Raw genomic sequence first — 72089 nt, 5'->3', positions numbered from 1 at the left:
AGGATCATGCATGGTTGTAATCGAAGTTTAGTAGGTTTAGAAAATGTGGGTGATTCTATGGTATTTATTTTGTAATTATATTTTTTGTTAACTGTTTGTTTTGTAATTATTTGAACTCTGTTTTGTTTGGACAAAAATGCATGCATAAGAGTTAGAATAAGCTTTGCATTGACCAAATGATTTGGAAAATAAACATAATCCAGGAATAATTATGTTTGTAAAACGGACTGTCATAAACAAGTTCTTGGCATAAAAGTCTTAGTTTTTCGATGGATTAAAATATTTTATTTGAAAGTTATTGACAAATTTGTAGGTAAATCAATATCTTGGAGAGAGGAGAAACACTGCATGGAGTATCTGTTTTAGCTATGGATATTTCGACGCACCAAGAGCCAATAAGGACCCGCTTACTCTTCTGAAAAAATAATAAAAAGTTCTTATACCAGCTTGTGTTTTTGGAGAGGCTGCTTCCATTTTTCTATGTTAGGGACTCTAGTTAGAGATCTAATTTTAGATTGCAATTGTAGAAATTTACCCATGAAATTCCATGATGGTTTGTTTCGTTAGGGTATGTTAACTTACAAGGGTAGTCTAACGATTTTTGAAAAAAATGATTACATGAGAAAATAAATTTTATTATTTTTGATTGGTGGAAAACTAACTCTGTAAAATAATATTCTAAAAAGATTATTATATTTAATCGATAATAATCTTGTATGATTTTTTTTTATCCATTTGTTAACCATTTATGACCCACTTAGATGAAAACTATCAGATCATTCTGAATATTAAAATATATTTATATATATTAATAAATATTTTCAAATCAATTATATATTATTTTTAAATTTTTTACTATCTTCTAAATATTGAAATTTACATGAATCCAAAATTAATATTTACATACTTATTTTACATGTATATCCTTCTTTTTCATTTTTTTCTTGCATATACATCCACACCATCTGCCATTAAGAAATTAAATAATTGAAATACCTTTATAGATAGAAAAACAAATATATATATATATATATATATATATGCAAATAGCAACTTTAAAAGGGTTTTCATATAATTTCATATATTTAGGTGGATAGGAATAAATCACGATTGTTTAGGGCATGCTAAAGGTTTACTAGTTCAGCCATCCTTTTTTCTTGTGCATAGCATCATGCTGGATGAGCACTGCCTCCAGTCGGCAGGCGGATGAGGCAAGCAGGAATTGATGTGGAAGATAGGGTGATCCTAAGAGGAGGAGAGCTAGATGGAAGCTTAATTTGTCATTTGGGTAAAGGAAAAACGTTCAACATCATTAACCAGATCTGCTCACAGGTGTTTGGATAGATGATAGACAGGGCCCAAATACTCTCGATCATCCTTCAAAATGCTCAAGATTATGTAACCTTATTATTATGTCACCATTAACTGCAAACCAAAACCTTGAAAATTTTGCACATTTTCCATTATTATTCATCAGTCACAAAATAGTTTGATGAAAATTTGGTAGCATTCTTAGGCTCGTTTTATGAAAATTTTTTTGTCGAACATCATTATTAAACTTTGCTTGTAAGAGTATGCCAATGTTAATATTATAAAATACATTGGATATTATTGAACTTAAGTTGCAAATTCAAGTTAGTTTTGTTGTTCCACCAAGATGACAAATGTTGTTGGCTAATAGAAAATGTGAAGCGGAGAAAGAACCAGTGCAAATCCCCATAGTCCAACTAAGGGACTCCTGGTTTAATCTTCTTTAAGCAAGCACGATGCCGACGAAGTTGGACGTTCTGAAAAATCCATCTTGAAAGTAACCGCACGTCTGACATAGCACGCATCAACTTAACAGAGGATAGCACGTTCTAAATTTCAGCTCACATACGTATTTAATTTGATTTAGCATATTCCGAATAATAATATTTTTTCTCATCTCCTTTAGGATAATTCCTTCAAAATTTAGCAAGATGATTTTTTGAAATTTGCATATATTATCAGTGATATTACTAGTATCAGACTTTAATAACTCAACATTTCATTTAGCGTGCAATAAAATCTGCTGAACTATTGTTTGAGGACCAATGATGCAAAACACCGCAGAAATTTTATTTCCAAACTCAAATCTGATAAGTCATATTATATTCAAGTCTTTCTTTGTACAGTTCACATAGTAATCAATGATATTATATTTTTCTTCTCAAAAGGGGGGGAAAAAAAAAACTGTAGCACCTAAATAAATAGCTAGTAGCTATGGCAGATATTGAAACAGTACGCATAAAGCGCGATGACGCCAAAGTAAGACAAAAGGTGCTCACAATTAACCTATACTTTACCGGCTGAGAACAAAAAGTATGACGACAGACTCGAGAATCCGACGTCGACAGGAGAAAAGAAACCGCCGACTTTTATCTCTAATAAATCCAGACAAAACTCCGCCACCAAACACCAATTTAAATAGGAAGGCGAAAAAAAAAAAATGGTCGACCGAACTTAGATATCATCATTAGTCCCCTCCACCTTTTTCATCCGGGCTGGGGACCGGCATTGGCGGTGTTAAGCTATAAAAACAACGTATATTACAGACGTACAAAAGTGTAGCACATAAATAAACACGGCTATAGAAGATATTGAAAGTTGGACGTTATTTTTAACGTCTGTGAAAAAGTACTTCAAAGCAACCGCCCGTCTTTAATCCCTAATAAATCCAATTTAAATAGGAAGGAGAAAAGAAAATGGTCGATCCAACCAACGACTCATAAATTGAAGATATGATAAAACATAACATAAACAGAACCCAATTCAACATATCACAAATTCAGACAGGCTCAAATCACCCAAAACAAGATATTGGCCATGACCATGAAAGAATGAATTACTCACAATCAACAAATCCACTTCACCAGAAATTTGAGAAAGCTCTATCAGGAGAATCCTCATACCATTTCTCAGCTTTTCTAGCAGCGCAATTGTAGTGAAAATAAAGACCATAAAAAGGCATAGGCCCGAGAAAGTACATTCCCGTTGGTTAGAATCTTCCCACCACCAATAATACATAGCTCCGACTGCTGGTCAAAGCCAAGAGCATTTACAAATTAAATAGTGCTACAGAACTGATGTTGAACGACACCAAGACATAAGCTAACATCTAGCCATAAATCCATGTAGGGACAAAAAGAAAGCTCATCAACGATTAGCAAATCTAGAAGTTACCTACATTGGGATGTACCAAACCCATCAACTAATTGAAAACCAACATCGACCAACCAATGCAAAAGAAGCTAAAAATCTGTACTTAATAGTAATAAAATATAACATACATCACAGATTTGTAAGCTCCTTTGTTGAGTGGATGTATGGTCAGGACACCACCTTCCAAGATCTTTTCGGTATCGTACGATATAGTAAGAAAAAAAAATAATAAAATAAAAATAATCAAAATACGTGGATTAATCAAAAAAAACTTATCTCCACGGAGCATGCAAACTTCACTATTAGAAAAAAAATTTTATAAGAAAAAATTTTACCCTCAACCCTCGTACACCCAATTTTTCCCTCACAGGAAGTTCTCCCTCACAAAAGCTCTCTCCTGAAAGACCACCTGAACCCCCGAAGCGACCGCTGTCCGCTGTCCAGAAGCCTCTTGCTCCTCGGCATCGTAGGTTCTCTCTCTTCATGTGTCTCTGGTCTTTGTGCGAAGCCCGTCCGCGTCCTGCGTCCAAGCACAGATCCTCTTTCATGAAAAAATAAAGCCACGACACCGCACCCTCTCCTGTTCACCGATCATACCCTTTTAAAGGGTTTAAATCCATGTTAGATCACGATTAAAACTGCTAATCATGCCCATATAAGGGTCTGGACCGTTGGATCATCACCGCAAGCCTTCCAGAGTCGTCCGATCGCGATCGATACATGGAATAGTACTGTGGACTGCGTGAAATGCGTGAGAAACGCTCACGCGGTCCACGCACCTAGCCATGGACGGTCCGATCCATGGTGGACCGAGAAAATAGACCCCAGCGGTGCGCTGGGCCTGGGCCGCGCCCCACATGCCCGGGCTTGAGCCGAGCCCGCCCGCTACCCGCACCCAACTCGTGCATTGGCTCGCCTGGGCCGCACCCCGCCGCACGCAGCCGCGTCACCGCCGCTCCACCGGCCCGCCGCCGACCGCCAGCAGTCCTCCGTCACCTCGAATTTCATATCGATTTCAAAAACACGTATCTCCTCCGTCCGAGCTCCATTTGGAGTGATCTTGATATCGTTGGACTCCATTTTTCATCATGGATCTCGCTGTGAGCTCATTGTGGATCAAATCTCAAGGTATCAAATTCTAACAATCTCCATCTTGACTCGATATTTGATCTCCTTCTAACTCTCAGAGCTTCTAGATCTCCTCGCCCCCATGCCCTAGGGCAATCGCCTGCTGATCATGGATGGGCAAACATGAGAGTTGAGCCAGGCTGCTCGATCCCATCACCTTGCGACATCGTCTCTCATCCTCTCGAGTCTCCTGTCTCATGCCCGATCCACCATCTGAAGCTCCACCTCGCTCTGGGCTCCACCTGGCTCCCAAAGCTCTACCTCGCACTGAGCCCCCTGTCAGGTAATAATGTCCTCTGCTTCTCTTCTTCTCCTCCAGCACAATCCTATCACTGCATAACACTCTCAGGATTCCTCCACCGGCTATCGTCTTGTAGCCTCTCGAATCCAATCTGCTCAGTGAGATAAGATTCTGCCTGCAATTGGGTATATATCGAACCTCTTCCAATCTCCTCACTGCACCATCATGTATCCTCCAGCTGACCGTCCCGATGTCTCTGATCGCACAGCTCGATCCATCTGGCAGATAAACAGTGTCCTCACTGTTCTCCAGGGAGTCCAACTGCTCCTCTTTGCAACATACATGATAGATGTATGCAGAATCTAAAATCCACTGCTGGAAAAAAATAGATATCTCATCAGATATCTCCAGAACATTTCTCTCTGAATCACCGCTGGCCATCGTCACAGCAGTCATTGTCTGATTTTTTAGTTGAGAACAATCTCTAGCTAGATGCCCCAACTCCTCACACCGATAACATCTGATTTTGCTCAAGTCCCTCCTGGACTTGGACTGCCCTCGTCGCGATCTCCTGTCGCTTCGTCTACCACCTCCTGCTCCTTCAGAAGTCACTAAAGCTGAACTACCGCCACTTGAGCTCGAAGCCGGGTTCTCCCTCCTGAGAACCTCATTTTTTAGTATCACCACGGTGACCTCGTCCATCTTGATGGTGCTCTTCCCCACTAGAAGAGCAGTTATCAAGAACTCGTACGAAGGAGGAAGCGACACCAGCAAAACCAACGCCCTGATCTTCTCCTCAACATTCTCACCAACGCTGAGGAGATCGATAACGATCTTCTGAAAGTGGCTTAGATGCTCCTGCACGTTGTCCCTCAGTCATCTGCAGCTGATAAAACTATGTCCAGAAGAAAAGAATATTGATGAGAGACTTCGCCATGTACAACTTCTCAAACTTCGACCACAATACCGTCGGAAAAATCTCGCTAAGCACATGGATCACCACCTCATCCACTATATACATGCGGATGGTACTCACTGCCTGCATCTATAGCCGTTTCCAATCCTGCACCTTCATGATGGTCGACTTCTCATCGCATAAGAGAACATCGATCAACCCTTACTAGATGAGCACGTTCTTCATCCTTGTCTACCACAAGGAGAAATTGCTCTTTTCATCAAACTTGTTGATTTCTATCTTGATTGATCCTATCTTTTTCATCTTCAGTCTTGCTCACCACCGCTGCAATCTACGTCCTTGTACCACCTCGCTCTGATACCGTTGGATGGATGTCTGGCTATGACACTACCTCCCAAGACCTTTTTGGTACCGCATAATGTAGCAAGAAGAAAGAAGAAATAAAATAGAAAATAATCAAAATACGTGGATCAACCAAAAATGACTCACCTCCATGGGGCATGCAAACTTCACTATGAGAAAAGAAATTTTACAAGAGGAGATCTCACCCTCAACCCTCGTATATCCAATTTCTCCCTCACAGAAAATTCTTCTTCACAAAAATTCTCTCTTGAAAGACCCCTGAACCCCTGAAGCGACTGCTGTCCAGGAGCCTTCTGCTCCTTAACATCGCGGGTTTTCTCTCTTCATGGGACTCTGGTCTTCGTGCGAAGCCCGTCCGCATCCCACGTCCAAGCACGGGTCCTCTCCCATCAAAAAATAAAGCCACAGCACCACACCCTCTCCTGTTCACCGATCAGGCCCTTTAAAAGGGTTTAAATCCGTATTAAATCGCGATTAGAACTCTTAATCATGCTCATACAAGGATCTGGACCGTTGGATCATCACCGCAAGCCTCCCAGAACCGTTCGATCGTGATCGATCCATGAAATAGTATCATGAACCGTACGAAATGCATGGGAAACGTCAATACGGTCCACGCGCCCGACCGTGGACCGTCCGATCCACGGTGGATCGAGAAAACAGGCCCCAACGACGCGATAGGCCTGGGCCGCGCCCCACGCACCTGGGCCTGGGCCGACCCACGTGCCTCGCACGCCCAGGCCTGGGCCAGGCCCGCTCGCTGGGCCGCGCCCAGCCCGTGTGCTGGCTCGCCTGGGCCGCACCCCACCGCATGCGGCCGCACCGCCGCCGCTCCACCACCGACCTCCAGCAGTCCTCCACCATCTCAAATTTTATGCCAACTTCAAAAACACATCTCTCCTTCGTCCGAGCTCCGTTTGGGATGATCTTGATCTTATTGGACTCCATTTTTCATCGCAGACCTCGCTTTGAGCTCAATATGGATCGAATCTCGAGGCATCAAATCCTAACACCCTTCTACCGGACTGTCCCCTAAAACACAATCTCTCGTGAACAACACAATAGTAAAAGAATTTAACCTTTCAAATAAAAGCACTAGCATGAAAAAAATCATATGAACAATCCAACTACCAAAGCAAGAAATCATCATCATACGAAAAATAATAATAATAATAATAATAACTCATGATATTCTATATCGATCTGAATCAGGCAACATATCCCATATCGTACCGTACCAATGAAAAATAGATCCAATTCAAACCGAATTTTTAAAAAATGACCTGAACCGATACGGTGTCGGCCTGAACCACTCAACCAGTTCGGTACAGTTTGAGACTGATTCGATCCGATTTTTTTTTATCGCTAGATGAAATTTTTTTGATTTTTTTTATTGTCGATACGGTGGTATGGATTGATACTATAGTATGGTACCGTACCGGCCAACAACAAATATGGATTTTGATACTGAGTCCGCAAATCTTATAATAAACAATATAGATCCCAAAAGAAAATGAAGTCCATTGAATTGAAGTTCATGATATGGGTGCCAAATAACTCATCAGTCTGTTACCAAAATCAATATGGTATCATATAATCAATATGGTATGGTATGATACCATACCTTCCCAAGACTCGATCACAGTGCAGGAATGCATTGACAAGCTATAATAGAGAATACTTTATCGTACTAATATAAATTAAATTTTTTTTTATCAAATTGATGCATCTTTGAACTTATTTATCAAACTGATGCAAAAGTCATTCGAAATGATGCCTCTAGATGCACCATTCAGAATGGCGCTTCTAAGTAGGCCCCTATTAAACCCGCATGCCTTTTTTTCTTCCCATCTGATGCCGCCTGCTTCACCCCGACTCCCCATCGGCTTTCGATCCGATGCCAACTCCCCATCCCCTTCCCATCCGACGCTCACCCCCTCTGGCCTTTTCTTCTTTCATCTCCATTCCAACCGACACCCACCCCCCACTCCTCTCCTATTTGACACCCTCCCATCTCCTCCACCCCTCTTCCCATCTGACGCCTACCCACCCCCTTCGAGCTTCTTCCTTCCCCCTGATGCCCCCACTCATCCTATTCGATCCCCACCCCCCTCCCCCTAGCCCTCTTCCCATCCGACCCCACCCCCCACGGCCCTCTTCCCATCCGACACCACCCCCCACCCCTTCTACCTGTGCCCCCTCTCCCCTCTAGCTTCTTTCTCCTTCCCCTTCCTCCCGCCTGACCCTTTCTCTCATCTTTTTTCTTCTTCTCCTTCTAGCTAACATCATACAAGTAGTCTTCTAACATAGCTGCCCAACACCACAGCGACGTGCCCAATGCTAAGATGTCACGCTACAGTAATCTTATATTAATGTTGTTTGCTTTATTCTTGAAAATAGACCTAGATCTGATTTTTCTTAAAATCATCAAGCCTAAGCCCGACCCGAAGCCCCTAAAGAATTTTCAAACCGAGGTCGGATAAGGTAGTGCCCAGCCCAGTCTGGCCCAGCCTGACCCATTTGCAATGCTACTCGATATTTTGGTAGGTGACTAATTTAAAAATTTTAAATATATTACATTGTATAGAACCATAGATCCGTCTTTTGATTAAATACATATTCTACGACATCCGTATATTTATATATTTTTGCATGGATGAAAAAATTATGTACATTGATCAATTGACTATCCAATTTGGATAGTTTGAAAATTAATCTAATATTAAAAATAATTAATAAATAATTATTTTTCTTAATAATTAATATAAATTATTTTATTAAATTATAATAAATAATGCTAAACATTCAGAATGCCACTTATCAAAAAGTCATCTAATCTTTCCTATTAAATTATAATAAATAATGCTAAATACTCAGGATACCACTTGTCAAACATTCAGAATGCCACTCGTCAAAAGATTTCAAATAGCATGTAGAGAGTTCGAGAGAAATTTCAGACGATACTTTTTTTAATTCTTCTCACACATCTTTAGCCATGTGAGAATAACTAAAAAAAAATACTGTCGAAATTTTTTCAATCTTTATTGTATATCATTTAATTACTGTAATTGATCTATAGAATTGATGTAATTTTTAAATGAGATAGGATCTTCTATACCTATTAGTTGATAATATGATGCATTTATCATATAAACCATTTTAAATGTTAAGTACTTCCTCATAGTAAACAAAAAAATTACCCATTAAATGCTGATGATTTTCTCAATATTAATCTATGACAATCTATTTTTTTTATTTTTTTATCAAAATAATTATTAATACTAAATATTCTTATTTTGATATTGTTATAAATTTTTTTAAGAAAATGACCGGTGCTCGAATTCATCTACTATTATATTAAGATGGCATAATAGAATATAACAAAGATGACATGCAATATAAGTCAGCCTGCAAGCTGGATGGTTAGACAGTCTTCATCATTATCACGTCAAGAATTATTAGACCATTTATACAGTAATATTTCTATAGACAGAAAAAAAAATATGAAATCAAATTAAGATGTAGATCTCCTAATATATCGAGATAGTTAATACAGAACAAGTATATCTTAATTTTAATTAATGACGATGAACATGTCTAAAAAATATTGATATTTCTTTTAAAATTTTTAAAATATCGATATATTAAATTATACATTGAAAAAAAAAATATACCCACTAATGAAAATACTACTCAAATGTGCGTACCGATGTTTGGGTACTTTAATGGGCTTTTAACTCAAGAGGATAATACTCTTGGACCTTCCTCCCATTTCTCAAGTCCTATCGTGCGAACCATTGGTGTTGAGGCCATATTTGTAAAACAGCATTCTAATGTTGTTGGCCTTAGTTGTCCAATTATTCAGTCCTATGATGACTTCTCCTATAGTGACTTCTCTTACGGTGGAAGTAGTAAGTACAGAATATAATACTCAAATAGAGAATGATGATTAGGTCAGCACTGAAATAAATTTTGATAGTCGAGATTTTAAGTCAGATGATAATGAGACTGAAGAATAATAGCTTGATGAAGACAATAACAATGATGAAAATGAAAATGATCAACCTATAGGAGAACCTGAACCTCATTTGCATGAACCCCCATAATTTTTTAGCAACTTAAGTTTAGATCATGATGGTGGTATTAGTGCTGGTCAAATATTAAACTCTAACTATTAATTTGGAAACTCCTCGATGACTGAATTTTCTATAAATCTGATATTTGAAAGTAAAGATGAGCTAAAGAGAGCTGTTGATCTTTTTCACATTCGAAAGCATCGAATATACAATGTTGTTCAGTCACATTCGAAGTTGTGATCTATACGATGTGCATCATCAGATAATGATCAAAAATGTAAATGATGGCTTCGTGCTGCATTGTTGAAAAAGTATGAATATTTTTAAATCACAAGATATGAAAGTTCTCATACTTGTTTGTTTAAGGAGTTGAGTCGAGATCACAAATATGTTAGTGGAAGAATGATTGACGTACTAGTTCGACATATTGTTAAGAAAGATTCAGATATTAATGTTGAAGCTATTATGACAATCGTTAATGAGCAATTTTAATACACAATATCACACAGCAAAATATAATATAAAAAATAGAAGGTATTGGTTGATATTTAGAAAGAATGAAAATCATCTTATGCAAAATTATCCTATTACATGTCTGCACTCCAAAATGCATACTCTGACACTACTGTTTCATGAGATTTCTTTTCAATTGAAAATTTCGATGTATGAATTTTAAATTATATTTTCTGAACTTGTCAACCATCCATTCAGGATTTTCCAACCATCCATTCAGAATTTTAGACAATGCCATCCTATGATCAGCATCGATGGCACGTACTTATATGAGGTTTAAAAGTAAGATGCTAATTGCAATAAAAATTGATGCAAAAAATAATTTTTTTTTAGCATATGTAATTATGGATGAGAAGATGACTGCTAGTTGGAGTTAATTTCTTTTAAGGCTCAGAATACATGTCGCACAAAATAGAAATGAAATATGCCTAATTTCAGACAAACATCCATGTATATTAAATATCATTGCAGATGAATCTATTGGATGGAATCTGCCACTTGCCTATCATCGATATTGCTTAAGATATGTCTACAATAATTTTAATATACTTTAAAAATGCACAGCTCAAAAGAGTAATATAACAAACAAAAAACACTCATCAAGTTTACAAGCTCAAATTTATCATAAATAGGATCAGAACAATGAATGCAGAAGCTTGAATTTGGCTGTCTGAGTTGAAAAAAAAAGTGGACATTAACACATGATGCCGGGATACGCTATAGTGTTTTAACTACAACTTTGTTAGAGATTTTTAAGTCTTACGAGGAGCTAGAAATATGCCAATTACAGCTTATGTTCAAATGATACTTTATCATCTTGTGAAATACTTTAATGCGAGACATACCCCAGCCTTAAGATATATACAGGAGAACCTAAATAATTTTTTTACTCCTCATGTCATAATTAAGATTGCTGAAAATTTAGTTAAAGCTAACCATCACAGAGTAACAGCATTCAACCTCTAAAGAGATATATATGAAGTGCTTATGAGGAGAGCAAGTGCACGATTAAGAGGTGGAGGTAATTTCCATACCGTAACTTTAAGTGAAAGAAAATGTTCTTATAAAAGGTGAAGTATTTATAGATATCCTTATTCACATGTTTTAGCTGTGTGTCAAGAAATTACTGTACATTTTAGTAAATTTATGGATGAAGCATACATAGTTGTGACATACATGAATACTTGGAGTAATGAGTTTTATCCATTACTATATGAGGACTATTAATGGTGCACATATATGTTCACATGTATTCTTGATCATCATCATTTGAGACCTACGTAGAAAAAGAAGTCAAAATCAACAAAGCTTTGAAATGAAATGGATGATAAACAAATAAGAAAAAAATCATTGTGGCATTTGTAAAGAACAGAGTTATGATTATCATCGCTGTCCTAGATTGCTTTAACACACATCAACTTCAAGTAGTGGAAGAAATTAAAGGCAGCAGTGTATTATACGCATTTTCAGAGTTGCATATTGTTCTATGTATTTTCGAGAGTTGAACTATTGTGTAGTTTATGACCAAAGTTGTGCATTTGTTTATGTACTTTCGATGTTGAACTGTTATATAGTATATGTCCAGAGATGAATACTTGTTTTATGTATATCCAGAGTTGTATATTATTTTATATTTTTCGTGCCATTGATTGTGAAGTTGATATTTTTTTTTACCTTGTTCTTTGAGGGGAGTAGAATTAGGCCTTGTTCTTTGAGAATTTTCTAACATTTTTATATACCATATTCTTTTGAATGTGTTTTGTAGATTGTTTTGTATTACTCCATGAATTAATTTTGATGATTACAAAACATCTGAGGGGGTTACTAATAATTTTGACTTGAAAAAAAAATTATTGTATTTCAGAGGCAAAATCATAATTTTATCAAGTTCTGATCCGAAAGCCTCAAAAGTAATAACAGAAGATTTGTGATTTATTGAAGGTAATTTCATATTTTTTGGATGTATATTTTGAGAGAAAATCAAGTTTAAAGAAAATGGTCGACCCCTAAGGTCGATCCCTATCAAAAGGGACTGAACGGCATACTATTTTTGACTGGCACACCCAAAGGAGATGACCCTAGGAGTCGATCTCTGTTGTTTGTACAAGCCAAAGATACAGAACAGTCATTTTCTGTTCTGTGCCACAGAAGTCGACTTATAGGGTCGACCTCTGTGCAGGAGACCCTATGAGTCGACTCCTATGACAGAAAATCTTTATAACGACTAATTTTTCATCTTGTTTTGGCCATATTTAATGCCCATTTAATGCTCTCCAACGGCTCTAATCCTGTCCAGATTTCTCTCTAGCATCTATTGAAGCTATAAAGACACTTAAAGGAGGAAAAAAGGGGAGATTCAAACATTCATTTCAGCTCTAAGCAAAAAGCCCTCTTCAAGTAAAAGAAGCTTTCATTTCGAGTTCACCAACCCCTCAAGAGTTCATTCAAGTCTTCAACAACCTTGAAAAAAAATTAGAAAAGCTTCTTTCTTATTGTGTAAAATGTACTTAAAGTTTTATTTGCTCATTAAAGGAGCTAAACTTGTATTTCTTTGTCATTAACTCTTATACTCTGTTTTTGTCTTGATCTTTAGTTTTGAAAAGATTTTAAAATTTGGATAAGTTGATCCAAACCTTGAATCAGATTGTATTGGATTGGTTTGTACCCGAAAAATAAGTATTCTAGCTTGGGATAGTTAGAGTCGGAGGTACCGACGTTGTATTCTTGTTGAATACGTTTTAGTGGATTTAAATTTTTAAGAGATGCTTGGAGAGTGGATGTAGATGCAAGATTGGCACCGAACCACTATAAACCTTGATTGTTTGTGGTGTGCTTACTTACTCTCTATCTAAATTTTTTTATTTTCTTGCATTCTTGCATCTTATTTCTACACTTTGCTTAAATCACTTACTACATATAACTTGCTTATCATTACTTAATCCTTGTGGTTCTAAATTAACTTTAAAATTTTAAAAATCCAATTCACCCACCCTCTTGGATTGCATAACTGGACAACAAGTAATATCAGAGTCCGGTGCTCTATAGCCCTAACCATCAAAGAGCTAAAGATCTATGGCAACTCAAGTTAGTGCTTCACTAACCGAGGGACAGTCCACAACCGACCTCCACTTTTCAATGGGTCAAACTACACCTATTGAAAAGTTCGGATGAAAATTTTTATTCAAACACTTGACTATGATATATGGAGTATCATAGTTAATGGATCACACACACCCATTAAGATATTTGATGGTGTAGAATCAACCAAATCTGAAAAAGAATGGGATGAGATTGACAAAAAAATAGCTCAACTCAATGCTAAAGCTATGAATATTTTATATTGTATTTTAAATGTTAATGAATTTAATCGCATTATAACATGCATGTCGGCTAAAAAAATATGAAATAGATTAGAAGTAACACATGAAAGTACTAATCAAATTAAGGAATCAAAAATTAACATGTTTGTGCACAAATATGAACTCTTTAAAATGGAGCATGATAAATCAATAACTGAAATATTTACTCATTTTACGGATATTATTAATGGTTTAAAAAGTCTTGATAAGTCTTCTTCTAACAGCGATCTTGTGAGAAAGATTCTTAAATCTTTACCAAAGACTTGGGAGGTCAAAATGACCGCAATCTAAGAAGCCAAAGATCTGAATGTTTTACCCTTGAAGGAACTTCTAGGATTGCTAATGACACACAAGCTAAGCATGAAATAACATAAAAAAAAAAAGATGTCAAGAAGAAGATAACAATTACCCTCAAATCCACTGCTCAACTCGATGAGAAATCCGATGAAACAGAAAATAAAAAGCAAGATTAAGAAATAACCCGATTCTTGAAGAAAAAAAAATAAGGGATGAAGAAGAAACCACCTACAAAAAGAGAGCATAGCAAAGAGAAGGATAAGGAGCAGCTTCTTATTTGTTATGAATATAAGAAGTCGGGACACTTTAGGTCCGAATGTCCACAACTTAAGAAGGATCCCAAGAAGTACAAAAAAAAAAGACTATGGTGGCTACATGAAGTGATAGTAATGAGTCAAGCTCCGAAAAAGAAGATTCACATGAACAAACCAACTTGTACCTTATGACACATGAAAATAAGATAAATGCTGAAACTCCTAATGACTTTACTTTTGAAGAACTTCAAAAAGCATTATATGATCTAGTTGATGATTTAAAGAAATTAAGGACAAAGAACAAAGAATTGAAATCAAAGAATCAACCTTTACTAAAAGAAAATAAGATTATTTCAAATAAAAAATTGATCTTGACATAAAAAAATCTGAACTTGAAAAATGAAATTGCTAAGCTAAAACCTATGGTAAAAAAGTTCACTCTAAGTTCAAATAAACTTCAAATGATGCTTGATAATCAAAAGACCGTTTATGATATTGCCGGTCTTGGCTACAACCCTTTAAAAAAATAAAAATTTCTGAAAAATATCTTTATGAACTCATCAAATAACAAGTTTTCAAATATTACTTACTTTAAATATGATAAAGTAGGACACAAATCCTATACATATTTCTCTAGCAAATTTAAAAATTCTAATATAAAGAAAATATAGATTTCAAAAGAAACTACTGTGACTAACCAAAAAAGACCCAAGAATACTTAGGTACTAAAGTCAAAACTTGATTTTTGTATGTAGGTGTGTCTTGCATCCCAAGAAATAAATTGAAAATGATATCTTGATAGCGGATGCTCAAGATATATGACCGGTGATGAATTCCAATTCATCACACTTGATGCAAAAGATAGAGAGATGGTTATCTTTGGAGACAATAGCAAAGAAAAGATCATCGGTATAGGTAACATTAATATCACTCCCTCAAAGTATATTGAAAATATTTTATTAGTAGATGGTTTGAAACATAATCTTTTAAACATTAATCAATTCTATGACAAAAGGTACAGTTATTTTTGAATTTTTATTATGCATAGTAACTAGTCCCAATGATGAAGGTATTAAATTTGTTGGGCATAGATATGATAATATTTATATGATAGATTTGAATAATCTTTTCAAGATAAACAATGAATGCCTAGTAGCCTTGAATGCCAAAATTAATGAGACTAGTTGGCTTTGACACCGTGGGCTTGCACATATTAGCATGCATTCACTTTCAAAACTTATTAAAAAGAATTAGTTATCAGTTTACCTAAATTAAATTTTGAAAAGGATAGAATTTGTAATGCATGCCAACTAGATAAACAAATAAAAATCTCATTCAAATCTAAAAATATTGTTTCAACTTCTAGGCCATTAGAATTATTACACAGAATTATTTGATCCCACTATAACTACTAGTTTAGATGAAAAATGATATGACTTTATAATTATTGATGATTTTTCTCTTTTTACATGAATTTTTTTTGGGCACATAAGGATAAAACTTTTCATGTATTCTCAAAATTTTATCGAAAAATTACTAATGAAAAAAATTTTCAATTCAAAATATTCGAAGTAATCATGGAACCGAATTTGAAAATCAAGATTTTGAAAAATTTTGTGATGAAAAAAATATTGACCACAATTTTTCAGCTCCTATGACACCCCAACAAAATAGGATAGTAGAAAGAAAAAATAGAATCTTTGAAGAAATAGCCCGTACCATGCTATGTGAAAGTAACCTCCCAAGATATTTTTAGACGAAAATAATTAACACGACATGTTATATTTTAAATCATACTTTAATTAGATCAATTCTAAAGAAAATATCCTAAGAGCTTTGGAAAGAAAGAAAACCAAACATTGCATTTTTTCATGTTTTTGATTACCGATGCTTTATTTTGAATAATGGTAAAGAGAGATTAGAAAAATTTAATGCAAAATCCGATGAAGCTATTTTTCTTGACTACTCCTCTTCTAGCAAAACTTTTAGAGTTTTTAACAAAAAAATTTTAGTAGTAGAAGAGTCAATACATGTTATTTTTTATGAGATTAATGATCTTCTTTCAAAGAAAATTGAAGATATTGATGATGCAGATTCTCTTATAGAAGGGATGAAGGAGCTCATCCTAAAAGACTCAACAATTCAAAATGAAAAAGAATATGAAAACAAATAAGAGGATGAAGGTGAAGAACAACAAGAACAATCTCAAAGTATCAATGATCAACCCAAAGAATGGAGGTATGATCACAATCACCCCAAAGAATTAATCATTGGTGATCCTACATATGGAGTAAAAACTCGATCTTCACTTAGAGATGCATACAATCACTTTGCATTTGTTTCTCATTTTGAACCTAAAACCATAGATGAAGCTGAAAAAGATTATAATTGGATAAATGCAATGCAAGAAGAATTTAATCAATTCGAAAGAAATAATGTATGAATTTTAGGATTAAGACCTAAAAATTATCCAGTAATTAACATAAAATTGATATATAGGAATAAATTAGATGACCATGAAAATGTAATTAAAAATAAAGCAAGATTGGTTGCAAAAGGTTATAATCAAAAAAAAGAAATTGATTTTGATGAGACCTTTACACCTGTTGCTAGATTAGAAGCATTTAGGCTTTTACTTGTATATGCATGCTTTATGAATTTTAAATTATTCTAAATGGATATCAAAAATACTTTTCTAAATAATTATATTGCTGAAGAAGTATATGTAGAACAACCCCTCAATTTTGAAAATCATACTTTTCCTAATCATGTTTTCAAATTAAACAAAACATTATATGGTTTAAAACAAGCACCTAGGGCTTGGTATGAAATGTTAAGTACTTTTCAAGAGAAAATATAGATACAACCCTTTTCATTAAAAAAAATTATGATGATATCTTGGTTATACAAATATACATTGATGATATTATATTTGGATCTACTAATGAAACTCTTTGTCAAGACTTTGCAAAGCTCATGTAGGAGGAGTTCGAGATGAGCATGATGGGAGAACTTACATTCTTCCTTGGACTCCAAATCAAACAAACAAAGGAAGAAATCTCCATCATCCAAAGCAAGTACACAAGAGAACTACTCAAAAGATTTGGAATGGAGGGCTCCAAAGCAATTGATACCCCCATAAGCCTATCATATAAGCTTGACAAGGATAAAGGAGGTAAAAATATAGACTCAACTTTATAAAGACATGATTGATTCTTTATTGTATTTAACTGCTAGTAGACTAGATATTATATTGAGTATTTGTCTATATGCACGCTTTCAATCAAATCCAAAAAAATCACATATTTAAATGCAGTTAAAATTTTTTTTAAATATTTAAAAAGTACACAAACTCTAGGATTATGATATTCTAAGGACTCTTCAATTGACTTAATAGAATATTCAGATATCGATTTTGTTGGATGTATATTAGATAAAAAAAGTACTAATGAAACTTGTCAATTTTTAAGAGTTAACTTAATCTCTTGATTTAGTAAGAAGCAAAACTCGATGGCACTATCTACGGCCGAGACCGAATACATTACAGCTGTAAGTTGCTATGCTCAAATCTTGTGGATTAAGCAACAACTTGAGGACTTTGGCATCAAACTCAATGAAACTTTTATAAGATGTGATAACACTAGTGCTATTAATCTAACTAAAAATCCAATTCAGCACTCTAGATCAAAGTATATTGAAATTAGACATCATTTCATAAGAGAACAAGTCCAAAACAATGAAATAATTTTTGATTATGTATGTACTGAAAAATAATTGGATGACATCTTACCAAGGTCTTAAGTGAAAGATAGATTTTATAAAATTAAGAGAGAACTAGTAATCTTTGATTCATCAGCTTAAGTATCTTTCTGATTTCAATTTTTTTGTCAAAAATTCATTGAACCAAATTTTGAGCTCAATTCTCATTTCTCCTTTCTTAGAAAACTCAAAACTATCCTTCATATGATCAATCTCTTAAATAGACACCCTTTCCTCAAGTTTCAAATTTTTTCAAAATTTTTTCATCATTTTTTAAATTTTTTTAGCCATGAGTCGATCCCTAGAGCCGACCCTAAGGTAAATTTGTAATTTTCATTAAAACCATCGAGCGTTCTATTTTATTGAAAAATCTCCGTTTTTAAAAGAGCCGACCCTTTGCCTTTCTCTTCCTCATCCCACTGAACAAAAATCTCCTCCCTCTCCACTCTCTCAACTGCAAAAATTTTCTTAAAATCCCTCTTCTCACCTGGTTTTCCCTTCAAATCGTCCTTTTAGGAACTAAATCCCTTTTCTTTTTCTTCTTCGTTTGGACGGATCAAGCTTACCCTAGCTTCAAATCTTCTTCTCCAAACCAACGATCTATCTCCTCAAAATCTTTATTTTTCCTCTAAAATCATTTCCACTCTCTTCTCATTAGGTCTCCTAAGCTGTTTACAAGTTTATTGTGTCCGAAATGACTTCCAAATTGAAGCTACCGCAGAGAAGAAAGTCTATTCGTGGGTTAGAGGAGGATGTGCGCAGAAAAAGAATGACAGTCGAGTCCTCTCCTGTTCCAACCCCAATTTCAGGTCCTGCTCTAGCTTCTTCACAGTCCTCACTCAGTCCAAGCAAGGTACCACTCTCCAATCGAAAAGTAGAATCCCGAAAGAACAGATTTTAAGTTTTTTGAAAAAGAGAGATTCTCACTTGGATCAAAAATTAAAAGTCAAAGATGAGAGTTTTAGTGTCTGTTGAAGGAAAATACTTATGTTGATTTGGTCAGAAAATTCTATTTCAATTTAAGTTGCTATAACGAAACAGTAAAGCCTTCAATGAAAGGTATTAACATTATTCTTGATCCATTGCATTTGGGATAAATCTTGCACTTGCCTTGTAAAAGTTATACTTATATGGAGCTCCCAATCAAAGAAGAAGGACTAAGTGTTATTTTAAGGAGAGCATTTACTGAAAATTTAAATAAATTAGAAGCAAAGATACTTTCAGTAGAGATGAGACTTTTGCATCACATGGTAACCAAACTTTTTATCCTTAGGAGTGGCAGGCATGACCTCTTATCTGATAGTGATATATGCATCTGTACCATGTAATTATCGAGACCCCCTAAACCTTCCTACTTTTGTTGCCCAGCTATGCAACCCAAGAGGGGGGGGTGAATTGGGTTTCTAAAAATTTTAAGCTTAACTTATGACTTATGAGAAATGTTTAACAAAGCTAAATAAATAGGGAGAATAAAATTAATTCAAGACTAATGGCTAAGAGCAAGAATGCAAGAGAATAATGAAGAGTTAAAGAAGAGCAATTAGACACACCATAAACAAAAGAATTTATAGTGATTCGGTGCCAACCTTGCACCTACATCCACTCCCCAAGCTCCTACTTGAGAATTTCAATCCACTAATCTTATATTCAACCCGAATACAAACGTCGAAAACTCCGACTCTAGCTATCCCAAGCTAGACCACTTATTTTTCAGGTACAAGCCAACCCAATACACTCCGATTCTAGGTTCGGATCAACCTTCCCTTATTTTGGAACCCTTCCAAAATAAAAACAATCACTCAAACCGAGTATAACAATCAATAGCACAAATAAGTACAAAGAAAGCTCCTTTAATGAGCGAATAAGACTTTAAATACACTTTACTCAAAGAGAAAAAGACTCTTTTTGATTTTCTCAAGGTGGTTGGAGACTTGAATGTGCACTTGAGGAGTTGGTGAGCTTGGATTAAAGGCTTCTTGAATGCTTTGAATGAGCTTTTGCTTATGGCTGAAAAGTTTGCTTGAAATTCCTTTTTCAAAATCTCTCTTCTTGATTGCTCTTCTTGATTCCCACCTTTTTGTCTCTTTTATAACTTTAAGAAATAGTGGAAAACATTCTAGGCTGAAAAAGAGCCGTTAGACCACATTAAATGAGCATTAAAAGCATTTAAAATGGGTTAAAAACTAGCCGTTGCGAAAAAATTCCATCACAGGGGTCGACTCATGGGTCAACTCATGCCTGGGGGTCGACTCATGGGTCGACCTCTGTGAAAAAACATCAGAGAATCGAACAGGATGCAAGGTTCTGTAAAACTGGCTTAAAACCCGCAGAGGTCGACTCATGGGTCGACTCACGCCTTGGGGGTCGACTCATGGGTCGACTCACAGGATGTGCCAAGTCTGTGCTGGCCAGGAATTTTAGCATGCCAGTCATCTCATGTGCCATGAGTCGACTCATGGGTCGACTCATAATTTTCAAACATACATATCTTTCAAAATACAAGTCAAAAATCAATAAAATTTTCACCAGTGGATCACAAATCTTTTATTCTATCATTTGATACTTTCAAATCAGAATTTTGATAAAATTATAATTTTGCCCCTGAAGAGCAAAGTCTTTTTCAAGTGAGAAACATTAGTACCCTTTCAACTGCTTTATAATCATCAAAATCAATCTAAGGAGCAACAATCTCCCCCTTTTTGATGATGACAAAACACTTGAACAAAAGCATTTATATGAAACAATGAGCATGAATTTCAAAGGAATGAAATGCATTATAGGTAGTTTGAAGATAAATAGGAAATTTACTACCAACTTATAAGTATATTTTTTTGAAAAGAAGATTGATTCTTTTGGCATGTGATACATGTGTCCATTTGCATAAATAATTTGCCTATTGCTTAATGATTTGAAAATTTGCTCATTTGATTATGTGATTTTAGTATCAGAGCAGAAAATTTATTTTTGTTATCAGAGCAAAGCAGAATTTACCTTAGGATTTGAAAATTGCGTGTTTGAAAATATCTCATTTGCTCATTTGCTTGTTTTTCAAATTTCTTAGCATCTTAAAAATTTGCTCATTCTCATTTGATTATTTAATTTTGGTATCAGAGCATGTTTAAAAATTAAGTATATCAATGCATGTCTAAGAATTAATTTTAAAGTATATCAGAGCATGTCAAATTTTAAGGTGTATCAAAGCATGTCTAAGAATTAATTTTAAAATTTGCTCATTTGCTTTTTGCTTAGCAATGCACTCATTTTATTTTTAAGTCTTTTATTAATCTTGCTTTTGATACTTTTCTTTAATTTCTCCCAATTCACTCATTTTATTTTTAAGTCTTTTATTGATCTTGCTTTTATCTTGCTTTTGATATTTTTCTTTAATTTCTCCCCCTTTTTGACATCATCAAACATTGTTAACTCCTCCTTTTCTTTTGAATACATTTTCTCTTTTTGTTTCTTGAACTTCTTGTACTAATCATTAATTTTACTAACATTAATATTTACTCCCCCTAAATACAGCAATCATAAAACAAAATATACCATTGAGTACCAAGGATATGAAATAGCAGTTCATAGTATTTTAAGTATGCACAAAATTGAAAGTAACTCAATTTAAAAGACATACATTAAAAGTCAAAGAGTAGATATATAATCAGAAAGAGATTGATACCATAGTTGTTCCAATACATATTCCATAATATAAAAGTCAATTAGTTAACATTGTTACATGGCCCAAAAGATAGATCCTAGAAAGAACAACAGACAAGGCTAGCTATAAGGATCTAGTAGAGCTCATGACTAGATGGATCAGAATCAGATGTATCAGAGATGGGGTGGAGAGATGATGGATCACGACCAAAGATTCATCCTCTACTCCGTCTGCCTCTGCCACGAGTGGAGGTGCTGACACGAGTAAGTGGGCGAGATGATCCTGAAGGCTGAGAAGTCATAGACTGGACTGCAAGAGAGAGCCTGATGGTATCAAGAAGGTTCAGAGCTCTCGAAACAGACTAAAGCAGTGCAGTGAACTATGTAGAAGCATGCTCACTAGAGCCTCTGATCTCTCTCCTCAAGAAATCAAATCTACCCTCCAATACACCTCTAAGTCTGCCTGCCTCCGTAGTTAGGTCTGAGACCTCAATAGTGCACTCCTGGAGCTATGGATGGACCAGAGCTAACACTTGCCCCTGCAAGTCAAGTACTCTCCCAGTCAGTCTCAAATGTAATCCTCGAGCTGCTGAATCCGAACAGACTGATCTGAGATCATCTGAAATACAGTGAAGATATGGAGGATCAAGGTCTGATCAGATGCATCTAATGATGTGGATCCCGGTGCAAAAGCTGAAGTGCTCCACTGACGAGAAAGCAAGAAAGCCACACGCTGAGAAATTAGCTCAATCTAATCATCAGCCAATCTGAACTCTGAGGGAGGTGCTCTGCTGTCTGGCTGCTGAACTGGTGTGTGCCTCCTGGTGGACTCTGAAGAGCCAGCCTCTGGATCTGAAACAAACTGGATGTCTGGAGATGCTGCCCTGAAGTTATGGAGAGGTGATGAGGGACCTTCTTCCTCAGCTCTGTCCTCAACTCTGTCCTCAGCTCTCTCTTCAGCTCTCTCTTCTGTACCCTTGATCCAACCACCATCAATCCTAGTGAATCCCATGCGATGCAGAGTGTGTTGGTTGATGGTGTCAGAGTGAGAAAGCCTAGCAGATGCCTCCTCCTCAAAACTAACTTCAAACCTCCTGAATACCAGTGTGAGGGCCATACCAAAAAGCAGATGTACCTTAGATCTATTCAGTGTTTCTCTCATGGCCTCAATCATTAAAGCAGGGAGGTTTAAGGAGGTTTGGGTGATCACATGAAACATTATACATATGTCTCGACCAGAAAGGAGGTCATGTCTACCACTTCTCGGGAAGAAAAGCTTTGTTACTAATTGATGTAGAATTCTCATTTCAATTGACAAGATCTTGACTTCTAATTTATTTAGACTTCCCGAGTAGATTCCTCCTAAAATCACATTGATCCCTTCTTCTTTCACTGGAAGTTCCATGTTTGAATATCCCTCATAGGGCAAATGTAGAATCTCTCCCAAAATAATAGGATCTAAGCAGATATCAATTCTCTTAACAGTAGAAGTTACTGTTCCATTACCATAGCACAGATTCAGATAAAACTCTCTAACCAAATCTACATATGTAACTTCTTTGAGAGAACAGTAAAATTCCCAACATTGATTTTTGATCTTTGAACCAAAGGAGAAACCTTCTTTTTCAAAGAATCTGAAGTCCACATTCTTGCCGGTTTCTACCTTTCTGTCAGAGAGTGAAATTTTGCTAGGACTGAGAGGAGACTGAGAGGAACCTGATGCAGATACTGAAGCAGGAATGGGAGCAGAGGAGGTCTGAGAAGCTTGCCTTTTCCTGCGCACGCCTTCTTCCAGCTCACGGACTGATTTTCTTCTTTGAGGGAGTTTCATTTTTGGAGCCATTCTCACCACAAGAGCAAGCAAGGAGACTCGAAAGATCAAATGGGTGAGGAGGAGGGTTATTAGAGGATGGAAAGAGATTTTTGGCAGAGAGAAATTTCGATTTGGAGAAGAATGGTGGAAGCTAGGGCATGCTCCAACCGCTTCAATCAAAGGAGAAAAATACGAAAAGCTCCTTTCCCAAGGGACGATTTGAGGTGGAGAGATGATGGGAGAAGGATCTTGGGCTAAAACTTTGGATTTGGAGAGAACGAAGATGAGGACGATGAGTTTTGGAGGGAGGAAGATGAAGGAGGGGTCGGCTCATGAACGGACTTTAAGTTAAAAAGAAATGAACCCGTGGGATGTTGGCCAAAAATTTCAAGTATGCCATTGGGTCGACCCTAGGGGGTCGACTCATGATTCACAAAATTTTAAAAAAAATATGAATAAATTTCAAAAAAATTCAGAATTTTGAGAGAAGAATTTTTGCTCAATGACAAGTTGTGAGAATGATAATCTTGAGCTTTTAGGTCCAAGAGAGATGATGAAAATTGAGCTTAAGAAAATTTTGACATTAATTCCTTAGAATTAGAGAGATATTTAAGCAAATGGATCAAAAATTCCTAAATTTCTCCTAATTTCACAGAATCTATCCTCACTTAGGGCCTTTGTAAAGATATCGGCTAATTGATTTTTAATGCAAACATAGTCAAGAATTATATCTTTATTTTGAACATGTTCTCTTATAAAATGATGTCTTATTTCAATATGTTTAGACCTTGAATGTTGAATTAAATTTTTAGTAAGATTTATGGCACTAGTGTTATCACATCTTATGGGTGTTTCATTAAGTTTGATACCAAATTCTTCGAGTTGTTGCTTAATCCACAAGATTTGAGCACAACAACTTCCGACTGTAATGTATTCGACCTCAGCCGTAGACAGTGCTACCGAATTTTGTTTCTTGCTAAACCAGGAGATTAGATTAACTCCAAAAAATTGGCAGGTTCCACTAGTGCTTTTTCTATCTAATCTACATCCAACAAAATTAGCATTTGAATATCCTAATAAATCAATTAGTGAGTCCTTAGAGTACCATAATCCTAAAGTTTGAGTACCATTTAAATATCTAAAGATTCTTTTAACAGCATTCAAGTGAGACTCTTTAGGATTAGATTGAAATCTAGCACACAGACAAACACTAAACATGATATCAAGCCTACTTGCAGTTAAATATAATAGAGAGCCAATCATACCTCTATAATATTTTAAGTCTACACATTTACCTTCTTCATCCTTGTCAAACTTATATGAGGGGCTCATGGAGTGCCAATTGCTTTGGAGTTCTCCATTCCAAATTTTTTGAGAAATTCTTTGGTGTACTTGCTTTGGGTGATGGAGATTCCTTCCTTTGTTTGTTTGATTTGAAGTCCGAAGAAGAATGTAAGTTCTCCCATCATGCTCATCTCGAACTCCCCCTGCATGAGCTTAGCAAAGTCTTGACAAAGAGATTCATTAGTAGATCCAAAAATAATATCAACATATATTTGTATAATTAACATATCATTTTGATTTCTTTTAATGAAGAGGGTTGTGTCTACATTGCCTCTTGAAAAACCATTATTTAGTAAAAATTTGCTTAGCCTATCATATCAAGCCCTATGTGCTTGTTTTAAACCATATAGAGTTTTATTTAATTTAAAAACATGATTAGAAAAAACATGATTTTCAAAATCTGGAGATTGTTCTACATAGACTTCTTCAGCAATATATCCATTCAAAAATGCACTTTTGACATCCATTTGAAATAATTTAAATTTCATAAAGCAAGCATATGCAAGTAGAAGTCTAATGGCCTCTAATCTAGCAACAGGTGCAAAGGTCTCATCAAAATCAATTCCTTCTTCTTGATTATAATCTTTAGCAACCAATCTTGCTTTATTTCTTATTACATTTTCATGTTCATCTAATTTGTTCCTAAAGACCCATTTTGTGCCAATTATTGAATAATTTTTAGGTCTTGATACTAAAATCCATACATTATTTCTTTCAAATTGATTAAGTTCCTCTTGCATTGCATTAATCCAATTATAATCATTTTCAGCTTCTTCAATAATTTTTGATTCAAGATGAGAGATAAAAGTACAATAATTAAATACATCTTTAAGTGAAGAACGAGTTTTTACCCTATGCATAGGATCACCAATAATTAGCTCCTTAGGGTGATTGTGAATATACCTCCATTCTTTGGGTAGGTCATTTGTACCTTAAGATTGTTCTTGACGTTCTTCACCTCCCTCATCCTGTTTGTCTTCATGTTCCTCGTCATCTTGAATTGTTGGATCTTTCAGAGTGATCTCCTTCATTCCATCTATAAGAAGATCTGCATCATCAACACCTTCATTCTTCCTTGAAGGAAGATCGTTAGATTCATCAAAGACAACATGTATAGACTCCTCTACTACTAAAGTTCTTTTGTTAAAAACTCTAAAAGCTTTACTAGTGGAGGAGTAACCAAGAAAGATTGCTTCATCTGATTTTGCATCAAATTTTTCAAGTCTTTCTTTACCATTATTTAACACAAAACATCGGCAACCAAAAACATGAAAATAAGCAATATTAGGTTTTCTTTCTTTCCAAAGCTCATAGGGGGTTTTCTTTAAAATTTGTCTAATCAAAGCACGATTTAAAATGTAACATGCTGTGTTAATTGCTTCCGCCCAAAAATATCTTGGAAGGTTGCTTTCACATAGCATGGTACGGGTCATTTCTTCTAAGGTTCTATTTTTCCTTTCTACAACCCCATTTTGTTGGGGTGTCCTAAGAGCAGAGAAGTTATGGCCAATTCCTTTTTCATCACAAAAGTTTTCAAAGTCTTGATTTTCAAATTCAATTCCATGATCACTTCGAATATTTTGAATTGAAAATCCTTTCTCATTAGTGACTTTTCGGAAAAATTTGGTGAAAACATGAAAAATTTCATCTTTGTGTGCTGTTGGGTATAAAATACCCGCGGCCGAAATTCCCATCAGAACGGCTCCGCCCGGACTCCTACGGGAGCCGGGCTCCACCTCCGACATCAGAAAGGCTCAGCCCGGACTCCTACGGGAGCCGGGCTCCACCGACGGCATCAGCACAGCTCCGTCCGAACTCCTACGGGAGCCGGACTCCACCGCCATCAGCAAGCGCTGCTCCGCCCGGACTCCTACGGGAGCCGGGCTCCGCCGCCAACATCAAAACAGCTCCGTCCGGACTCCTACGGGAGCCGGGCTCCGCTCTCAATATCAATCGCTGGTAAGCTCAATCCGGACTCCTATCAGAGCCGAACTTCACCCTTGACTTTGTTTGCAGCAGCCCCTCCCGGACTCCTACGGGAGCCGGACTCCACCTCCGACACCAGAACGGCTCCGCCCGGACTCCTACGGGAGCCGGGCTCCACCTCCGACATCAGAAAGGCTCAGCCCGGACTCCTACGGGAGCCGGGCTCCACCGACATCAGCAAGTGCAGCTCCGCCCGGACTCCTACGAGAGCCGGGCTCCACCGCCATCAGCAAGCGCTGCTCCGCCCGGACTCCTATGGGAGCCGGGCTCCGCCGCCAACATCAAAACAGCTCCGCCCGGACTCCTACGGGAGCCAGGCTCCACCTCCAACATCAGAACGGCTCCGCCCGGACTCCTACGGGAGCCGGGCTCCACCTTCGACATCAGAGCGGCTCCGCCCGGACTCCTACGGGAGCCGGGCTCCACCTTCGACATCAGAGCGGTTCCGCCCGGGCTCCTACGGAGGCCGGACTCCAACCGCGGCCGAACCTCAATCGACAGATCCGCACCCCCTCGGCAGATCGCGACAACAATCATGATCCTGTTCCAGGTCCTACAGCGGATTCTACGCGGCTCCAGCAACGGACCCATTACTCCCTGACAGGCTGTAGCAAACGGCCACGATTCTGTCCCACTCCCTGCGGCAGGTGCTGCACGATCCCACTACTCACTGACAGCTAGCGGCAACGGACGCCGCCCCACTATCCGCAACAGGCCATACGTGGCAGACTATGACAACAGCCACGAGTCTACCCCACCACTCTCCACAATTAATTTCCCTGACCGTGGGCGGCCCACTACCAGACGGTTACACGCGTCGCCATCAGTCCGTTGCCTCCCCCGCCTATAAAAAGGGGGGACTCAGATACGTTATTTTTTAAGCTCATTTCTCTTATCTCAAAACTCTGCTAAATTCTCCGTTCGAGCACTCCATTCTTGTTGAGGCAGAGAACTGACTTGAGCGTCGGAGGGTCTTGCCGGAGCAACCCCACCTCCGGTTTAGACTTCCCTTGCAGGTCCCGGCAGCGACCGCGGCCTCCTCAACTCCAGCTTCTCCGGCGCAGGCGGATTTTTGCACCAACAGGATTGGCGCTAGAGGAAGGGCGTGAATCTTCGCAGCACCCTTGTTCTTAAAGGAGCGCTCAACGGATCCGCTTCTGGCCATCCTTTCCGGCACCCAAGCCTCCTTTCCCTGTCCGATGCCTTCTCGCGGGGTTTCTACACAACTACCTCTGGCTATGACCGCCGATAAAGGGTGGTCGGGCGACCAGTCTCCGCGGGATTCCGTTAATGTCGTCTCGGGGGAATCCCAGCAGGAGGCGATCGGCAAATCAGCTGCACCCCCCAAGCGACAAAAAGTCGAGGAACCCATAGCCTTCACTGAAGAAGACGCCCAGGGAGTCCAATTCCCTCACAACGACGCGGTCGTAGTTTCCTTGAACATAGCAAATTATGATGTCCGTCGCGTTCTCGTCGACAACGGAAGTTCGACTGACATCTTGTTCTACAACGCCTTTTCAAGAATGACCACTCTTGGCGGTCATCTAAGGCCGATGTGCTCCCCCTTGATAGGGTTTACTGGTGACGCCGTTCCTACGGAAGGAACGATAGCTCTAACTGTGACCGCGGGTCAGCATCCAAAGCAGTCCAGGGCTCTGGTGAATTTTCTGGTGGTAAAGGCGCCATCTGCCTACAATGCAATTCTTGGCCGTCCCGGCCTCAATGCCCTCAGAGCCATTGTTTCAACCTATCATTTGAAGTTGAAGTTCCCCACTGACGAGGGGATTGGAGAAGTTCGGGGAGACCAGGCGCTGGCCAGGCACTGCTACAATATTGCCCTGCAAAGAAGTGATCAAGCGGATCTTTGTCCAGTCGACGGGTTGGATGCGTGCGACGACCTCACTGAAGAGAGGGGCGGCCCAATCGAGGACCTGATACCAATCCCTTTGAATGATGGGAACGCGGAGCACGTGGTGTTGATTGGCTCCAACCTGGAGGAGGAGGTGCGGACGCATCTCGTGGACTTTCTCCGAAGAAATGCGGACGTTTTCGCATGGGTCCCGGCGGATATGCCGGGGATCGAAACAGAGGTCGTGGAACATCATCTGGCGGTCGACCCTAAACATCGGCCAACAAAAGAAAAAATCCGGAGTCATGCCCCAGAGAGGTAGAAGGCGATAGCCGAGGAAGTGGATAAACTTCTCAAGGCCGGATTCATCAAGGAGGTCAATTATCCAGAGTGGATCTCCAATGTTGTCTTGGTCAAGAAAGCAAACAGCAAGTGGAGGATGTGTATCGACTTCAAAAAGCTGAATAAAGCTTGCCCAAAGGACAGCTACCCCCTGCCCAGGATCGACCAACTGGTGGACGCTACCTCGGGCCACGAGCTTCTCACCTTTATGGACGCATTCTCCAGCTATAACCAGATTAGGATGGCATCGGAAGATGAAGAAAAGACTGCTTTTATCACTAGTCGCGGCCTTTACTGCTACAGGATTATGCCGTTCGGCCTCAAGAACGCAGGTGCAACCTATCAGCGGTTGGTAAACAAAATCTTCAAAGAACAAATCGGCCGAAACATGGAGGTGTACGTGGACGATATGCTCGTGAAAAGTAGATCTTCCGAAAATCATGTTGCCGACCTCGAGGAAGCTTTTGGCGCTCTTCGAAAATACAGAATGAAGCTGAACCCGACCAAATGTGCTTTTGGGGTAACCTCAGGAAAGTTCCTGGGCTTCATGGTGTCGGGGCGTGGGATTGAGGCCAATCCGGAGAAAATTCGCACCATCCAGGAGATGGCCGCCCCGCGGTCGATCAAGGAGGTTCAGTGCCTCACTGGGAGGATCGCAGCTCTTAATCGCTTTGTCGCGAGGTCGGCTGAGTGATGTTTGCCCTTCTTCCAAACCCTCAAACAGCCGAAGAACTTCTGTTGGACCCCTGAATGTCAACAGGCATTCGAGGAATTAAAGAGCTACCTTAGCTCACCTCCACTACTGGCAAAGCCCAAACCTGGGGAGGAGTTATTTTTGTACCTGACAGTCTCTCCCACATCCCTCGCGGCAGTCCTTGTCAAGGAAGAAATAAAAATCCAGCGGCCAGTCTACTACATTAGCCGCGTGCTAAGGGACGCCGAGACCAGGTATACTAAATTAGAGAAACTGACCTACGCTTTGTTGATTGCAGCTCGGAGACTCCGACCTTACTTTCAAGGGCACACGGTGACGTTGCTCACCGACCAACCGATCAAAGCGGTTTTGCACCGAGCTGATATTTCTGGGAGAATGACGAAATGGGCAATCGAGCTCACAGAATTCGACATCAACTACCAGCCTAGGCCGGCAATAAAGGCCCAGGTATTGGCGGATTTCATAGTAGAATGCACCGTCCCTGAGGAGGCCGAACCTGAGCAAAGCAAAATTGACGACCTGAAGACTCAACCGGACTCCTCCGACGAAGAAGCCAGTTCCTTCGATGGCTTTTGGACCCTCCACGTGGACGGATCTTCCAACATGGCGGGCGCTGGTGCAGGCCTGATCTTGACCAGCCCGGAGGGAGTCGTCGCGGAGTACGCTCTGCGTTTCGGATTCCCCGCAACAAACAATGGAGCAGAATATGAAGCTCTAATCGCAGGATTGAGGGTCGCTAAGGAGCTTGGAATAAACCAACTCCGGGTGCACAGCGATTCCCAACTTATAGTGGGACAAGTCAGCGGGAGCTTTGAAGCGCGGGAGGACAGTATGGCCAAATATCTTGAGAAGGTGAAGGAATTCACCCCCGCCTTCAACAATTTCGACATCAAGCAAATTCCAAGATCGGAGAATGCCAGAGCCGATTTTCTCTCCAAGCTAGCAACATCGGCTCCGGCCGAATTACCCAAAGGCGTCCTCTTTGAAGTTTTAAAGCACCCAAGTACGGAAGAACCGCAGCTCGTAATGGATATTGACCACGAGCCCAGCTGGGTCGACCCGCTGATAACCTATCTTAGAGATGGGATTCTCCCCCAAGACGCGAAAGAGGCCCAGAAACTCCGAAATCAGGCATCCCGATACATCCTCTATGAGGGCAAATTGTACAAGAGATCGTACTCTTTGCCTCTCTTGAGATGTCTCCGACCCTCAGAAGCCGACTACGCTTTATGGGAAGTGCACGAGGGAGTTTGCGGAAGCCATTTGGGTGCCAGATCTCTATCCCACAAACTACTCCGCCAAGGGTACTACTGGCCCACAATGCATCATGATTCAATCGAATATGTCAAAAAATGCGATCGATGCCAAAGGTATGCCAACGTCCAGAGACAACCTGCTACCGAGCTCACACCCCTGAGTGCCCCATGGCCTTTTGCGCAATGGGGGATGGATATTCTTGGCCCCTTTCCTATGGCGTCCGGTCAAAGAAAATTCCTCCTTGTGGCAATCGACTACTTCACCAAATGGGTCGAGGCCGAACCACTAGCCAAAATCACAGAAGCGAAAGTGCAGGATTTCGTCTGGAAATCAATAGTGTGCAGGTTCGGTTTACCTCGAACACTGATCACTGATAATGGACGGCAATTCGCGGGAGCCAGATTTGCTGAATTCTGTGAAGACCTAAACATCTCCCACAAGTTCACATCAGTGGCCCATCCCCAGGCAAACGGTGAAGCCGAGGTAACGAACAGAACCCTTTTGCAGGGAATCAAGACAAGGCTTGAAAAAGCGAAAGGAACTTGGGCGGACGAGCTTTACCATGTGCTATGGGCGTACTGAACTACCCGGAGGTTGCCTACGGGAGAGACTCCCTTTGCTCTAGCCTTTGGTACAGAAGCCGTCATCCCGATCGAACTTAAACTCCCGTCGGCACGAGTCGTGGCGTTCGACGAACCCCAGAATGCACAAGATCTCAGGGCCAACCTCGACCTACTGGAAGAAAGGCGAGAGATCGCTCAGGTCCGAGTGGCGGCCTACAGACAGAAGGTTGCCCGATATTATAACGCCCGAGTCAAGAATAGGACATTTAGAGCGGGGGATCTTGTACTCCGACGAGCTGCTGTTTCACAGCCGCAGGCCCAGGGGAAGCTAGCCCCAAATTGGGAAGGACCTTATGAGATCAAAGAAGTAGTCCGACCTGGGACTTATTATCTTAAGGAGCTCGGAGGGGCCGACCTCCCGCGACCATGGAACTCAGAAAACTTACGGATATACTACCAGTGATTTCATCCTAATCGAAAAATGTGTGCCCACTTGTCTAGGGACAATTCAAGCAGACGGTATCAAAAACGAGAACGCAATCTTACAAAAGTCGAAGGCCCGGTTCCTTTAGACCGGATGGGGGGAGAGGCCTCACAACGCCCATATGTGCCCCCACAGCCCTGTTAGGGACAGGAGGAGAACCTCGCCCTAACTTGAGCAAAGTTGAAGGCCCGATTCCTTTAGACCGGATGGGGGGAGAGGCCTCACAACGCCCATATGTGCCCCCACAGCCCTGTTAGGGACAGGAGGAGAACCTCGCCCTAACTTGAGCAAAGTCGAAGGCCCGGTTCCTTTAGACCAGACGGGGGGAGAGGCCTCGCAGCGCCCATACGTGCCCCCGCAGCCCTGTCAGGAACAGGAGGAGAACCTCGTCCTGACATGAGCAGAGAGTAAGGCCCGGACTCCTACGGGAGCCGGGTTCCGCCACCAAAAGGTTTCGCCCGGACTCCTACGGGAGCCGGGTTCCGTCACCAAAAGGTTTCGTCCGGACTCCTACGGGAGCCGGGCTCCGCCACGAAAAGGCTTCGCCCGGACTCCTACGGGAGCCGGGCTCCACCTTCGACATTAGAGCGGCTCCGCCCGGACTTCTACGGAAGCTAGACTTTACTTATGACTTTGATTACAGAAAAACTTTGCCCTACTTCTTATGAAAACTATGCTGCTTCAACTTCCAGGAGCTTCTTCGAACCAAGCCCCAACTCCAGCGGAGAAAGATCCCAGCAAACCCGACAAGTGGACATCTCCCAACAGCAGGAAAAACCGAAAAGAAGCCCGACGAAAGACGACCCCACATAAACTGAAAAGGTCGCCGACAGTCTTGGAACGGCATGACACAGGCAAAGAGAAGGAAAGAAGTTCGGCAGACAATTATTTGACACGAGAGGTAAACAAGGTACTGAAATCACTATTTTATTTGATAGAAGCACACGTTACAGGACCCGGCGGGTCAGGAAAAAGAGAAAAAGAAAATACATGTCTCGCAAAGCACGGTTCAGGCAGGATGAACCGGAGGCCGATCCAAGCTGCAAATTCCTCTTCCCGTCTCTGTTCTTCTCAGTCGCATTCTCCAGTGCGTGTAACATCTCTCGCCCCATCTCTCTTCATTCTGTCCCCAAAGTTCCGACCTTAGCGAGAAAGGGGTGGGATTGATCTCCGAAGGCGGCGGGGATAACAACGGCAGTAACGAAGACCTGTTTCAAGAAGAGCCGTAGCCATGACGGCCACCACCTGAGACGCTCCGGCAAGGTCGGCATGCGCTACTTCCACCATCTCCGCAACAAGTTCTACCGCCCCGCCGTCGACCGTCTCTGGTCCCTTGGCCCCGACGGCGTCAAGGATCCCGTCATGACTTGTGACGTCTATTCTGCCCTCTTGACCGGTATTGCCCCGCCTTACTGCTCCGAAATTTGCGGGCAGAATAGCTTCTACAACAGCCCCCGATATTAAACCCCTGTTGTTGAAGGAATTCTTCCTTGGGCCCCCTCTGAGATGACAGAGATTCTCACCGACCGTCGTCCTCCTCCTCACCTTCCTCCAAGCCCTAACAATCCCCTCAAGAACAGCCTCCAGAGTTGAGGACATGGTGTGGAAACCCTACGAGAAGGATTGATGGGCAAAAGGCGGCGAGAATTGGCACGAGGGGAGCAAGACTCTCAGGGGAAAAGAAGAACGCCGGGATGAGACCGTGAATGGATCGAAGGGTTTAAATAGCCGGCGGATCCTGGCGCAGTTATGACGGCGAGAATTCCTGGGCCAGATGGTGTGTGCCGCGTGTCGCGCTTATCCGCTTCGTTGCTATCGAGGGTTGACCGCTCACAGATTCCCACAGGGCGACGCCTGGGATCGCGTTTCAACGGGGGTTTCGAAAAGACTTTTCAAGTCGCCTTTGCCAAAAAACGGATTCTGACACGCGCACATTAAGTGGGGGCAGCCGCGCACAGGGATCGAGGAGGCAATTTCGGCTGCGCATATCTCTCTGTGTACTTCCTTCGCTTGAAATTCAAACTTGGAAGTAGGGGGACTGGTGTTGGGTATAAAATACCCGCGGCCGAAATTCCCATCAGAACGGCTCTGCTCGGACTCCTACGGGAGCCGGGCTCCACCTCCGACATCAGAAAGGCTCAGCCCGGACTCCTACGGGAGCCGGGCTCCACCGACGGCATCAGCACAGCTCCGCTCGGACTCCTACGGGAGCCGGGCTCCACCGCCATCAGCAAGCGCTGCTCCGCCCGGACTCCTACGGGAGCCGGGCTCCGCCGCCAACATCAAAACAGCTCCACCCGGACTCCTACGGGAGCCGGGCTCCGCCGCCAACATCAAAACAGCTCCGCCCGGACTCCTACGGGAGCCGGGCTCCGCTCTCAATATCAATCGCTGGTAAGCTCAATCCGGACTCCTATCAGAGCCGGACTTCACCCTTGACTTTGTTTGCAGCAGCCCCTCCCGGACTCCTACGGGAGCCGGACTCCACCTCCGACACCAGAACGGCTCCGTCCGGACTCCTACGGGAGCCGGGCTCCACCTCCGACATCAGAAAGGCTCAACCCGGACTCCTACGGGAGCCGGGCTCCACCGACGGCATCAGCACAGTTCCGCCCGGACTCCTACGGGAGCCGGACTCCACCGCCATCAGCAAGTGCAGCTCCGCCCGGACTCCTACGGGAGCCGGGCTCCACCGCCATCAGCAAGCGCTGCTCCGCCCGGACTCCTACGGGAACCGGGCTCCGCCGCCAACATCAAAACAGCTCCGCCCGGACTCCTACGGGAGCCGGGCTCCACCTCCGACATCAGAACGGCTCCGCTCGGACTCCTACGGGAGCCGGGCTCCACCTTCGACATCAGAGCGGCTCCGCCCGGACTCCTACGGGAGCCGAGCTCCACCTTCGACATCAGAGCGGTTCCGCCCGGGCTCCTACGGAGGTCGGACTCCAACCACGGCCGAACCTCAATCGACAGATCCGCACCCCCTCGGCAGATCGCGACAACAATCATGATCCTGTTCCAGGTCCTACAGCGGATTCTACGCGGCTCCAGCAACGGACCCATTACTCCCTGACAGGCTGTAGCAAACGGCCACGATTCTGTCCCTCCCTGCGGCAGGTGCTGCACGATCCCACTACTCACTGACAGCTAGCGGCAACGGACGCCGCCCCACTATCCGCAACAGGCCATACGTGGCAGACTATGACAACAGCCACGAGTCTACCCCACCACTCTCCACAATTAATTTCCCTGACCGTGGGCGGCCCACTACCAGACGGTTACACGCGTCGCCATCAGTCCGTTGCCTCCCCCGCCTATAAAAAGGGGGGACTCAGATACGTTATTTTTTTAAGCTCATTTCTCTTATCTCAAAACTCTGCTAAATTCTCCGTTCGAGCACTCCATTCTTGTTGAGGCAGAGAACTGACTTGAGCGTCGGAGGGTCTTGCCGGAGCAACCCCACCTCCGGTTTAGACTTCCCTTGCAGGTCCCGACGGCGACCGCGGCCTCCTCAACTCCAGCTTCTCCGGCGCAGGCGGATTTTTGCACCAACATGTGCCAAAAAGAAAACCCAAGTAAAATGAGAGTAATCATCTATAATTACAAAATCATATCGTTTTCCTCCTAGACTAGTGGTTCTAGTAGGTCCAAATAAGTCCATATGCAAAAACTCTAAAGGTCAAGAGGTTGAAACAACATTTTTGGATTTAAATGAAACTCTTGTTTGTTTACCTAGTTGGCACGCATCACAAATTCTATCCTTTTCAAAATTCAATTTTGGCAAACCAAGAACTAATTCTTTCTTAATTAATTTTGAAAGAGAATGCATGCTAATGTGTGCAAGTCTGCGATGCCAAAGCCAACTAGTCTCATTAATTTTAGCATTCAAGGATACTAGGCATTGCATGTTTATTTTGACTAAATCATTTAAATCTACCATATAAACATTACCATGTCTATGTCCAATAAATTTAATGCCATCATTAATAGGACTAGTTACAATGCAAACAGACGATTCAAAAACAACTTTATATCCTTTATCACAAAATTGACTAATACTCAGTAAATTATGCTTTAAACCATCTACTAATAAAATATTTTCAATGTATTTGGAGGGAGTGATACCAATGTTACCTATACCGATGATCTTTCCTTTGCCATTGTCTCCAAAGGTGACCATCCCTCCATTCTTAGCATCAAGAGTGATGAATTGGGATTCATCACCAGTCATGTGTCTCGAGCATCCACTGTCAAGATACCATTTTCTGTTTCCTTCTTGGGATGCTAGACACACCTGCAAGCAAAAGTCAAATTTTTGTTTTAGGTACCCAAGCTTTCTTGGATCCTTTTTGGTTAGTCATAATGGTTCTTTTTGGAACCCATATTTTCTTTATATTTGAATTTGCAGACTTGTTAGAGAAGCAAGTGTATGACTTATGTCCTACTCTACCACATTTGAAGCAAGTAATATTAGAAGACTTGTTACTTAAAAAGTTTACATAAATATTTTTCAGATATTTTTGTTTCTTCAAGGGGTTATAGCCAAGTCCAGCCTTATCATACACGGCCTTTTGATTTTCAAGAATCATATTAAGTTTATTTGAACTCAAGGTGAATTTTTCAACTAATGGTTTTAACTTGACAATTTCATCCTTTAAACTTTGATTTTCTTGAAGCAGGATGGATTTTTCAATTAAAATACATTCATTTTGTTTCAATAAAGATTGATTTTTCGATTTTAGATCTTTGTTCTTCATCCCTAGTTTCTTTAATTCATCAACTAAATCATAAAAAGCTTCATGTAATTCTTCAAATGTAAAGTCACTAGGAATTTCGAAAATTACCTCATTTTCGTGTGCCATAAGGCACAGGTTGGCTTGTTCGGTAGAATTTTCCTCTTCGGAGCTTGAGTCATCACTCGCACTCCAAGTGGCCATCATGGCCTTCTTCTTATACTTCTTGGGACCCTTCTTCAGTTGTGGGCATTCGGACTTGAAGTGTCCCGGCTTCTTGTATTCGTAGCAGATAAGGGGTTGGTCTTTCTCTTTTTCTTTGCTCTGTTCCCCTTTTGTGAATGACCTCTTCCTCATCCCTTGTTTCTTTTTTTTCAAAAATTTCTTGAATCTTCGGGTAATGAGTGGCATTTCTTCATCCTGTTCTTCATCTTCAGTGTCATCAGTTTCTTCATCTGGTGGAGCTGTGGATTTGAGGGCAATTGTTCTTTTCTTTTTGACTTCTTCCTCTTGATGTTGCTTCATGCTTAGCTCATGAGTCATCAATGATCTAAGAAGCTCTTCCAAGGGTAGAATGTTCAAGTCCTTGGCTTCTTGGATGGCGGTCACTTTGGCTTCCCAAGTTCTTGGTAAGGACCTGAGAATCTTTCTTACAAGCTCACTGTTAGTATAGGACTTATCAAGACTCTTTAAATCATTTATAATATCAGTAAAACGAGTAAACATTTCAGTTATTGACTCATCATGCGCCATTTTAAACAATTCATATTTATGCACAAGCATGTTGATTTTAGACTCCTTTACTTGATTGGTTCCTTCATTGGTTACTTCTAACCTATCTCATATTTCTTTAGCAGATGAGCAAGTAGAAATGTGATTAAATTCGTTAGCATCAAGAGCACAATAAAGAACATTCATTGCTTTAGCATTTAATTGGGTCATTTTCTTATCAATCTCATCCCATTCTTTCTCGGGTTTGGCTAATTCCACACCATCTATACTTTTAGTGGGTGTGTGAAGATCGTTCACTATGATACTCCACATATCATAGTCGAGTGCTTGAATGAATATTTTCATCCGAGCTTTTCAATAGATGTAATTAGACACATTGAAAAGTGGAGGTCGGTTGGTGGATTGCCCCTCGACTAGAGAAGTGCCGACTTGAGTTGCCATAGATCTTTGGCTCTTTGATTGTTTAGATCAAAGTAGGGCTAGAGCACCGGGCTCTGATACCACTTGTTGCCCAGCTATGCAACCCAAGAGGGGGGGTGAATTGGGTTTCTAAAAATTTTAAGCTTAACTTATGACTTATGAGAAATGTTTGACAAAGCTAAATAAATAGGGAGAGTAAAATTAATTCAAGACTAATGGCTAAGAGCAAGAATGCAAGAGAATAATGAAGAGTTAAAGAAGAGCAATTAGACACACCACAAACAAAAGGATTTATAGTGGTTCGGTGCCAACCTTGCACCTACATCCACTCCCCAAGCTCCTACTTGAAAATTTCAATCCACTAATCTTGTATTCAACCTGAATACAAACGTCGGAAACTCCGACTCTAGCTATCCCAAGCTAGACCACTTATTTTTCAGGTACAAACCAACCTAATACACTCCGATTCTAGGTTCGGATCAACCTTCCCTTATTTTGGAACCCTTCCAAAACAAAAATAATCACTCAAATCGAGTATAACAATCAATAGCACAAATAAGTACAAAGAAAGCTCCTTTAATGAGCGAATAAAATTTTAAATACACTTTACTCAAAGAGAAGAAGACTCTTTTTTATTTCCTCAAAATGGTTGGAGACTTGAATATGCACTTGAGGAGTTGGTGAGCTTGGATTAAAGGCTTCTTGAATGCTTTGAGTGAGCTTTTGCTTAGGACTGAAAAGTTTGCTTGAAATCCCTTTTTCAAAATCTCTCTTCTTGATTCCCAACTTTTTGTCCCTTTTATAGCTTTAAGAAATAGTGAAAAATATTCTAGGCTGAAAAAGAGCCGTTAGACCACATTAAATGATCATTAAAAGCATTTAAAATGGGTTAAAAACTAGCCGTTGCGAAAAAATTCCGTCACAGAGGTCGACTCATGGATCGACTCATGCCTGGGTGTCGACTCATGGGTCGACCTCTGTGGAAAAACATCAGAGAATCGAACGGGATGCAAGGTTCTGTAAAACTGGCTTAAAACCCGCAGAGGTCGACTCATGGGTCGACTCATGCCTTGGAGGTCGACTCATGGGTTGACTCACAGGATGTGCCAAGTCTGTGCCGGCCAGAAATTTTAGCGTGCCAGTCATCTCATATGCCATGAGTCGACTCATAGGTCGACTCATGATTTTCAAACATGCATATCTTTCAAAATACAAATCCAAAATCAATAAAATTTTCACCAGTGGATCACAAATCTTTTGTTCTATCATTTGATACTTTCAAATTAGGATTTTGATAAAATTATAATTTTACTCCTGAAAAGCAAAAAATCTTTTTCAAGTGAGAAACATTAGTACCCTTTCAACTGCTTTATAATCATCAAAATCAATCTAAGAAGCAAAAACTTTGATAATTGAGGCCATGAGAGAGACCCTAAATATGTCTAAGGCTCACTTGCCTTATTACATGGCACTCATCCTGATCTTTAAGAGGTTCGGAGTCTATTTTGAGGGGGAGGCAATCACCAAATTATTAGATTCTGACATCATCAACCGCCACACTCTGCACCGCATGAATTTTATAAAGACTGATGGCGGTTGGTCAAAAGATGTTGAGAAAAGAGCAGAGGAGGGACCGTCTTCACCTCCTCGTGATCACAGAGCATCTCCTGATATTCAGTTCGTGTCTGATCACGAAGCTGGTCCCTCAGAATCAGTAAGGAGAGATGCTTCTGTACCACAGTCAGAAAGCAGAGTAGATCCTTCAGAGATCAGACTTACAGACGATCAGATTGAGTTGATGTCTCAATGTGTTGCTTCCATTTTATCTCAGCAGTTTACCACCTCAAGTTTTACTCAGAGAATGACATCTCAGACTGTTTCAAACCAGACCTTGATCCTCATGTCTCTACTGTCTTTCAAATGCTTACAGCTCAGTCCACACGACTTGAGGAGCTTGAGGGATGTGTTCTAAGACTAACGGACATAATTTTAGATTTGCAGAGGCAAGTATTAGCCTTAGCCCATCTCCAACCACGAGAGGACATCACGGAGGTTTCCAACCTATCTACAGAGACGGTTAGGCTTCGAGGTGTTTTGAAGAGTGGCTTTGATTTTTTGAGGAGAGAGATCAGGGACTCCAATGAGACTGTCTCTACTCAGATTGGTATCCTGATGCAGTCCATGTCGAGAGCTTTGGAACAATTGGACACCATCAGACTTGTTCTCCTAGCAGAGTCCATATCTCCCCAAGCTCCAGGGCCTTCTCGTCCTTCTGCTCGTGCCGGTACTTCTACTCGTGATCGAGGCAAACATGGTCGAGGACGTGCCCGTGGCTTTGATTCTACGTCTCTCATCATATCTCTGACTTTTCTGATTCTGATGCCTCTAGCTATAATATTTATTAGATCTAACATAGTCTTTTTGTCTAGGATCTAACTTATGGCTTTTGTATTTGTTGGCTGATTGACTCATGAATAGTTATATTTTTTGTTACCCATGACTTTTGTATGGCCTATGTATTTTGACTTGACTCTTATGTATTGGGACACATGCATCTGATAACTCTTCAATCATATTTTAACTATATAAATATATGCTTTTAAGAATGTCATTTGGATTGATTTTTATGAATGGCATCAATTGAAATGTCTTAATTATGTGAGATGAAAAATACCTCATATATGTGCTATGAAATATTATGAATGGTAATATCTTCTATATGAGCAAATTGTAATGTCCTTTATGATTGCTATAGTGAGGGAGAGTCTTTTTTTTATTTTTTTTAAAAATCTTTTAAAATCTTAATTGATGTTGTCAAAAAGGAGGAGAAAAATAAAAAATTGGACAATAAGCAAAATTGTCAAAAAAAATAATCTTATAAGCAATTTTCAAACTAATGTTCAAACTACTCATGATGCATTTTATTCAAATAATTGACTATAATGTTTAAGTTATACATCTTCATAAATTTGAAAATTCTTAATCAATGCTTTATATATGTTATATTTTGCTTTTACTCAAATATTTTGTCATTATCAAAAAAGAGAGAGATTGTTGCTCCATGAATTGACTTTGATGATTACAAAACATCTAAGGATGTTACTAATGATTTTGGCTTCGAAAAAATTTATTGTATTTCAGAGATAAAATCATAATTTTATCAAGTTCTGATTCGAAAACCTCAAGAGCAAGAACAGAAGATTTGTAATCTATTAGAGGTAATTTCATATTTTTTGGATGTATATTTTGAGAGAAAATCAAGTTTAAAGAAAAGGATCGACCCCTATGATCGATCCCTCTCAAAAGGGGCTAACAGCATGTTATTTTTGACTGACACATCCAAAGAGGACGACCCTAGGGGTCGATCTTTGTTGTCTGTGTAAGCCAAAGATACAAAACAGTCACTCTATTTTGCGTTACAGAGGTCGACTCTACACGGATCGACCCTATGAGTCGATCTCTGTGACAGAAAATCTCTGTAACGATTAATTTTTCAGCTTATTTTGACCACATTTAATGCCCATTTAATGCTCTCCAACGGCTCTAATCCTGCCCAGATTTTTCTCTACCATCTATGGAAGCTATAAAGATACTTAAAGGAGGGAAAAAGGAGAGAAATTCAAGCATTCATTTCAGCCCTAAATAAAAAATCCTCTTCAAGCAAAAGAAGCTTTCATTTCAAATTCACCAACCCCTCAAGAGCTCATTCAAGTCTTCAACAACCTTGAGAAAAATCAGAAAAGCTTCTTTCTTATTATGTAAAATGTACTTAAAGTTTTATTTGCTCATTAAAAGAACTAAACTTGTATTTCTTTGTCATTAACTCTTATACTCTGTTTTTGTCTTGATCTTTAGTTTTGGAAGAGTTTCAAAATTTGGATAAGTTGATCCAAACCTTGAATCAGATTGTATTGGGTTGGCTTATACCCGAAAAATAAGTATTCTAGCTTGGAATAGCTAGAGTCGGAGGTACCGACGTTGTATTCTTGTTGAATACGTTTTAGTGGATTTAATGAATTTAAATTCCCAAGAGGTGCTTGGAGAGTGAATGTAAGTGTAAAGTTGGTACCGAACTACTATAAACCTTGATTATTTATGATGTGCTTACTTGCTCTATCTAAATTTCTTTATTTTTTTGCATTCTTACATCTCATTTCTACACTTTGCTTAAACCACTTACTACATATAACTTGCTTATTATTACTTAATCCTTGTGGTTCTAAATTAACTTTAAAATTTCAAAAACCTAATTCATCCCCCCCTCTTGGGTTGCATAACTGGACAATATTTTGGCCATCATGTCTCATTGCATTTTGCATCCAAGATCCCAAGACTCTAGAATTCTGACTTTACAAGCGCAGCATAGACCATAGTGTATATATGAGGGGGAGGTGATTAACTTTCCATTGAAGTAACTCTGATTAATTTGATATTAATGATGTTACTTTTTTCATATTATTTTTGTTTGGTGTTGTTTTAAGAGATGCAGTAGATCAGATGTCGATGATCCGATCGATCTTTTTGGACATGCACCCCATCTTTTTCAAATAGTCCTACAGCTTTTCCAGCAATTGAATTTTTACAATGTCTATCATATTGGACGGATACAGATAAATGTAGGTTTGATTACTACATTGACAGAGAGGTGGTGCATAGAGAAACTCATACATTTCATTTACCTTTTGGAAAAACCATCACATCATAAAATGTCAGCATCCTAATTGGTTTATATGTCAACGGTTTGCCAGTCACTTTGCGAGCGATTATTAAGAGTTGCACCTCTGACTAAGGCTTTTGAGGGGAGTAGACTTAGGCTGAGATGGTTGTCAGATTATTATGCAGACTTTCAATTGCATAATGATGCTTCCAATGAGATGGTTCGATAGTACACTCGAAATCAAATTTGACATATGCTTGGAGGATCCCTACTACTTGATACATCATCAACTCTAGTGAAGCTGATGTATTTACCTCTGCTGGAGGATCTTCATCAATTGACCTGCATGAGTTGGGAGAGTGCAGTCCTAATATTTTTATATCGAACTATGTCGAGCCACCAGGCCTACACAATCATACATCGATTCTTGCTTAATTTTACTACAGATATACATTTTCTTTAAATTTATATATATTTATTTATATAATTTAATTATATGATTTATCTATGGATATTTTCAGATATATGAGAGAGATTTTCTATTTTCCATCCAGAAAGATGGTAGTTTTTAGAGATGAGATCGACAAAGACAGACCCAAATAAGTCTGAATTTCAATTTTCTTCACTGATTCTGATCTTATTCCTCTATAAAAGAAAAAAAAATAAACAAAATATGAGCTATACTTAAAACCTACGCTTCCTTATCGAATCCAGCATAAATTTTTCATGATAATACAATATTTAAAAAAATAATAGATAATATAAAATAAAATATTTCATAGAACATATAATAAAATAAGTCATAAACCAATCATGCATGCATAAATCATGAATATTTTATAAACATGTTTCATATCTTACTCACAGATATTCATGCTATGACAAGATCAGTGTTCTTAATCGACAAGTTCATATTTCATATACCAACTTTATATCCATTGGCAGAACCTATATTCTTATCGATGCGAGCTTCGGATGTCGACTTTTCTATAGAAATTCGTTCATTGAGAGCCTTTAAAATCTTTATATCTTTTTCTTAAAATATATATATATATATAAATAATAAAATTCATACTTCATAATCATACTATTTTCATAAGACATATTCATGAAATCAATGCTCATAATAAAACATACTTTTTCATATCACATATACTGATACTTATTTTATGAAAAAAATATGATTTCATCAATAAAAAATCTTATGCATGAAAATCATGAAGATTTAAAAATAAAGTATAAAATCCACTTATCTCGATCACCTTAAAACTTTAGTCTTCTTTAAATGAATTAGATAATCTTATTTAAAATATTAAATCATAATCAATTTTCTTTCAATGAGTTCAAAAAAATTAAATAATGAAAAAAATTATTGATCGGATGGTCAATCTGATAGACTGTTCGGACACTGGAACAATTCATGACCTCCTAGCTGAGGATTCGATCTAAATAATTCTAATCAAAAAATCATGGAGCATGGATTGGATCAATATCAAGATTGATCAACTTGGATCAATATCAAGATTGATCAACAGAGTTCATCAATAGTAAGTTTCAAATAAATTTCAAAGGTACTAGACAGGCTTTGATACATGGCACAAATATCAAAGCAATTTCAGATCAACTTATCAGAGTCAACATATGTTCTTAAAAGATGAAGGCATGACTCGATACAAAATTCATAGACCTTAAAAAGAGAGAATCGATCATGAGAGAGAAAATAAAAAGAGAAAATAGAGAGAGAATCTTCGAATTCATCAAAAGAGGCAATCATGATCAAGATTGTCATAGATTATATCAAGATGACTCAATATAAATTAACTGTGATCAAATGCTATAAATTTCGAATAAAAATCGGACTGAAATCCAACCTACTGCACGTATCCAAATGAGGGGGTTACTATGCTCTGATAGCATCCATTATTCCTCGTATACATGACTGCGAGACATCCACTGATAAAAAGAGAGAGACCATCACAAATAACACAGGAGCATGAGCAACCATTAAAGACCTTCCTACGAAGAGTGACCACGGATACCACAACATCCTTGTAGGACTTAGTATTTTTTAAACTTATAAAACATTGCGATTCTTTTTGTAGACTTCACATTTTGATTCTAATTTAGATATTTTACTTATTTAATTTTAAATGTTAGGATGCTATGATTTGTGGACATGAATATAAATCTTCAGATATCTCGAAAGGTTGGAGAAAAAACCACGCTAAAATGACCATATAAATCAAAGTACAAATTATAATAATATGTTAAGTAATTCCATTACATCTCTTAAAATTGTAAGAAATAAGCTCCACGAGAAAAACATGACACGTTAAAGTGCCAGTTGAGGAAACATACTCCAATTAAAAAAAATATACTACCTAAGTAAACAATCCAAGAGAGAGATGAATTAGATTTAAAAATTTTAATTAATTCAAATATTGTGTTATGAATTTAAACTAAAGCAGACTATTAAACTAATTTTGAATCGATTCGACTGACTTTCCAAGACACTATCATTCACTCTAGGATTATCTACTCATAAAAATGATCCAAGTTCAAGTTCAAAATCTCAACCGATACAATGATCCAAAACGCCACCACCATCGGAATAGTCAAGATGCCACCAACATCACTATTATTACCATTATCGTCACCACCGAAGCAAGCCAATTGAGATAGTATTTACTATCTGAATACTAATCTCACAAGCAAACCAAAATACTGCTCCAACAATCTCAGATGTAATCCTAGCGAATAGCAATCCAATCGATATTGTTCCAACACCACCAATAACACAACCGTCACTTAAGTACCAAGACACAGAGGTTCAAACAAATCCTGGAAACAACCCTAAAAGCGCCATTCGGGATGGCACTTTTGAAAGCGCCGTTCGGGATGGCGCTTCTCAACCTTTTTTTTTTTTTCAGGTTGCACGTAAGCCGCAAAAAGATGATTGACTGGATCAAAAAATGTCATTTGAAATGATATTTTCTTAGATAAAAAATATTATTTCAAATATTTCTTTTATCTTTTGTATTAATTTACTAAATAAGTTCGAACATACAACAATTGGATAAAAAAATTTTAAATTTATATTAATACGATAATATACTCCCGTAGAAGATGGTATACCAAAAAAGTTAACCAATCTAAAACAAATATTACTAAACACACCAAACAAAATAATATGTAATGTACTTAAGTGAACCCCTTCACTTTAGCGGGATTTTCATATGAATAACAATCTATTCTGCAACAATGCTAGGAAAAAGAAAATTCAAATCGACGACCAAAAAGTGACAGACCCCTCTCGGGAATTCATTTCTTCAGTACCTCCACATTTGTCTCCACTTATCAAATCAAGGTTTACGACAGAATAGGAATCCCAAAATCTGCCAACAGAGAGATGATTCAGGCTTTGCACTTAAGCTGGAGTGAAAAAAATAAAAAGACCCGACAAACTGTAACAGATAAAAAGTCACTTTCCACAGTAGAACACATATCAATGCAGACATACTGATCCCTACCAAGACTACTAACAAAGAAGAGCAGAACAGGAACAAACATAAAAATCAAAACATAAACCAAATCGATGAAAGGAAAAAAAAAAGGACACAATCACACATGATGAAATCTAGCATTTGTCAAAATTTCCCAAGTTCCAAAACCTGATGGACCAACAATAACAAATTACAAAATTATATTGATAAAAGTTAATCAAGAAGAAAATAAGACAAAAGCATAATAAAGTACAATTCAATCCAGTTCCAAGTATCACATTCACTGATCAAATCAAGGTTCTGATAAAGCAGATATCAAACAAAGATGAAGAAAATAGATCCTGGTACTATCACTTTCATGATCCACCAAACAGCAAAGCATAGTGAGTGAGACAAAAGCCAAATTATACCCAAGCCTAAGAGGAAGAAAATGAAACACATTGCAAATCGCAATCCAGCACCTATCAAAATCTGCAGTACAATTGACAAATTACAAAGTAATACTGAGAAAAGGCAATTAGAAACATAATCGTATATAAAACCCAAAAGCCCAACAGGAAGAAAATGGAACACATTGCAAATCGCAATCCAGCACTTATCAAAATCTGCAGTACAATAGGCAAATCACGAAGTAATACTGAGAAAAGGCAATTAGAAACATAAACATATATAAACAATGACCACAATATAAAGGACAGTCTCTTCCACCTTGGGAAGGTTGAGCCATACAAACACAAGTCTGCAACAGCAGAAATAATAAACTGATCTTTTTATAGTCAGTGCAAGGAATAAAGATTAGAAAAATCATATCACTGACCTCCAATTTTCTATAAGGTCCTCAATTCCAGGGTCAGGATACCCTCAAGCAAGATCATCACCTGGTGCACAAGCTCTCATTCAACGACAGACATCACAATTAACCTATCACACAATCGCCACTTTCATGAAAAACCAGTATAACCAATCCTGCAGTATAGCCCACCCCCCCCCCAACCACCACCACCACAAACACACACACACAAAAAAAAAAAAAAAAGAAAAGACAATTCATCTATACTATTTGAGTGATCAAGGTACTCATCAAAGAAATGAGAATTCCAACAGGAATAACTGATATTTTTAAATGCAACAGAAGCAAGCTCAATGCAGAATATCAGCTACAAATCCACTTATTGACACAGCATCCATGCCATTCCCAATATGCTTGAACACCTATAGAAGCCATCCAGAACAAAAAGAAGAAGAGATATGGAAAAAAGAGAGAGAATAGACATGCCTATCCTGACCTAACGAAATCCTTTCATTCAATCAAAACAAATCACAAGAAATCACACACAATGCTTTCTCAAAAAAACCCTAAGAAACCCTTTTGTAGACTTTACATGACTTACTTTCAAAACGAACTAGGATTCTTCATAGGCAAGTAACCAATCCCAACCAAAAAACAAAATTTGAAATGACCCTCTATTAAAGGACATCAAAAATATCCAACCCAACTTATACCTAAGATAGGAATCTCAAAACAGGACTCAAAACCATTATTAAAGATTACCTCAATAAAAATTCCCAAAAATACCTAAAAATGAACTGCACTTTTTTATTCGCCATCATACCAAGAATTCCAATATTGATAAACAAGCGATCAAGAAGCTATCTGACAGATGCCCAAAATATCACCTAAAAAGAATCCAATCTGTGATGGGCCTAGTTAATTATTTTTCAGTCCTTTAATGTGATTGTCACTTTTTTTTCACCATCATACAAATAATTCCAATAATAATAAACAAGCAAACAAGAAGTTAACAGTCCATATCAATGTAACAAATGACATACACTAGCGGATGCTTTCAGCCAAAATCTCACCAAAAAAGAATCCAATCTGTAATGGAGGTAGCTAATTATTTTTCAGTCCTTTAATGTGACCGTCACTATTTTATTCGCCATCATACAAATAATTTCAGTAATGATAAACAAGCAATAGAGACGTTAACAGTCCATGTCTATATATCGCATGACATAAACTAGTGGAAAATAAGTATTTTCAATCCTTTGGAAAAAATAGTACATCATATGTAAAAAGTGAGGAATCTTTTCCTGAAAAATTCTTTCTCAACTCCAGTTACTCCATATTGCATTCACTGATCAAATTGTGGTATTATGTGAAGCAAATAAAAGGATAAGTATGATAATAACCCAAAACAACAATTTCAATGCTCAGAACAAAGACCAAAAGATCATAAATTAACATTGAAAAAGGGCACAATTAATTAGAACTATACTACAATATAACAGAGTCTGCCCATGCAGCATGTCTGACTATCCACATTTCCCCATTGCACTTATTTATATAAATTTTATTTTAAATTAAAAAATAGCACATACATGCCACATTCTAGTAAACAATGACTACGATATAAATCAAGAACAAACCCCTCCATACAGGCAAAATTGTAACCTCCATACAAGTTCATCAGCAATCAAATATTAACTCCACTATCCAAATAATAATAATAGTTAATTAGTTATATCATCATACATTTCCTCCAAACTTTATCAGATCAAGAGCACACTTGAGCAAATTATCCAATCTGCAACATCAGAAATGAGCATAAGAAAAAAGTTAATCAACCAATTTTAGAATCGAGAAAATACATATGTATATATATGTATGTATGTACATATAGACACACACATTTACATACATACATGAAATATTACATATATATATATATATATATCTGTCTGTGTGTGTGTGTGTGTGTGTACATATACATCTACATATATGTATGTGTGTGTCTGTATATATATATATATATATATCAATTATACTCCCCATCCACCCTAAATGTCTTGAGCACAAAGTTACTAGCCAGACAGATAAGAAAACTACTAGAGTTCTGACACAGCAGAAATGGATAAAATTTTGGAATATACATGAAACTAAAACTAAAAATAGCACATCAACTGCAGATCCGCTTGTCACCATAATATCTAACCATTTCCCACATGCTTCAACTCTTAAACAATTAGTGGAACTAAGGAACACCCTCATGAAAACACTTTCTTAATTCCAATTTGTTCACTGCCATCACCAATCAAATCAAGTTTCCGGTGAAGCAAAACGTGTCATTAAAAATTAATGTTAAAAAAGGCAAATTAGGAACACAAGGATATGTAAACAAAAACTGACATAACAAGGACAAACCCTGAGGGCAAATTCATGACCTACATATGAGCAGCACAAAGAATAAATTAACATACTCGCTTCCCCATGAACAGCTAGTATAAGAGAAATCGTATAACTCCAGCATCAAAGATGAGAAACCCCCTTTCATAAAAAATCATATCATTATAATCCACTTCCTCCAAACTGTCTTCCATTATTAGATCAAGATGCCCTCAGACAAGATTGTCCAATGTTGCCCAAGCTCTTCTGCAACATCAGAAACAAGAAACTAGCCTATGACATGTACTGTAGGCATGAAAGGAAAAAAAAAATGTAATAGGACAAATTCTACAATCAAGGTTGAGGAACCCCCTCCATGAAAAATACATATCATGCTCCAATCCACCCTGACTGTCTTCAATGCTCAAGGTCCCCACGGTCCCACTGGTATTTAAAACCTTGATACTGATCAAACAACAGGATAAGATTTTGGAACATAGATAAGAAACTAATGAGGTTACTGGTAACAACAGGAACTAATGAGGTTTAATAAGATTTTGGAACATAGATAAGAAACATAGCATCCATGTTGTTCCCAACATGCTTCGACTCCTAGAATATCAGCGGAAGTGAGGCTCTGCATTGCCTTCTTGATCAAAACATATTCTGGTGAAGCAAGTAGAAAGAATTATTAAGAGTGCAAAAAAAAAAGAAAAAGGGTAATCAGGAACATAAAGGTGTCAAACAACAAGTATGGCAAAAACAAGGACCAACTCTTCGATATGGGCAAAACTCTGTCCTATAGGACAAGCTCATCTGCAACAGAACAAATGATAAATTTACTTTCATGATTGCATGTGAACGGCTACAGTAGGGAAAAGCTAGCATAACAAACTTTTCAATCATAATATCAAGATACCCTTGAGCAAGATTATCCCATGATTCCCAAGATGCCCTCGGACAAGATTGTCCAATGTTGCCCAAGCTCTTCTGCAACATCACAAATAAGAAACTTGCCTATGACATGTACTGTAGGCATGAAAGGGAAAAAAAAAATGTAATAGAACAAATTCTACAATCAAGGTTGAGGAACCCCCTCCATTAAAAATACATATCATGCTCCAATCCACCCAGACTGTCTTGAGTGCTCAAGGTCCCCACTGTCCCACCGGTATAAAAAACCTTGGTATTGATCAAACAAATGAAAGGAAGTCACTAGGTTATTGGTCAAATAGGAACTAATGAGATTTAATAAGATTTTGGAGCATAGATAAGAAACATAGTACAGCATATCAGCTGCAAAACCACTTAGAAACATAGCATCCATGTTGTTCCCAACATGCTTTGACTCCTAGAGTATCAGCAGAAGTGAGGCTCTGCATTGCCTTCCTGATCAAAACATATTCTGGTGAAGCAAGTTGAAAGAATTATTAAGAGATCAACCCAAAGGAATAGAACTAGTGAAAAAAAAGGGTAATCAAGAACATGAAGGTGTCAAACAATAAGTATGGCAAAAACAATGACCAGCTTTTTGATATGGGCAAAACTCTGTCATACAGGACAAGCTCATCTGAAACAGAACAAATAATAAATTTACTTTCATGATTGCACGTGAACGGCTACACTAGGGAAAAGCTAGCATAACAAACTTTTCAATCATAATATCAAGAGACCTATGAGCAAGATTATCCGACGATGCCCAAGATCTTCTAGGTGTAAGGAGAAAATTAATATAACTAATTCAAAGTCAAGGTTAAGAAACTCCCTTCATGCAAAAGCATATCATACTCCAGTCCACCCAGACTACATTAAGCATTCAAGTAACTGGTCAAACAAGCTCTTTTGCAACATCAGAAATAAGAAACTAGCCTATGACATGCACTGTAGGCATGAAAGGAAAAAAAATGTAATAGAACAAATTCTACAATCAAGGTTGAAGAACCCCCTCCATTAAGAATACATATCATGCTCCAATCCACCCTGACTGTCTTGAGTGCTCAAGGTCCCCACTGTCCCACCGGTATTTAAAACCTTGGTACTGATCAAACAAATGAAAGGAAGTCACTAGGTTACTGGTACAACAGAAATTAATGAGGTTTAATAAGATTTTGGAACATAGATAAGAAACATGGCACAGCATATCAGCTGCAAAACCACTTAGAAATATAGCATCCATGTTGTTTCCCACATGCTTTGACTACCAGAGGATCAGCGGAAGTGAGGCTCTGCATTGCCTTCCTGATCAAAACATATTCTGGTGAAGCAAGTTGAAAGAATTATTAAGAGATCAACCCAAAGGAATAGAACTAGTGAAAAAAAAGGGTAATCAAGAACATGAAGGTGTCAAACAATAAGTATGGCAAAAACAATGACCAGCTTTTTGATATGGGCAAAACTCTGTCATACAGGACAAGCTCATCTGAAACAGAACAAATAATAAATTTACTTTCATGATTGCACGTGAACGGCTACACTAGGGAAAAGCTAGCATAACAAACTTTTCAATCATAATATCAAGAGACCTATGAGCAAGATTATCCGACGATGCCCAAGATCTTCTAGGTGTAAGGAGAAAATTAATATAACTAATTCAAAGTCAAGGTTAAGAAACTCCCTTCATGCAAAAGCATATCATACTCCAGTCCACCCAGACTACATTAAGCATTCAAGTAACTGGTCAAACAAGCTCTTTTGCAACATCAGAAATAAGAAACTAGCCTATGACATGCACTGTAGGCATGAAAGGAAAAAAAATGTAATAGAACAAATTCTACAATCAAGGTTGAAGAACCCCCTCCATTAAGAATACATATCATGCTCCAATCCACCCTGACTGTCTTGAGTGCTCAAGGTCCCCACTGTCCCACCGGTATTTAAAACCTTGGTACTGATCAAACAAATGAAAGGAAGTCACTAGGTTACTGGTACAACAGAAATTAATGAGGTTTAATAAGATTTTGGAACATAGATAAGAAACATGGCACAGCATATCAGCTGCAAAACCACTTAGAAATATAGCATCCATGTTGTTTCCCACATGCTTTGACTACCAGAGGATCAGCGGAAGTGAGGCTCTGCATTGCCTTCCTGATCAAAACATATTCTGGTGAAGCAAGTTGAAAGAATTATTAAGAGATTAACCCAAAGGAATAGAACTAGTGAAAAAAATGGGTAATCAGGAACATGAAGGTGTCAAACAATAAGCATGGCAAAAACAAGGACCAACTCTTCGATATGGGCAAAACTCTGTCCTACAGGACAAGCTTATCTGCAACAGAACAAATAATAAATTTACTTTCATGATTGCACGTGAACGGCTACAGTAGGGAAAAGCTAGCATAACAAACTTTTCAATCATAATATCAAGATACCCATGAGCAAGATTATCCGATGATGCCCAAGATCTAGGTGTAAGGAGAAAATTAATATAACTAATTCAAAGTCAAGGTTAAGGAACTCCCTTCATGCAAAAGCATATCATACTCCAGTCCACCCAGACTACATTAAGCATTTAAGTTACCGGTCAAACAAGCTCTTCTGCAACATCAGAAATAAGAAAATAGCCTATGAGATGTACTGTCGGCATGAAAGGAAAAAAACAAGTAATAAAACAAATTCTACAATCAAGGTTGAGGAACCCCCTCCATTAAAAATAAATATCATGCTCCAATCCACCCAGACTGTCTTGCGTGCTCAAGGTCCCCACTGTCTGTCCCACCGGTATTTAAAACCTTGGTACTGATCAAAAAAATGAAAGGAAGTCACTAGGTTACTGGTACAGCAGGAACTAATGAGGTTTAATAAGATTTTGGAACATAGATAAGAAACATAGTACAGCATATCAGCTGCAAAACCACTTAGAAACAGAGCATTCATGTTGTTCCCAACATGCTTTGACTCCTAGAGTATCAGCGGAAGTGAGGCTCTGCATTGTCTTCCTTATCAAAACATATTCTGGTGAAGCAAGTTGAAAGAATTATTAAGAGATTAACCCAAAGGAATAGAACTAGTAAAAAAAAAAGGGTAATCAGGAACATAAAGGTGTCAAACAATAAGAATGGCAAAAACAAGGACCAACTCTTCGATATGGGCAAAACTCTGTCCTACAGGACAAGCTCATCTGCAACAGCACAAATAATAAATTTACTTTCATGATTGCACGTGAACGGCTACAGCAGGAAAAGCTAGCATAACAAAATTTTCAATCATAATATCAAGATACCCATGAGCAAGATTATCCGATGATGCCCAAGATCTTCTAGGTGTAAGGAGAAAAATTAATATAACTAATTCAAAGTCAAGGTTAAGGAACTCCCTTCATGCAAAAGCATATCATAATCCAGTCCACCCAGACTACATTAAGCATTCAAGTTACTGGTCAAACAAATTAGAGAAAAACATCAAGTTACTAATGCAATGGAAATGAATGAGATTCTGGAACAGACAAAATAAGAAAATACAGCAAATCAGCTGCAAATATTTTTATTGGCAACCTGGACATCACCTAGATGTTGCCTTGCAGCACAAACTCTTCTGCAATAACAGAAATAATTAATCTTATAAACTACATGGGTAGAGAAAAATTAATATAATCAAATAGTGAGGAACCCCTTCACTACCTCTTTTACTGCAAGCCCTCCAGATTGCCTTCACTGGTTCTGGTGAAACAAATGTAAGAATCAATTAGCTAATAACCCAAGTACCCAACATCCATGATTAACACTATGCAACAAAGATGAAATTACAATAATGTGCATCAAATATTAACTCATTTATCCACCATTGGATCCATTTTGTTTCCAAGACACACCAAGTCCTACTCCCATGGAGTCGAATACTAAGGCCTAAACCATAAAAATGAAAATGGTTACAGGTAACCAGATCCATAATTTTACAAAATTTGAACAAATGTGCATCGAGAATTAAGTCATTTATCCACTGCTGGATTCATTTCGTTTCCAAGATGCACCAAGCCCAATAAAACAGTACTACAAGGAGTCAAAAGTTAACACCCACATGAAAACAAAACTAGTTACAAGAGAATGTTACAGACTTTGCCTTGATTCTGAAGGTACATATTCTCTAATTTCATATTGAACCAACATTGGTAAATAGTCAATTGAGAAGACAGAAGTCAACAAACAATAACCACAATATAAACAGTAATGCAAACAGCTTCCCATAACATAAGATCTGCAAAAGCAGCAGACGTAACAAGCTACCCTTTTGCATCAACAATAATCCAATTCCCCATATCTCAATGATAGAATCAAGGTACCAATGAAACCAAGGATACAAGTTCCAGTGGGGATGCTAAGACGGGGCACCATTCCATGTGTCGAGACAGGACCGTCACTCCAACATCCCAGCATGCCGATCGGGATGTCTTAGGACATCCCCCATCCAAGTGACAAATACCTCAATTACATGTAAAAGCTCCAAAATCACTCATCAATAGCGTCATTGAAAATGTATCCAGGATGTACTGAATCCTACAATCTGTTAGAGATGAAGAGAAGACCAGAGATAGCAAATGAGAAGATAATAGAGCTCATTAAAAAAAGCCAAATCAGAATTCTCCAGATTTGACTGAATCCAAAACATGAGCTAACCAATTGTCAGCTAATTATAATGCAGATTCAACAAAAGGAAATAAGGAAGACAACATTTCACAAACAATAGCCACAAATATAAAGACTGACTCACTTAGTGGGTCCCTAGATCCCTTAAGCAAGACTATTCCAAACATTACAAGCCCTACAACAGAAATAATAAATTAATGTTTCACATTACTCGTCGCACAGGTCAAAAAATTAAAACTTCACAAACAGCTACAACTGAAACTTCAGGTCATCACATAAGCTGTTAAAATGAGGACACAATTATATGGTGCAAGAATTCCACAAACCAAAATACAAACATCCCTTTCAATACCAGATACAATGAAAACAAGACATAACTGTACTATAAGAAAAGTAATAATAAAGAACCTTGAAGGAGTTGCCACAGATCAAGATTGGCAGTTGATGATATTATTAAACATATAACAAGTATAGCATCTTCACAACAGGAAATCTGATAACAAAAACAACAGATGTAATGGGCCTTGGTAGTGGATAAAATTGATGAAATGTTGAGTAACAGGTGAACTACAACCAAAAAATGAAACCTTACTAATCCCAAAGTCATCAAGTCAAAGAAGCGGAGTCAAAACAGAGTATAAGATCAACCTGCAAGCCAGACAAATAATCAATGGAAATCTATGATTTTCTGGCCCTCAGCAATCACCAAGCTCAAGCTCTTGCAAATACAATGAAAAAAAGAACACAATAATACTTCAGACCTAGCCCACAGAATATGAATAATTTCCAGTACCAAAGTAGTTGCAAAATCATCTCTGCTTTTTGCTTTCAGCAGTTGTCCCGTAGACTGAGTAGCAACAAGAATTGTGAAAGAGATGGGAAGTAAGTCCTATACAATCAACATGTGAGAGAAGAAATACTCCTGATAGATAATCAGAAACTGAAATACCTAGTATCTAGGGAGCTGTCCAACAACTCCAACCCCTCGAACATGATGTTCATTACATCCTTTCAAACACTAAAGCAGCAGCAGCAACACACAGTAACACAAACAAACAAATGAATAAGACATCTATAGCTTCTCTTTGCACTGCAAGATGGCAATTGCTCCTCTAAATTCTCTGAATCATGAAAGGCAAACACAGTTAATATGTCAGCTGACCCTAAACGATCAAATGACGAGATTACATAAGAAACCCAATCTTGACTTCCAGCCTCTGCATCATATTTCTTGAACAGAAAAATGAGGTGAATTGAGCAGTATAACCTGAAGTGACAACTGAGTAAAGAGCACAGGAAACAGATGCTAATAAGCCACAGAAGATGACTGAAGATCAGAAACAACTTTACGTTGCCACAGCACTTACAAACAGCATATGATAGCTCTGATCAGGTAGCGCAATTTGTTGCCTCAACAGATTCTGCGGCAACCAAATAGAAAGATTTCAACAAGTGCAAGTGGAAAAAAAATCATCTCCCTGATCACATATTGCTTCTCTTAATCAAACCAATCGTTCAAATCACATTATCTGAACAAAATGAAAATAATCAGAGGAAAAGAAACCCCCTTCAAAACAAAACCAATCGGGGCATCTGCTTTAACATCATCTCATTGAATTGAATTACTTGGAAAACAAGGGCAGCCTTCTCAAAAATTAAAACCTAAAGAAACCATCAAAAATCATGATTAGATTAAGCATCAAAATTAGAAATCAGTGTCCCACTGCATAATAATATGTTCATCATGTTTCAAACCAACTAACCAAGCCACCATCTAATAAGGCAACCCCCTTCCCAAGAAATTCCGGCCATTAAGACACATGTCCAACATCAGAATATGGAAACTGAAATAACAACTACTCACAATCAGGAGCATCGAGCATGAGTATCAACATTAGAAACCACTTCCACGATGATTGCATGCTGAAAGGATTATTAAAATAAATACTTAAAAGTCATAACCCCAGCACCAGTGCTTCAACTGAATACAAGAAAATCATGAAGTAAATCTGAACTCGGACTGTCGGATTGGCGATACTCAAAGATCCAATCAGAATACACCATGGCTGATTCCTGCAGATTAACAATGGAGCACTACCACTTCCATAAGAAAGAAACCTGACCACTTGGATTCTTTTTTAGGGAAAAAAAGGAAACTAAATCACAATAAACCAGATTCAACTGTCAAATCCTCAAACAAGAACAAACAGCTCCTAATTTTGTGAACCCTAACAACCAAGTCACAGAAGATTCCTCAACTACTGCAAATCTTCAATCTCAATTTCAGCCTCTGAATCATGCCTATCTTGTAAAACACCGGAAGATGGAATCTAAAGTAACATTGAATTGGAACCAGGAACATCTCTTTTGAGTATTAGTATCAAAAACATCAGAAAACACTCATCAGGCTGCAAAATAATGCTTGTGTGATGCTTTCAAACTGAAAATAATATTGTAAAAATGAATACCAAAAACTGTAAAACTGGCAGCAGGAAAATCATAAGCAAGTCTGAACTCATATTGTTGGATTCGCGATGTTCAAAAACTGATCAAAACACATTACAAAAAATGCCTGTAGATTAACAAAAGAGCACTCCCGGTTCCATAAAAATACTCAACAACTTGAATTATTTCAAAAAGAAAAAACCAGATTCAATTGTCAAACACACGAACAAGAACAAACAGCTTCTAATTCTGTAAACCCAAAACCAAGACAAAAAAAATGCTGCAAATCTTCAAGAAACTCACTACCATAATAAATGCAAATCTTCAAGAAATCTACATCCACTTAGAAGCAAGAATAGATAAAAACCACCAATAATCTTGATACTGATAATGAAATTAAGAACCCAACAGTCTGTAAATGATGATTAAAATCATGATTTTCAGAACCATTCCGAACCCAGTGGTTCGGGGCGTGCCGAACCGGACTGGCGGGGTTCCAGTAGAAAAAACGGCAAACGTCGATGCTGGAAAAGAAGGAAAGGGAAACAAAGGAAGAGAAAGAGAGGAGGAAAGGGAGAGGTCACCGGAGGTCGGCGGTGGCCTTCTATGGCCACCAGAAGGCCGCAGAAGTCTCTACGACTCGGTTCGCCTGATAGGACTACCGCAAAGAGCGAGAAAGAAAGAGGAGGCCGCCAGAGATGGGAGAATGAGATGGTGGAGGGGCCGCCGGAGATCTCCGAGTGGCCGTTATGGCCACCGGGTGGCACAAGCGGCGCGGACAGAGTCACAGCCGCAGAACAGGGGCGACTACCTCTATTCACGCATCGATCTTTTTTTAAAAAGGGAGATGAATAGTGAAGCCAGCACTTGATTTGTCGACTTCACTTTTTAAGAATTTTTTTTAAAAAAAAATTAAAAATAGTGAAGTCGACAATCAGTTTGTCAGCTTTACTATTTCAATACTTATTTAAAAAAGTTCAAAAACAGTGAAGCCGGCAATGAGTTTGCCGGCTTCACTGTTGTCAGACTTTTTTAAAAAGCTCCTGAAATAGGAGGCTTAAAAAAACCCTCTGTTTCACAACCGTAGAACCGGAGGTGGCGTTTACGCTGCCTGACGGCCATGGCGGAGGCCCTCCAGCAGCCTCTCCGTCGAACCTCCCTTGGTCCAGTTCTTCCCCCCCTCTTCTCTCTTCTCCAGAGAATGATGCGGAGCCGCAGTGGCCACCGCGGCCCTCTGAGGGCCCACGCAACCTTTAGGTGGCCACCGATGGCGTCTCCGCTGCCTCAACCTCATCCCTCCCCTCTCTCTTTTCCTCTCTTTTCCTCCTATCCGGTTCGTCCCTTACTCCCTTCATTGGTTCACGCCGGTCCAATCGGTACGGGGCCATGCTGGACCATGCCGCCCGCTGGCCGGAACAGCCACCGATATCAGTATTCAAAACCTTCATTAAAATACAATGAAATGACATAAGCCAGTGAGTCCCTTCCATTCATCAGCTGAAATGTCACCTACAATACTACTCTCATAATTACAAATTGCTTCTTCCCTTAGAATACCCCATGGCCCCATGGCGCCTTCACAGATCAAATCAAATTTCTAGTGAACCAAAAGAGAGAAATACTTAAATACAAATCCATATCAAAAGTTAGAGCATTAGGAACAAAGATGAACAAAATACACTAACAGATACTAAGTCATTCGGCAGTAGCAGAATATATATACATATATATATATACACATATATATATATATGTATATATATATATATATGCACGTATATATATATACATATGTATATATACATATGTACACACACACACAGAGACATATATATATATATATAACACATGTATACACACACACACACACACACACATATATATATATATGTATACATATGTACACACACACACACACATATAACACATGTATACACACACACACACACACACACATATATATATATATGTATACATATGTACACACACACACACACATATATATATATATATATATATATCAATTTCCATACACACCAATGCACGAAAAATCACTGCTCCATCCATCATGCCTTCACTGATCAAATCACAGTTCTGGTGAGGCAAACAAAGGATTACCAATAATAAAGAAATATTTGAGTAATTGGAACAAGGATGAAAAAACAAACCCAGATTTAAGTGAAGCAGCTGCTGAGTCACTTATCAAAAGAAGAACTTATATCGGTTCTAACACACACCACTGCCTGCAAACTATAATAGCATGATTATCAAGACAAGAAAAAGTACAGTGCAAATCCAACAGGAAGAAAAAGAAGCTCATTACAAATCATAATCCAGCATTTTCCAAAACCTACCAAGGGACCAGATCCATTATGAGAACACAAGCCAATAATGGAAAAAGATGGCTATTAGGTACACACAAATGCACATAACTAGGATATAAAGGACGAACTCTGCTCTTCTGCCTTTGAAAAATTGCATCCTACAATATAAGCACCTCTGCAACAGCAGAAATAATAAATTAATCTTCCATGTGAATAGTTTGTGTAGGAAAAAAAGTTACAGCCAACTCCACTAACAAAGTGTTCCCCCTTAATAAAAGATCACAACATTAAACTCCCATCTTTCATATAGCCTTCAAGATCAGGATACCCCAGAGAAAGATTGTTTCCCTGTTGCACAAGCTTCAGCAACAACAGAAATAACAAGATATCCTATCACATAAACTATAAGAATCAGGAGAAAAACAACTATAACTGATTCTAAAATCAAGAATTAGGATGACGCCAATGAAAAAGGTCATATCATACTCCAATTAGTGCGTACATCCTATAACAATCAAGGGGTGGGTCAAAGAAATGAGAGATGATCACCAGCTTACTAGATCAATAGGAATGAACGATATTCTGGAACCAAGAGATATCAGATAGTCAGCTACAAAGCCACCTATCAAATAGCCTCCATATCATATGCCTTAGCTCCTAAAGAACAGACCTGCATGAAGATGAATATGAGCTAGCAGATAGCTTAAACCCTATGAAAATAAGAAAAGAGAATCATCATTGATAAGCAAATCCAGAATTTACTTACCTCCATAGCCTATAGTATGCCAAAACCATCAATAATCCCATTATCTATTCTACTATATAGTATATAACACCAACTTAATGCCTCCATGCATGAGGTAAGTCAGACCATCCATGTTTCCCCACCCTTCCCTCTCCCTGTTCCATGTTTGCATTTTCCCTTCAGTGTGGCTGTTACCAACTAGATCAAAAAGTTCGAGTCCTTCCACATCAAAAAAAAAAAAAAAAAAAGCCACATTCTTGATAAACAAGCAATCAAGAAGCTTACAGTCCATAAATTAATAACAGTAATACAATAAATAACATACCAAAATGAAATGCTATCAGCCAAAATGTCACCAAAAACAGAATTACTCCTGTGATGGAAATACTAGTTAATTATTCTTCAACTCTGTAATGCAACACTGTATATAGAGAGAGAAACAAATAGCACTATCAAATTCATATGTAAAACAACTTATTGCTCAGAAAGCCTATAGGAAGATAAGAATCAAAAGGATCGAACTACTAACTCATTTCGGTGAATCATAGAACACCAAAAGATGTGGTATCTTATGGACCTAATGTCACAGCATAAACTGAAAGATCCAAACCTCTCTTCGAAGTGGTTCGTGAAAATTTCTTTCTTAACCCTAACCGTCCATGTTACCTTCACTGATCAAATTGAGGTGCTCTGAAAAGCAAATAACAGGGTTGCTAAGATGGTAACCCAAAAGAAAAATCACGGTACTGAGAATATAGATCGACAGATTCCAAATTAAGATTGAAAATGGAAATCAGGAACACAAAGGTACATAAACAAAAACTATGATATCAATTAGGGACAAACCCATCCATTGTAATTTGCTGCACAAATTCTACAACAGAACAAATAATAAATGAACCTCCTCAGTTAGAACAGCTAGTGCAGGAAAGAACAGAAATATTCACTCCATCAAAAATGACAAACCCCCTTCATCACTTCATTCCTCCAAACTATTTTCCATTATCAGATCAAGAGTACCTTTGAGCAGGATGGTCCACAATGCACAAGCTCCTCTACAATGCCAAAAATAACAAATTAACGAGGTTGAGAAACCCCCTCCATAATAAAAGCCATTCCTTCTCTCATTCACCCAAAATGTCTCAAGCGCTCAAGGAAGTCAAACAAATAAGAGAAGCTCACCAGGTCACTAACGCAGCACGTATGAATGAAATCATAAAAAATAGATGAAACTAAGAAACTTCATACAGCATATCCACTGCAAAACTACTTATCAACGTAGTATAAATGCTATTTCCAACATGCTTTGACTCCTAAAGAATTTGTGGGAGCAAGGGAGCACCATGATGAAAAAACCCTTTCTTAACCCCAGTTACTCAAACTTTCAGAGCTCAGAACAAAGATGGATAAATTATAAGTTAATGTTGAAAATGGCCAACTATAAATACGGACAAACCCTTCCAACATGTGCCCACAGCAGAAGTTACTGCAACAACACAAACCATACAGTAACCTTCACCGTTTCTCGTGAACAGCTAGTGTAGGAAAAGGTAGTACAATACCTCCACTATCAAAGATGAGAAACCCCCTTCATAGAAACTCATATCATGACAATCCATTTCCTTCGAACTGTCTTCATCATCAGATAAAGATGCCCTTGAGCAAGATAACCTGATGTTGTGACAGCTCTCTGTGACATGAGAAATAACAATCCTATGACTTGAAAGTTTAAGAACAAATGGGAAATATTATCAATTCCATAATAAAGTTGAGGAACACCCTCCATCAAAAGCACATATCATGATCGAATCCTGAAAGTTGATGGTTCTGGTCAAAAAAATGAGAGAATGTCACCAGGTTATTAATAACACAAGCGAATGAGATTTCTGGAATACAGAAATGAATCTTGATACAGCATATAAGCAGCAGATCCACTTATCGAGATAGCATCCATGTCAAGCCCCACCCCTAGATTATCAGGGGAAATGAGGAACTCTCATCATGAAAAATCCTTTCTTAAGCCTAATTCCTTTAGCGTTGCCCTTCAATGATCAAATCAACATTCTGGTGAAGCAGATAAAAGGATTACTAAAACACTAGCCCAAAAGAAACTCCTATTGAGAAAAAAAGGTAACTAGGAACATAAAGGCATCAAATACTAACAATGATATAAATAAGGACGAGCCCTTCCATATTGGCAAAGATGGGGCAAAATTGTATCCTGCAACACAAGCTAAACTGCAACAACACAAATAATAAATTAACCTTCCTGATTCCACCTGAACAGCTACCGCTTGAAAAAGCAAGCTTAATGAACTCAGTTATCAAGATTAGAAACTCTATTCATTAAAAAAAAAAAAAAAAAGAAAATCATATCCTTGCACTCCATTTCCTCTGAACTTCCTTCAGTTATCAGATCAAGATACCCTTCAGCAAGATTGTCCCATGTTGCATAAGCTCTTCTGCAACATCACACAAATAACAAACTAAGAAAGACCTAAACTAAAAGCATAAGGGCCAAAAATTAGTACAATAAATTCAATAATCAAAGTGCAGAAACCGTTCATGAAAAAAACAAATATACTCCGATGGAGCCAGATTGCATTGAGAACTCAAGGTGCTGGTCAAACAAATAAGGGAATCACCAGGTCTCTAATGCAACAGGAAATCATGAAACAACTGCCAACATCAATCACAAGATGATATATTGCGTGAGATTAACCAAGAAATCAAGATTATCCCAAAACTAGATAAGCACTCAATGTAAAAGGGATCACTGCCGAAAGTACAGTAGGAGACGCAGTATATCAGAATCATCACGGACAAACCTAAACTTGCTTGGAGGGAGAAAATAGAAAATACATGCAAGAGCACAAATACACCAGAGAACTACGAATAATGCATAAACCATGATAGTGAGCACTAATGGATCGGAAAGATTAGCCAATAATAGCACCCAAGAACGAAGAAGAACTGGGAAAGGACTTGGAAGGTGCATTGAATGACCCAACCCTTTGAAGATGATGCCCACCATTCCAAAAACTATAGTAACAACAGCAGCAATAGCCACACTCAACAATACACAAGACCAAAAGAGTAGGACATCTTTTGCTTCTATTAGCAGCATCCTCTGAATCATGAAAAGCAAATACAATAAGTTGTCAATAACCCTGATTGATCGACATGATGAAATTACACCATAATCAAAATATATATTGGTGAAGAAATCCCATAGGAGATCCATCCTCCAGCCTCTGCATGTCCATTAAGTAATGACTCGGTATTTTTATTCTGGTAAACCAAGCTGAACCAGCCAGTAATATAACCTCACTCAAGTAACAACTGAATAAGAAGCAGGAAGAGTAGAAATATCATGTTGCCACAATGCTTTACATATGAAGTGACAGCATGCAAAGGAAATGGAATTTATCATTCTATCAAACCAGTATATGATAGCTCTGATCAGGTAAAAGAATCAGTGCAATTTGACTCTTCAACGGATACAACTGCAACCAAACAGAAGGATTTCATAAAAGACAGGAGGTTAAATAAATCATCTAGCCAATCACATATTGCTTCTCAGAATTGAACCAATTATTCAAATCACAATATCCGACAAAGGATAATACTTGAAAGGAAAAGGAACTCCCTCGAAAAGAAACAATCCGAATTCTGCCTCCACATGATCTCTTTTGTTTGAATTCAATAACAAGGGCATCCCTTTCATGATGGAACCTAAAGCAACCATCATGAATCAAGAACCAAAGCAACCGTCAAGAATCAAGAACCATGATTAGGCATGAACATCATCAGAAGTCGCTCCCTGCACGATAATATTTTCATCATATCCATGTGATATACAAACCCCTTGTCTGAATTCAAGCCTCTGGATCATGCTTCTCTGGTCCGACATCTAGTATTAAACCGGAAGTAACATTGAATCGGGATCCCGAACTATCAGCACCATAAACATCAGAAACCATCGTCTAGCTACAAGATAATGCTTCTGCGATTTTCTCAAACTAACCATAATATATTAAAAAAGAAAACTAAAAACTCGTAATCCTGCAACAATTCTTCAACCAAATTCAAGCAAATCATGAGGCGAACCTGAACTCATACAGTCGGATTGGCAACAATCCGAATCCAATAGAAACACGCCACCGCTGATTCCTGTAGATTAACGAAGAAGCACTTCCAGTTTGATGAGATACCTGAACCAAACCTAAATCACTAAAAACAGGTTCAATCCTCATATCGACGAATTCTCAAAGAAGAAAAAACTTCTTCTAATTCTGCAAATCCTCAAGAAATCCCCAATGAATAGACCAATGATAAGAACCATACAAAACCTAAATTAGAAGAAGAAACCCCATGAAAGACAACCCGAACGAATGCCAACAGCACCCCACAAACTGGACGGCCGAGGAAGAGGTGGCGAAGGAGTCCGCTATTTATCGACAAGGTGGGGAAGGAGGAACGGCAGGGATTGAACGGATCAGAAAGAAGCGACGGTCAGATCGGGTACGCGTTTCTAAAGGCGGTGGGAGTGGGTCGGTTGGTGGTTTCCTGGTCGGCGTTGGATTTGGACCGCGTCAAAAACACGCTTCCCGAGCCAGCACGTACCGTAAGTTCTCCTATATCTGATCCACAAGAATTTGAATAACAATTAAATTGTTGGTAAACGGTTATCCACGTGGATGATCGAAAATTACACTAGTTCAAAGGGGTACGCATCTGACTGATTAAAATAGATAAAATATTTATTTTTTTATAAAGTAATTTGAATAACAATTAAATTGTTGGCAAACGGTTATAAACATGGATGATCAAAATTACACAAGTTCAAAAGTTATGGATTTGATCAATTAAAAAGATAAAATATTTATTTATTTTTTTGATAAAGTAAGATATTCATATAAGTCTATTACGAACATAGTTAAAAAGATAAAAAAAAAAAAATCACAGCCATCTCTATGTCTATCCCCATTACATCTAAGCATGTTCCGCTATAAAAAATGCCACCCAATCTGTATGTGATTTCTCTTCTAAAAGACATGCCTAATGTCAAGGAAAATGCTTCCCATCAACAGCCTCGAAATATCTTGCAACGAGAGATGAGTCGCATCTCCTCTCATGCCTTTGAATTCATCCGATCGCCATGGCTGAATTTCTCTCGATGACAAGATAGTCAGTTCCTAGCATCAATTATTCATTTGTAATTTCAACCCAAGTAGCTCATGGTTTTCGTTCTTGAAATGGTCACTCCCATCAACATCCACAAGCCTATTGTCTAGTCCACAAATCATAAATCCAATGCCTTCTCTGCTATCAATAACATTACCATCAAAGTTAACTTCAAATTAGATTAGAGGTGGGGGCTCCCAGGAGGTGAAAATCTTACGGATTATTGCATGAGCAAAAAGTGAGTCCAAGATATCCGAGATCCTCAAGATCACTTTTGATAATGAGGGGTGAATGAACTCGACCGTTTGAATCATAACTCTCTCTAGAATAAATCTCAATGAGTACCTTATGGACTCAAACACTAAACTATTCCGGATCAATCAGATATAATAAGGGATATATGCAACTCGAATGCTTATTAGTTTGATAACCTCAACCTCACGCTCCATCTCAAAAACTCCAAGAAAGACTAAACCAGTACCTCTAACTTGGTAATTAGCAAAAGGGGTTCAACTAGTTGTCAAATCTGCTCAGGTCTTGGGCATAAGAATAGGACATGCTCCAAAATTTCATCCCCCAATCTATAAGATGGACATGTGAACAAGGGATCTATATCTCTATTTCTCAAAATTGGTCCGGTGAGAAGGTGATCTCAAGCAACCCTTCACAAAAATAAACTCACTCTTAGGTTCGTGCCAGCCCTCCAAATCCACATAGCACCCATAGGCCTAATGGTCTCCCTTCGGTGTATACTATAAAGATCGATAACTACCACCCTCGAGATATAGGATAACCTCCAGACTGTGACATCATGACCACTATTACAGGTAAAGAATCTCTGCTATCCGAGCTGAAAATATTGGCAAATCTCGATCATGGACGGCCCGATATCAACTGCCAATCCAAGCATCGGCTACCGACCCATGCTTCGGTCGATATCTACTTTGATTGACATCCTTAAAGGGTTGATCGAGAACACCAACGTACTCCTTTTAAATCATGCATCCATTGGGAACATCTGACCACAAGATGGATAAGACAACAACAATCATCAAATCCTGGAAGATCAAGCCAGAAATCTTGTAGTACGTCCAAAGCGGTCGGGTGGCCTCTAACAACTCTTCCCTCTTATGGCTCTCACATCGATCTATAAGTAGAGGTAACTAAGGGATCTCAAAGTATGCAATCTCTCTCGTACACTACTTTCCATCTATTCTATATTTTTAATTTGAGCATCGAATGGTCCCTATCAGATTCAACTCCAGTCAGAAACTTACTTTATAGGTTCTACCATCATGATCTTGTGATCACCACTCAACTCCAGCCAATCCAACCCAAGCTGAAAATCTACGGCAACAACCACCATGGATAGAAACCATTGAGAATGGCACCTGCTCTCCATTGTTGCTCCTTAGATTGATTTTGATGATTACAAAGCAGTTGAAGGGGTACCAATGATTTTCACTTGAAAAAGACTTATTGCTCTTCAAGGGCAAAATTATAATTTTACCAAAATTCTGATTTGATAGTATCAAATGATAGAACAAAAGATTTATGATCCAATGATGAAAATTTTATTAATTTTGGACTTGTATTTTGAAAGATATGCATGATTGAAAATCATGAGTCGACCCATGAGTCGACTCATGGCACATGAGATGACTGGCACGCTGATTTTTCTGGCCGACACAGACTTGGTAAAACCTATGAGTCGACCCCCAAGGCATGAGTCGACTCATGAGTCGACCTCTGCGGGTCTTTTTGCCAGTTTTATAGAACCTTGGATCCCGTTCACTTCTGTGACGATTTTCCACAGAGGTCGACCCATGAGTCGACCCCCAGGCATGAGTCGACTCATGAGTCGACCCCTGTGACAGGATTTTTTCACAACGGCTAATTTTTTACCCATTTTAAATACTTTTAATGCTCATTTAATGCAGTCTAACGGCTCTTTTTCAGTCTAGAATGATTTTCTCTATTTCTTAAAGCTATAAAAGGGACAAAAAGGTGGGAATCAAAAAGAATATTCAAGTAGAGAGATTTTGATAAAAGAATTTCAAGCTAACTTTTCAGCCCTAAGCAAGAGCTCATTCAAAGCTTTCAAGAAGCCTTTAATCCAAGCTCACCAACTCCTCAAGTGCACATTCAAGTCTCCATCCACCTTGAGAAAATCCAAAAAGGGTCTTCTTCTCTTGAGTAAAGTGTATTTAAAGTTATATTCGCTCATTGAAGGAGCTTTCTTTATACTTATTTGTGCTATAAATTGTTATACTCAGTTTGAGTGATTGGTTTTATTTTGGAAGGTTTCCAAAATAAGGGAAGGTTGATCCGAACCTAGAATCGGAGTGTATTGAGTTGGCTTGTACCCGGAAAATAAATGGACTAGCTTGGAATAGCTAGAGTCGGAGTTTTCGATGTTTGTATTCGGGTTGAATACAAGATTAGTGGATTGAAATTTTCAAGTAGGAGCTTGGGGAGTGGATGTAGGTGCAAGGTTGGCACCGAACCACCATAAATCCTTTTGTTTGGTGTGTGTCTAATTGCTCTTCTTTATCTCTTCATTATTCTCTTGCATTCTTGCTCTTGCTATTAGCCTTGAATTAATTCTACTCACTCTATCTATTTAGCTTTGTCAAACATTTCTCATAAGTCATAAGTTAAGCTTAAAATTTTTAGAAACCCAATTCACCCCCCCTCTTGGGTTGCATAGCTGGGCAACAAGTGGTATCAGAGCCCGGTGCTCTAGCCCTTCTTTGATCTAAACAATCAAAGAGCCAAAGATCTATGGCAACTCATGTCGGCACTTCTCTAGCCGAGGGGCAATCCACCAACCGACCTCCACTTTTCAATGGGTCTAATTACACCTATTGGAAAGCTCGGATGAAAATATTCATTCAAGCACTCGACTATGATATGTGGAGTATCATAGTGAACAGTCCTCACACACCCACTAAAATTATAGATGGTGAGGAATCAACCAAATCCGAGAAAGAATGGGATGAGGTTGATAAGAAGATGGCCCAATTAAATGCTAAAGCAATGAATGTTCTTTATTGTGCTCTTGATGTAAACGAATTTAATCGTATTTCTACTTGCTCATCTGCTAAAGAAATATGGGATAGGTTAGAAGTAACCCATGAGGGAACCAATCAAGTAAAAGAATCTAAAATCAACATGCTTGTGCATAAATATGAATTGTTTAAAATGGAGCATGATGAGTCTATAACCGGAATGTTTACTCGCTTTACTGATATTATTAATGGTTTAAAGAGTCTTGATAAGTCCTATACTAACAGTGAGCTTGTAAGAAAGATTCTCAGGTCCCTACTAAGAACTTGGGAAGCCAAAGTGACTGCCATCCAAGAAGCTAAGGACTTGAACATTCTACCCTTGGAAGAGCTTCTTGGATCATTAATGACTCATGAGCTGAGCATGAAGCAACATCAAGAGGAAGAAGTCAAAAAGAAAAGAACCATTACCCTCAAATCCACAGCTCCACCAGATGAAGAAACTGATGACACTGAAGATGAAGAACAGGATGAAGAGATGACACTCATTACCCGAAGATTCAAGAAATTTTTGAGAAAAAGAAACAGGAGATGAGGAAGAGGCCATTCACAAAAGAGGAACAGAGCAAAGAAAAAGAGAAAGACCAACCCCTTATCTGCTACGAATGCAAGAAGCCGAGACACTTCAAATTCGAATGCCCACAACTGAAGAAAGGTCCCAAGAAGTACAAGAAGAAGGCCATGATGGCTACTTGAAGTGCGAGTAATGACTCAAGCTCCGATGAGGAAAACTCAACCGAACAAGCCAACCTGTGCCTTATGGCACACGAAAATGAGGTAATTTCTGAAACTCCTAGTGACTTTACATTTGAAGAATTACATGAAGCTTTCTATGATTTAGTTGATAAATTAAAGAAACTAAGAATGAAGAACAAAGAGCTAAAATTGAAAAATCAATCTTTATTGAAACAAACTGAAAATATTTCAATTAAGAAATCCATCCTGCTTCAAAAAAATCAAAGCTTAAAGAATGAAATTGCCAAGCTAAAATCAATAGTAGAAAAGTTCACCTTGAGTTCAAATAAACTCAATATGATTCTTGATAATCAAAAAGCCATGTATAATAAGGCTGGACTTGGCTATAACCCCTTGAAGAAACAAAAATATCTGAAAAATATTTATGTAAACTCCTTAAGTAACAAGTCTTCTAATATTACTTGCTTCAAATGTGGTAGAGTAGGACATAAGTCATACACTTGCTTCTTTAACAAGTCTGCAAACTCAACTATAAAGAAAATATAGGTTCCAAAAAGAACCATTATGACTAACCAAAAAGGACCCAAGAAAGCTTGGGTACCTAAAACAAAAACTTGACTTTTACTTGCAGGTGTGTCTAGCATCTTAAGGAGGAAACAGAAAATGGTATCTTGACAGTGGATGCTCGAGACACATGACTGGTGATGAATCTCAATTCATCACTCTTGATGCTAAGGATGGAGGGATGGTCACCTTTGGAGACAATGACAAAGGAAATATCATCGGTATAGGTAATATTGGTATCACTCCCTCCAAATACATTGAAAATGTTTTGTTAGTTGATGGTTTAAAGCATAATTTACTAAGCATTAGTCAATTTTGTGATAAAGGATATAAAGTTATTTTTGAATCGTCTGTTTGCATTGTAACTAGTCCTATTAATGATGGCATTAAATTTATTGGACATAGACATGGTAATGTTTATATAGTAGATTTAAATGATTTAGCCAAAATAAACATGCAATGCCTAGTATCCTTGAATGCTAAAGTTAATGAGACTAGTTGGCTTTGACATCGCAGACTTGCACACATTAGCATGCATTCTCTTTCAAAATTAATTAAGAAAGAATTAGTTCTTGGTTTGCCAAAACTGAATTTTGAAAATGATAGAATTTGTGATGCATGCCAACTAGGTAAACAAACAAGAGTTTCATTTAAATTCAAAAATATTGTTTCAACCTCTAGACCTTTGGAGCTTTTGCATATGGACTTATTTGGACCTACTAGAACCACTAGTCTAGGAGAAAAATGATATGGTTTTGTAATTATAGATGATTACTCTCGTTTTATTTGGATTTTCTTTTTAGCACACAAAGATGAAACTTTTCATGTTTTCACTAAATTTTACCAAAAAGTCACTAATGAGAAAGGATTTTCAATTCAAAATATTCGAAGCGATCATGGAACTGAATTTGAAAATCAAGACTTTGAAAACTTTTGTGATGAAAAGGGAATTGGCCATAACTTCTCTGCTCCTAGGACACCCCAACAAAATGGGGTAGCAGAAAGGAAAAACAGAACCTTAGAAGAAATGGCCCGTACCATGCTTTGTGAAAGCAACCTTCCAAGATATTTTTGGGCGGAAGCAATCAACACAGCATGTTACATTTTAAATCGTGCTTTGATTAGACAAATTTTAAAGAAAACCCCCTATGAGCTTTGGAAAGAAAGAAAACCTAATATTGCTTATTTTCATGTTTTTGGTTGCCGATGTTTTGTATTAAATAATGGTAAAGAAAGACTTAGAAAATTTGATGCAAAATCAGATGAAGCAATCTTTCTTGGTTACTCCTCCACTAGTAAAGCTTTTAGAGTTTTTAACAAAAGAACTTTAGTAGTAGAGGAGTCCATACATGTTGTCTTTGATGAATCTAATGATCTTCCTTCAAGGAAGAATGAAGGTGTTGATGATGCAGATCCTCTTATAGAATGAATGAAGGAGATCACTCTGAAAGATTCAACAATTCAAGAGGATGAGGAACATGAAGACAAACAGGATGAGGGAGGTGAAGAACATCAAGAACAACCTCAAGGTACAAATGACCTACCCAAAGAATGGAGGTATGTTCACATCACCCTAAGGAGCTAATTATTGGTGATCCTATGCATGGGGTAAAAACTCGATCTTCACTTAAAGATGTATTTAATCATTGTGCTTTTGTCTCTCATCTTGAACCAAAAACTATTGAAGAAGCTGAAAATGATTATAATTGGATCAATGCAATGCAAGAGGAACTTAATCAATTTGAAATAAATAATGTATGGACTTTAGTATCAAGACCTAAAAATTATTCAATAATTGGCACAAAATGGATCTTTAGGAACAAATTAGATGAACATGAAAATGTAATAAGAAATAAAGCAAGATTGGTTGCTAAAGGTTATAATCAAGAAGAAGGAATTAATTTTGATGAGACCTTTGCACCTATTGCTAGATTAGAGGCCATTAGACTTCTACTTGCATATGCTTGCTTTATGAAATTTAAATTATTTCAAATGGATGTCAAAAGTGCATTTTTGAATGGATATATTGCTGAAGAAGTCTATGTAGAACAACCCCCAGGATTTGAAAATCATGCTTTTCCTAATCATGTTTTTAAATTAAATAAAGCTCTATATGGATTAAAATAAGCACCTAGGGCTTGGTATGATAGGCTAAGCAAATTCTTACTAAA

At 38.5% G+C, this 72089-nt stretch overlaps 1 protein-coding gene across 50 annotated transcripts; it reads right to left on the bottom strand.

Annotated features, from left to right (window-relative positions):
• Positions 1 to 36403: 36403 nt before the first annotated feature.
• LOC105045591 (uncharacterized) lies at positions 36404 to 64995 on the bottom strand. Of its 50 annotated transcripts, none has more exons than XM_073258251.1 (14): positions 64514 to 64903; positions 62567 to 62865; positions 61250 to 62467; positions 60933 to 61093; positions 60729 to 60824; positions 60425 to 60622; positions 55298 to 60328; positions 55014 to 55064; positions 54076 to 54806; positions 50832 to 53965; positions 50594 to 50712; positions 49403 to 50489; positions 48678 to 48729; positions 36404 to 47062 (listed from the first exon to the last, which is right to left on the bottom strand). In XM_073258251.1, the coding sequence occupies exon 14, from the start codon at positions 37610 to 37612 to the stop codon at positions 36404 to 36406; it is 1209 nt and encodes a 402-aa protein (XP_073114352.1). In that variant the 5' UTR covers positions 37613 to 47062; positions 48678 to 48729; positions 49403 to 50489; positions 50594 to 50712; positions 50832 to 53965; positions 54076 to 54806; positions 55014 to 55064; positions 55298 to 60328; positions 60425 to 60622; positions 60729 to 60824; positions 60933 to 61093; positions 61250 to 62467; positions 62567 to 62865; positions 64514 to 64903. The 50 variants fall into 50 exon arrangements, with proteins under 50 accessions (XP_073114352.1, XP_073114348.1, XP_073114359.1 ...); XM_073258247.1 differs by having other exon boundaries at positions 49403 to 49973; positions 50082 to 50123; positions 50227 to 53965; positions 64514 to 64902; XM_073258258.1 differs by having other exon boundaries at positions 49403 to 53965; positions 55298 to 55382; positions 55477 to 55537; positions 55651 to 60328; positions 64514 to 64902.
• Between the last annotated feature and the right edge of the window lie 7094 nt (positions 64996 to 72089).

The sequence above is a fragment of the Elaeis guineensis genome, chromosome 5 (assembly GCF_000442705.2).
Source record: "Elaeis guineensis isolate ETL-2024a chromosome 5, EG11, whole genome shotgun sequence".
Classification (NCBI taxonomy): Eukaryota; Viridiplantae; Streptophyta; class Magnoliopsida; order Arecales; family Arecaceae; genus Elaeis; species Elaeis guineensis.
Note: the sequence above shows the minus strand (reverse complement) of the source record. Positions and strands in the feature narration are given on the sequence as shown.

What these genes read in the sequence shown, in the direction of transcription:
- LOC105045591 (XM_073258268.1), bottom strand. Translation starts at nt 37,612, where the DNA reads ATGCTTGTGCATAAATATGAATTGTTTAAAATGGCGCATGATGAGTCA.